The sequence below is a fragment of the Aptenodytes forsteri genome, unplaced genomic scaffold (assembly GCF_000699145.1).
Source record: "Aptenodytes forsteri isolate BGI_AS27 unplaced genomic scaffold, ASM69914v1 Scaffold56, whole genome shotgun sequence".
Classification (NCBI taxonomy): domain Eukaryota; kingdom Metazoa; phylum Chordata; class Aves; order Sphenisciformes; family Spheniscidae; genus Aptenodytes; species Aptenodytes forsteri.
In genome coordinates, this window is record NW_008796213.1 from 1775163 (window position 1) to 1842780 (window position 67618).

At 40.6% G+C, this 67618-nt stretch overlaps 1 protein-coding gene across 1 annotated transcript; it reads right to left on the minus strand.

Moving 5' to 3' along the window:
• Positions 1 to 23696: 23696 nt before the first annotated feature.
• On the minus strand, positions 23697 to 60156 carry PKP2 (plakophilin 2). The gene is made up of 12 exons (XM_009288340.2): positions 60049 to 60156; positions 56746 to 57440; positions 50876 to 51014; positions 47640 to 47847; positions 42199 to 42376; positions 32319 to 32436; positions 30669 to 30830; positions 29652 to 29825; positions 28884 to 29037; positions 26419 to 26608; positions 25333 to 25420; positions 23697 to 23765 (listed from the first exon to the last, which is right to left on the minus strand). The coding sequence occupies exons 1-12, from the start codon at positions 60115 to 60117 to the stop codon at positions 23697 to 23699; spliced, it is 2244 nt and encodes a 747-aa protein (XP_009286615.1). The 5' UTR covers positions 60118 to 60156.
• Between the last annotated feature and the right edge of the window lie 7462 nt (positions 60157 to 67618).

Genomic DNA, 67618 nt, shown 5'->3' on the forward strand with positions numbered 1-67618 from the left:
CCCCCAAGCTGTCCCCCATGGGAAATGGGAATCCTCCTCTATAAACTTGACGTGGGGTACCCAGCCATGGTCTGCCTGGCTAAGGGGCCTTCTGCCCAAGTCATGCTGACTGTAGTTACTTCTTTCCTTTGACTGGCATTTTACTCTCCTCAGAATCAAAGTTTACCTACCCCATATTAAGCAAAATATCCCCAAATTCTGTGTAACTGAAAGGAAAGGTGGCCTGGGCCATTCATTTGTTATCCCCTCACTCAACAAGAAGTCCTGGGGAAAGGAGTCTTGCCCTAAACAGTTGCTATGATTCTAGAGTTCATCAGAAATTTTCAGAAACCAGTTTCTTGCCTTCTAAGACGTTTGGCACTGGCTTGGTACCGGCAGCCTGAGTCTATCTTGGAAAATATAATGAAGTCCAGCTCAGACTGTTCACGTACAGTCATTCACAAAAATACATGAAAAATGGAGGCAACAACAGGCTTGAACTGGTCTGCTGAATTCAAAATGACAATGTCAAGGTGTTTTCCAGGCACCTGGCATAAGAGAAAACTAAAAAAACCAGAACCAAACCAAAACAAAACCACACTCCCCAAAAAACAACAGAAGAAAGCAAAAGAAAGAGAAGATGTCTATAAGGTTCATACCACTGAAGTGCTGTGGCTGGAGCACCTCCATAGGCTGTGTGCGGCCATAAGCTACTGTTCATCTGAGGAGTCACTGAGGAGTTCAGGGCTGCCAGACCAGTGTCTTCTCCTGGGTCCTCAGGCTCCTGCAACACAGCCAGGTTGTCTTCACTTGAGCTAAAAGGCACCCTCCAGCAAAGAGGCCCATTGACTGCAGCTAACTCACCTATGGTATATGAACCTCGAATTGCTATCTTCCTGGTCCCGTAATGCTCCTCATCATCCTGCTTTTATTTTCTGATCTCTCCTATGCCACTCTGCCTTTTTTACCCTGTATTGGTGTCCCTGGCCAAAGTGACTCTTACAGAACTGCTACAAGGCACTAAAATCATGCCTTTAAAAGCCTAGTTGCTGGTATGTGGAAGGGAGTTTGTAGATAAACTGCTTTTACTTCCTCAGCAGTAATATTGCAAGTTGAATATGGTGCCAGGGTCAAAAGTGTCTTTTCCTGGCTTAATTCCTGCCTCTCCTCATTTGTACGTGCTTGTTTTGTAGAAAACAGGAGCATGTTCCAACAGCAGCAGCTCTGGCCCCAACAATTTTTTCTCATTCCCCACAAAGTCTCAAGTGCTCAATACCATCTGAAAAGACTGTCAAACTGTCACAGAGGAGTTTCACCTATCAAAGGTGTTGTATAACAAAAAGGAATAAGAGTATTTTGTTACAAATGCATTTACCCCATTAGGCTGAATGCATTTTTTCCTTTTTCTATTTTTTTAATGATAGTTTTCACAGTTGGAATAGGGGTACTTGCACACGAAATGGCAGACTTAGCTTTTTAAGTTAAGACTAATGGCAGACTAATGGCAGTTCTTAACTTTTGATCGGTAAACATTGATTTTATTGCAATAATTCGTCTTGTTTTTCTTGGACTCCTTCTTATCAGAATCAGAGGCCCTATGAGATCCCAAAACAATACTCTTACTTTGTTATGTAGTAGCCTGTCAGGTTTTATTTCCTCAATATATTTCAGATTACATCCACACCCTAAGTGCCTTTAATAGTTTGATTCTGTTATGTCAAGGCTACTAACCTTGATGTCAAAACGCTCTTGGGTCCAGCTCATATTCACTAAAACTGCCTTATGTGGCTACATGTCTTCTTGCAAAATTCCTGGAAGAGTGATGACTACGTTGGCGATGAGGAAAGCACACGAGTCCACCCTACTGAAGAAACTAGGACTCGTTCAAGGAAGGGCAGGGTTAGCGGTACTTTGTTAACCAAAGGATTTCATGAGAAGCAAGCTGTTACCTCTGGAAATTTGCTATTCAGCAGCACAGGAATTCTGATTAATTGGCCCTGGCAAATTACTCTTGGCAGTGTTATGTTGCACCTTCTCAAGAAAGGCTCACTGGAACAGGACCTAGACTGCCCAGTCCCTCCTGCCAACGCTCTGGAAGCATTTAGTCCTGTTTTATCTTGTGTTGTTACCTTGAGCCTAAATATTGATAGCACCATCTGTGGAAGAGAGATTGGCTGGTCCTGTCATGCTGCATCGTGGAGGGACACCCTGGTATGCGCTCTGTGGGCTTCTAGGGTACATGAGCTGCAGAGGTTTAACTGCAGCTCTCTCATCCCTGGGGTGTGTTACCTCTGAGGTCACTGGAGACTTTTGTGCACCTCTGGTCCTTTTTATTTTTTTGTGTCCTCCACTTCCCTTTGCTTTTGGTAATACAAAAAAAGAAAAAGCTAGAAGTAGGAAAATATTTTGTTCAGTCCAAAGTATAACATTTTTTGTTGCCCCAAAATGAGATGGTTTTTCTTTTCTTGTAAATCTTAATTGAAACCTTCATCAGGATTTCTGAAATACTGGTTTCTTACCTGACGCTATTGAGATTTGGTTTATAAGAGAAATCACCACGCTTTCCCTTCCAGGGCAAATGGGTTAATATTATTTGGGATCTGCTCTGCAGTGGCAGTGTGGGAGTGCATTCCCAGCAAGTAGGGAAAATTATGCAGGGTTGAGTGGAGTCAAGGGTACAGAACTGCTTGTGCTAAAACCAGCGGATAGGAGCAGAGCAGAGCAGAGGTGCACCACTCTTCTGCCTCCATCTGGCGTGCTGGGGAGGGGGTGCTGCAGCCCAGCCTTGCGAGGCTGGCTGGGGGTGCCTTTGGTGTCCCCCTCCCTTGAGTGCCTGTCATGTGCAGTGTCAGTTTGTGGGCGATCCTGTGTCTCAGGAGAGCAGAGCAGCCCTTGGAGCTGTGCCTCCTCTGCAACGTGACTCCTGGGGAGACAGGGCACAGCAGAGCAGGAGGCTTTGGTGTGGTCCTCTTTCCTCTCCTGCACTCTCAGTCCGTGCACCCGGCTTTGCAGCAGCCATGCTGTTGTTGTCACCATGATAGATAAGATGGCAACAGATGCAAGGTCGCAGCGGCGAGGCTGGATCCTTTCATCAATGACTCTACTAAAAATTATTGCCCCTCCTGATAAGCCCTCAGCCTGCCAGGTGTGGCAGCAGAGACAGTGCCAGGTGAGTCACCGCACACTCCCCGGTGGCACTTCTCAGGCGGAGGCCAACGCCTTCTCCTCGCTGCTCCGCTGGGCTGGCTTCGAGCAAAGCCAGTGGGTTGGTCCCAGCAGCAATGAAGGGCTGTGCCGGGCATGGGCTGGGGCTGGCGGGAGGAGGCAATGCTCTCCTTCTGTGGTGGGGGATTTAGTTTACAGCTGTGAATTCACAGGGATGCATTGATTTCTCATATGTAAGATGTGGCTGCAGTAAAGCACAGGAGAGACCTTCCGTGAAAAACATGTGAAAAATCAGAGTAATCCCATTTAAACAGAAACTGAGGATGGGTGTGGCCAGCTGTAAATGAAATAGCTCCAACAGCCTTTTATTCCTACGAATAATCAGATATCGCTCACCAAGTGTAGATACACTGTGCTTAGCAGTGCTAAATCCCAGCTATAGACAAAGGACTCAGGGGAGTGAAGCTGTATTAGGTAATTCCTGGTGCATATGGCACAGAGCTAATGTGTAAGTATGACCCCACCCCGAGCTTTTAACTCCTCTGTGCTCAGGAGCCTGTGGAGCAAGGAGAGCGCCTTCCTGAGCAGTGGCACTTGGAGACCTGCACCCCCCCATTCCCATCCCACATCTGCAATGGCTGAAACCTGCACAGCTGAGCCAGGCTCCCCTTGGGTGCTTTTTCTGTTTTCTTCCTCTAAGGCTTGTTCAAGAAGACTTGAGGGGACACCAGGCAAGCGTGGTAGCATTAGATAGTGGTACTTTGGGCACCAGAATTCTAGCTTTTCTCCTCACCGGCAGGTATAGGTGAAGGGAAAACACACAGCCTGTTATACAACCCTTTCTTTTAATAAAGATCCAAATGTTGGTCCCTGTTTCTCCACAGAAATTATCCTAGTGAGTCCTGGCAGTAGCTAACGAGGTCCCTCCCTGACAAGGTCAGCTTTTGACTTGGGCACCTCCACTTTGCTCAAGCCTCAAAATAGTCAATTAGCTCCTTCCCTAAATCCTGTTGGCTCTTGTGGGATGACTGCTCTGACTAGGGACTACCAGTGCATGGCCCACCTGTGGCTGAGATGCTGTATCCTCTTGGAGGTCTGACGCTGCAACTTTCCACCGTGCAAGTCCTCAGCTAATCCCAAAGGAGGAGCTTGCTTTGGCTAGCGGCTCAGAACCAAGGCTTTCAGTTACCAGGTAATATTCAAACACCTTCTGTTTGTGGGTTGCGCATAATACATGCTACTGCAGCTCTTTCAAGATTAATGAAATAATGGGCTATGATATGTATCTTTATGACTTGTTTAGTGGTTGTGTTCCTGACTCAGTGGGCGATCTAAGAGAATGCTTCCTGAAATTAATTACTTTTAAGGCAATTAACATCATCCATGATCATGAAACAATGCAAGCAACAAGGTTTCTGGTTTTTCTCATCTCCCTAGGGTGGAAGTACAGGTCTGGGACCTGAGTCAAATAGCTTCAAGCCAGAGGAAACTTGAAAAGGATGACTCCTCTTGTCCTCTGAAGGAAAGAGGAAGGGAGAAGCTCTTTCCAGACTCTAACATATAAGGTTATGACCCACTTTCCTGGCTCACCACATGAATGGAGCATGATGGCGTGGTATTACAGGCATGCATGCAAACATTGAAATATTCTTTTCCTGGAGTGCTTGTCTTCTGATCAGCTAACACTGTGTTTCATGGGACCTGGCTCACTCTGTTGTTCCTTGAAAGCCCTAACCGGCAGGTGTGGCACCACAAACTGGCCAGCAATGAATCTGGCTGGAGACCTGGGATGGGACTCGGGGACCTCACTGAAAGGCACATATGAAATAATAGCAAGAAAGAGGATAGCTAAGAGACCCAGTTACTGTCATTGTGGTCTTGATTTCTCCTGAGGACTGCAGCAAGAGTTTTCCTCCTCTGATTAGTAAGGTGCCCGTCAGGTCATGCATGTCAGAGCCATAGCCAAGGTTGGTGACATTCCAGATTGAACTGTACTGGCGTGTCTGCAGGCAGAGCCGCAGCCTGCCCCTGGCCATGCATGCCTGCCTTCCCTGGCCTAATGCCACACGTCTGGCACCCAGGCAAGCTGTCTGGAGAGCTACACAAGCTCAAAGGAGCCACAGAAAGAAAGTGAAAAACAGAGAAGGAGGTGTTGAATAAATGCCAGAATTGATGCAAGAGAAGGCAAAGGGGAAATATAGTCATGAGGGAGGAAACAGCAACTGTTTAAGTTGGTTTAAACTATTGCAAACCCACACACTGAGCCAGCAATGACATCCAGATCGAAACACAGGATTTCCCTGTCCTGTATGATGCTGTTGTGGCTCCCTGTCTTTACTTTGCTGTCCACGGTAAACATCCTTCAATGCGAGCTTAGGGCTTCTAAGTGCTCCATAAAACTGCTGAATAACCTCCCTAAGGAAGCATTGCAAATACTTGCAATTTACAACTAGTTGAAAACTAGTCAGCAACTGGATCAGACTGGAGAGGCGTTCTTCACAAAGAGAGTCAAAGAACAATTAACCGATGGTTCATAATACCTTGAGGCAATCTCTCTTTGGTTTCATCCATTTGTTTTTTCTCTTTCAGTTCAATTCAAAGTCAATTAAATCTCACCTTAAATCATAGGACATCTTTTTGCTTGATGTCAGTCTTCTCTTGTTGAGCTTGTGTGAAGATACAGTGGTGATGGCAAATCAGGGAGTCTTCTCGCTTACCGTTGCTCCAGCTTAATTTCAATGGGAGAAGCATTTTTCAAATTTGGGTGACAGAAGCCGTTGTGAGATCACCTAGTAAATCCTTAGCAGGCAGTTTATTAGGCACTCTCAGTCTCTGCCCTTATTTATTGTTGAAATGGAGCTTCATATATCATACCAGAGATTAGGTTGCTGTGACTGGTCTATAAATTCCTGGCCTGCCTTTTACCCTAACGATAAGCATTATGCTTACCATCCTGTGGTCCTTTTGAACCTTTCAATTTGTGCTGGAGATAATTGGTTATCTCCAGACATTATTTCAGTTTAAGTATTCTAGTATCCGTTTTACTAGACCCTAACAACTGCAATATATATTTTATCAGATTAGTGATTAACTTCTTTTTCACCCAATCTGTCTTGTTTCATCTGTCTCCTTTATCTTAGCAAGATTTTGTGTGTAGCTCAAGGGTCCTCTTAGAGCACTGCCTGATCTACGTGAAAAGTTGAAAAGGAGCTTAGGCATTTCACTTGCCCAATTCTCATACTGTACTGAGACTAACAAGAAGCCAGTTAGGACACTGAAATTAATACAGTTCAAACTTCTTAGATGGCTACATAGCTGGATATGCTACAGGCATCGCTGGAACAATTTTCTTAATTTGCCTCTTTAGTTCAGAATTGGAAAAGAATATACAGCACGGGTGAAATAAAAGTATGAGGATTGATTTTATTAGCGTAAACACCAAGGGGAGCATCCCCTGTGAAAGGAAACATATTGTCCTAAGAAGAAATCTGAGCAGATCTCAGCTTCTGCAAAATAATTTCTGCAGAGCTATAAAACTATAGAGCTGAAATACAAAATGTTATACTCTGTTTGAAAATCTGGTCATTTTAATTAAGCTGTCTTCTTCCATTCTGGCCAAGCTAGAAATGTAGTTTTCTTGAATGCTTAGAAGATGTTTTTAGTATTGTCATTAAAGGAGCTACATTTGCACAAAGCCTTAAATGGTCTGAACATGAATTTGGAGCAGTTTGCAGTCAGGATCTCCAGACAGTTCTTAAAAAAACAGTTGGATCCTGTCCTCCCTGGCAGGCAGACCTGCCTGGCTGTGTGTTCCCAGGGGAGAGTAGCACGGTGGCAGTACCGGTGGGTTCTCACCCTTGCAGGGAGTGAAATGCCACACTGATATTTCAGTGACAGCCCCGGGTGCTGATTTCTGTACTGAGGCTGCCTACAAAGACAGTGTTGCTTTTAGGCAATCTCCCCACCAAACACACACACACGCACACGTGTGCACGTGTGTGTGCACACACGTACACAGGCACGCCTTGTGGGAAAACTGTTGTTAGCTGTCTGGAGAGCCAGACAACACACTCTGACATGCTGACACATCTCCAGTGCAGCCAACACAAATTTTTTTCCCTCTGGAAATGTTCAAACCTGGCCTAGATGAGCAGTAGCTTCTTCAACATTTCACATGTTAAAAGAATTCATTTACTTGTACGCTTTTTTCTGATTCTGGCAGAAATACGTTTTGGAAGGCTATGCTTTCATGTATGATTATTGTTAACATTATGAGAAGTGTATTCTGAAATACAAAGGGTTTGTTTCTAACAAGGGGTTTCTTGCCCAAACTGGGCTAGAAAAACCAGCTGTTCTAGTTTACCTGAGCTGTTTACCCTTCTAATTCTCCTTTGCAATGTGAGTTAGAAACAGGGTCTTGTTGTTTTTCTATATTTCTATTTTTTTAGCTGCCAGGTGAATTTGCAGAGGTGGTAGGTAGATGAGTCACTGCTGGTCTTGTCTATGTAGGGTGCATTTAAAAGTAATGTTGTAAATATGCCATGTTCTCACTTTTCTACAGTTAACTTTTGGCATGGGACTTCACTTTGTGGTTGTAAATGCACTGCAGACATGTTTTAATGGCAACAGTCAAAATGTAGCAGAAGCTTATACCTAAACTTGGCACCTAAACGCCTCCTTCCAGGATTGTGGGGATGGGTTGCCAAAGTAAGTTCTCTTCAGCATTTACCTGTGCATCTGGCCCTCTCTTGGCATGGGATGGGCCTATGCAGTGTGAAATGAAGTTACAGCTTCAGCGTAATGTTGAAATGTAATAAATTAAAGCCTCTAGCCAAACGAAACTTGTAATTGGTATGTCACTTTCAAGTGAGAGAATGGCTCAGGCACATTCAGCGTTCTGCCTGAGTTGCAGAACTGCCGTAATTATCCTGTGTGGTTTTTGATATTGCTGAGAAAAAGAAAGCACACTAATTTTTAGAACTATAGTCTGCTACTGATATGCAGCTGGCATCTAAGCATTTCAACCAGATGAAGTGTTCATGAGCAGTAAGGCAGGGTCAAAAATTGTTATTGCCAACCCAGGCTGAGTTACTTATAAAGTACTGTGAATTCTTGTGGACATAGACATTAGACCGTTATTAAGACTGTGATCTAATTTCAAGATTAAACTCTTCCTCTCTGTTCCAATGCAGAGCATACACTGGAAACATGAGAGGACAGACTTAAAAATGTGATTTTACTGCTGGTCCTTCCTAACTTCCAATGCTTGACTTTTCCCCCCAGTCCTGAGGACATTCTTTTTATAACCAACGTACATAAATTTGTATAGACACACACAAACACACACATGTATATATACAGAGACATTGGAATTCAGTGTGCCTGAATAGATTTCACACCTTTCTAGAAACAGCCTAGGTGAAAGCTCTCTTGGCAAAAGGGTGCCCTTGAGCTAGCATATTGCATGAGGAAGCTCCTACAATAAATATGTGTGGGAGTTGCTGAATATATTTAATCTACATTTGTCTGTCAGAGGTAATAAATCTCAAAAAAAAAAAAGTAGCTGATAGTTATTTGACCTTGAAGATGGAGTAACACCCAACCAACTCCTGAACCCGCTGTGCTTATAGCAGTCCGAACGCTCACAAACGCAGGTAGTGCTGCTTGGAGCATAGGTGCTCTTTGATATCAAGTTTGTTTAATAGCTATAAAAAATAATTTATCAGGAAAGAGCAAAAGAAAGCACTTTATCTGAAGCAGGTACTTTCAATTCATGTCAATATATATATAATCAATGTTTCCAAAAAATAAGCTGGACTAGTATATTGTGCATCTGCCACATCTGGCCTTCCTGAGCTCTTGAAAAATTTCTCCAGGTCTTTGGTCACATGGCTGAGATGAAATTGTGTAATTTCCCTAATCTTAGTCTGAGGTTGAGTCTGGGCTGCAGGACTGTCTGCATCAAGTTGGTTCATACAGCTGAGTTCAGGCATGTTGAGCTGTAGTATGGATTTTCCACATTTGGAAAAACTATGATTTATTTTTTTAATAGTAAGAACAAACCATATATTATGAAAAAAATACTAAACCAACACATTTCTCTTAGCTAATGCCTGCCCTTTCTATAACCGTAAGTTATGCAGACCTTCCCTTTCTTATTTCTTTCAGCAAGGATGGGAAGGTGATGTACGGCCTCGCATCCACATGTTCTTTATGCTCATGAGGGTTCCACAGCGTCCACTGCTGCTACACGACACCAGTAAGGAGCAGCTCCCTTCCAAAGAGATATATCTACTGAAACCAGAGAGAACTATTAAAAAAAGAAAAAAGCAGCAGATTTTCAAGTTAGTATATGGTCACATAACTGTGCACTTTTTGATGAAAAGATTTGATTGATATTGCTATTACTGCCTCCAGCTCCAGAGAGATAAGTGAGTATTGCCAGGAATGGTGATTGTTTTGTTTCTAAACTGTTACACTGTTCTGCAACACTGAGTTGCTATGGATATTCCCATTGCCCTAAAGAACAGTTTCGGTAGTATCTTTGAACTTTTTTTTTTTTATGTGGCATACAGCCCTGTACATTCATTTCACACGCATGTGGGCTCCTAGTAGACACTGAAAAAATTCCACTTGGTGCAACTATAGCCCTTTTAATGAGCTTTTTTGAAGTATTAAACAACAAACTACCACATCAGTACTTTGCTGAGGAAGTAGCATGGATTGTCGTCACTGGAGAGTAACCGGAGGTGGATATTTTAGGGTAGAATGGAGCTATGACCCTATGGTTTTTGAGATGGCAAAGGTGAAGTTAATTCACCCACTGCTCTTCTAGACGATGCCAGGGAAGACTGGTTGTTTTGAAGGGCACCAAGTTCATAACAGATTTTACTGATGCCAAGAGCCTTTCATTGATCTGACAGGTGAGCAACAATGAATAGATTACCTTTGGGTGCAGGAATCCAGTAAACTCTTCAAGGACAGGTAAAACTTGTTGGTCTTTTCCTGCAGTACATTCTGAACCGTAACATCTATACGGAGAATGAGATTTGAGCATAGCGTTGAGGTTGTTATTTCCTCTGCACTTTTGTGTATGCAGAGGCTTAGATATGCAGTACTAAAGGGTAGTTCTGTCCCCAAGTGGCATTATATGATTTTTTCTTAAAGTGCCTACATGCTTTAGGAATAAAAATCCCCATTTTTATACGTGACTGATGATGGCAACTAGGCTTCTCAGTTTTGTAAGGAGAAAACTAAAACTCCTCTATTAGTAATTACTGCTAACTACTTAACATATTTTCACAGAACTATAACTGAGGCTGGTCAATACAGCAGAATTTCTGAGACATGGGGCTTTTAGCAGATATTCCTTAAATTTTACACCAACTAAGAGAGAAACATGGGATTTATCTTGTGAACAAACTACCTCTAACTTCATTACTGCTGTTAGAATAGCAGATTATTGTGGTATTCTGCTTTGGAGGCATAACAAGTAAATTATTTCAGTATGAAGTTCTTTCATACGATTTCTTAAAACTGGGCTGTTCCCTCCTGAGCTGTGATATCTGTTCCTTCCCTTCACTTTGTTCAGCATTTACCAAGTGACAGATACAGTACAAACTTTACCCATTTATTAACTGTCACCCACAGGCCCAGGTCTTTTCCCATTCCCCTTACCTAAGTAGGAACTAGGTTTCTCAATACATTTAAAAATATAGGCTCAATCTCCATGGGCACTTCTTTAACCCATTGCTTGTTTATGCCTAGGTTCCCAGGTGAGCTAGCATCTCTAACTCAGCTGTTGGAAAAAAAAGAAGCAGAAGAAAACTGATCTCTCAGTTATCATATTAATTACAAAAGAAGCTCCAAAATGTCAAACGAAGAAGACTTCTACAGTACATTATTATCCTTCTCCCCTTTCCTCCCTGATTTTAATCTCTACTATCTTTAAAAAAAAAAAAAGAAAAAATGAAGGCCCATCATACAAAATGAATCTATACATCCAAGTCCTAGTGCTTTAGTTAATGATAACCTCTAATATTTTTACCTACTGAACATGGTAATTGACATTAACATGGTAACTGTAATGAGAAAAACAAGTGCCACATTATGCAAACATTTGCACTGAGGGCCTAAGATTTGAATCCATCTGGAAGCCATCTATTGATTATAGCTGGTGAAAACAGCTAACAAACAAGGTTAGGTTTCCTCCTTATCTGAGACCTTTTTCACAACTGACTGTGTTGCATATTCATCAGCTAGGCAAGACTCAAAAGTCCTTTAAGAGACCGGACTGCTTCTTGATGTGGGGCTCACATAAAAGCTCCTGATTAGTGAGCTGATTAAAGGAATTTCCAAAGCTGGCCTGGTCTGACTGATGGTGACTATTACAGCTGTAATGTGAGAGTTATACTGAAAGGAGAGGACAAAAGGATAAAAGTATGGCAAAGGAAGCTGTCAGCGTTGTGAAAAATCAAAGCTCAAGCAAAAGTGCAGTAGATTCTGAAAATAGATATGGGGAAGCTCTTTTGTAATGATGATTTTAAGACCCGCTTCAGGAAAGTCTGTAAGTTAGTGGTGTTTTTTTCTCTCAACATGCATTTTTCCTTTCAGGTAAGTGTTTTATGAAATTTCATGGAAGCAGAACTGTTGGCTTGATTAGAACAACAACACCGAAGTACAGAAGCATTCAAAAACTGTGAAAAACTATCTGCTTTGCTGTGAAGCTAAGCTTTGTGCTAGGGAATAAGAAAGGGATTTTCTTTATGCTACTAGAAAGTCAAAACATCTTGTTCTAGTGTCATTGGCCAAACCAAGTTAATGCTAATGTTCGTTGAAACAAGAAGCTCTGGTCTGCTGCTTGTAGCTAGGCAGGACCACATGGCGTTTGAATCCCCAACTAGTGGATGAGATTGCCTTCAACTGAAAAATATTTCCTAGTCTTCAGCTAAAGTTAGTTCGAAGAATTTATCTTTCTATCCCCATGAACCTAAACTGGTTTGTTATCCTTTCACTTTATGCCAAGAAGCTTTTAAATCCTGTAGAAGTTATATAGTACTAAAGGGGAGCAAACACAGAAGCACCATTGAAATATCATCTGCTGTCAGCAACTGTCTTGGTTGCACTGGAGATGTCACCATTTGTACCGTGCACAGAATCGGAAATACCGAGTTACCATGCTGTTTTTTCTAGCCAAGTCTTCAAAAGTGTTAAAGATGGAGCATCTCTGACCTCTCTGGGTAGCCATTTCTAGCATGGCATCACTGTCCTGGTAAGAAATTTTTTCCTAATGCCCAACCTGAATCTCCCAAACCTCAGCATGATGCTGTTGCCCTGTTGCCCCTTGCTTGACCACCTACCACTACTGTGACAAGTTTGGTCCTGTCATCTCTGGGGCTCATTTTCAAGTACTTGTAGGTTGCTTTACAGCCCCGCTTTGCCTTGTCTTCATCAGGCCAAACAAGCCCATGTCCTTCAACCTCTTCTTACAACTTCTGTGCTCTAGGTTTCTCACCGTCTTGGTAGCTCTCTGCTGGATCCTCTCCAGCTTCTTGGCATCCCTTTTCTTGAACTGGGAAGGTTCAAGTCACAGCGCTCCAGTGCAGTGTTACTCCCTGCCAAACAGGAGCAACAACTTCCCTTGGTCTGCTGGCCATGCTTCTCCTAACATAGCCCATTATGCCATTTCCCCAATTCACAATGTAAGTGAATTTAAACCAACAATTATTGGTTTAAATTTCACTTGGTTTCCACTGTAACTCCTAGGCCCTTTTCAGCAGGTCACCTGCTCAGCTGGTCAGTCCCAGCTGGCACTGATGCCTGGGGTTATTCCACCCCGGTGCAGAGATTTGCACTTCTCGAACATTGAGATCTCTGTTGGCCCAGTGCTTGAGTGGTGTCAAGATGAGGGTGTCTCTGTTGTAGATCCCAACACAGCTTACTCTTGTTTCCACTCCGGAGGAAGGTCAAAGTATTCCTAGGAAACTTGATTTCGCAAAACTGTTTCTCCTGAATAATATTCATATCCAAACCTGAAGTTATTTTTACACTTTTTCAGTTATTTGTAATACGCCTGGATGGCAAAATCACTAGTATCTCCACTAGTAAGCCCTGCCCAAATCCTCTACCTAGTGCAGGCATCATCATCAGCAGCAGTGTGGCTGTGAGAGCAGCATGCCTGTGTGTTGCAGAGACCAGCAAGAATACATATTAAAAGAAATGAAGTGTTTGTTCTGGACAGTGACAAGTTGATTTGGTGTACGTGGAAGAGCTGATCACCTGTAATGATACATGCATAATGTATAATGCACGTGATAACAGGGATAGATGCTGTACCCAAATATGCCTGTCTGTGGGACACCAATGAAAGAACAGGATGGCAAAGCTCCTGAGCCCCTAAAACTAGTTGTGTTTACGGCCAAGCATTTAAAAACTACAGGCCAATGAACATGAAGGATTTTTAAACAGTCTAAATCGTGTGCTGCTTTATTGCTGGGAAAAAACCCCAACAGCTATAGCTTCAGTTACACGAAAGCTTTTAACAGAACTTCAAAATCCAAGGTGTGGAGTTTTAAGTTTTTTTTTACAACCTGAGGTTTTACCACATTGTTGTTTATATCAAACTACAAGCTCAGCTTTCATAGAACTACCCGTCCTGCACCCCCAAAAGCCCTTAGAGTAGAAAGCTGTTTATGGGGACAAGTGTCTCATATAAGGAGCCTTTAAAAAAAGACTCCAAGCAGACTTTATCCTGTGAAATCTCTATAGTGGATGCAGTTATCAGTCAGGTGCAAAGAACTAGGTACTGCACAGCACAGGTGTGAGAAAGCTGTTGTATCTCCTCCCCTGCAAATTACAAGGGTCAGAGCTATACAGGGAAGGGTTCACAGGTTTGAAGAAGTCATAGTGGGAAGAAGAAAATGGCAAGTGATGCAATATGGAGATGGTCTGCAAAATTCAGCTGTGGGTGAAAGCCAGTGACAGTTAAATGAGCTGGCATCAAGAGGGAACATGAGCATGCAGGGCTTTTAAATACCACTTTACACAGAACTGCTGGGATATTCCCACAAACCGTCACCTCAGACTTTATGGTATGTTTCTGAGAAGTATGTTTGGGGAAATACAGGACTCCAACAACTAGAACAATATTACTGAAGATGCTTCCCATCAAAGCTCTTCAGGGAGTATTAAATAGGCATAAGATGTTTGCCATGGCTCTCTTGTCCATTCAGAAATTATCTTGCATGTGAACAAAGTTTCAGTGAGCTAAGCTGCATCTCCTGATATATCCCTTTCCAGTGAAATGGCAGGTTGGAAAGCAATCCTGAGAGCCTCTGAAACCTCTTATCACCAACAATGAGCTATGCCTTATTTTAGGGGTATCCCTTACAGGACCCATGTTCTTAAATTCCCTCTCACCATCCTGGAGGATTCAGTTCTTCGTACATAGAGGTACTGCAAAACACCAGTGTGTGCGTCTGTGTGTGTGCGCATGGGGATTTCCTGCACTGTTATAACCTTAACCCTCCCCACCTGGGGAGAGCTTGTAGACCCGTGAGTAACCATCGTACTAACACAACTACTGTTGTAAAGAAGAAGGACCCAAACAGATGTATCTCACTTTGTTTTGGCAAGAAAATCCTCAAGCCACACTTGCAACATCCTTTGTTTTGGGAACCTCCCTTCCCTCCACCCTGTCCTGACTTTTCTGTGTCTGGGAATGTATTTTGGGTTATATGGAGGTAAGCAATATGTTACCCTGACTTCACTGCTAAATCTACAGGAGGTGGAACTGACTTTGATGTGGGAGCGGAGATGGGACTGCTGGATTATTCCTGATCTCAACTTTGTCAGTGAGATGTCACCTTCAGAGATTGTCCGCTAAGCCAAAGCAAAAATGATTTGTACTTTATAGCATGTTTGCAGTTGTACATGCAAGCCTGTTGTACAAAGAGGTTCCCCCAGAAAATTAATTGATTTATCTTGGAGAGGGGTGGGGGAATAATAATATTTTGCTTAGTTTAGGAGGAGAGTTAATGTTATAGCCCAGAACGAGAAAAAATGTTGGGAAGATCTTCACAGAAACCCTTCTTTTCTTCCTCGCCTTCATCTTCTTACCCTGAAAAAACTATTGTTAAATGGCATGAATGCAACAATTACACTGTTCCCCTTCAATAAAGATGCCTCTGCTAAATGGACAGCAGCACAAGTCAGTGTAAACTATGAGTTATTTGCTGTCCTTTTTGTGAAGACAGCAGGTCATACTGGGGCTTCGCTTGCAGCCAGAGCTAAACATCCTGGGGACTGCCCAGGGTGAAGGAAAGGAACCTTGCCAGTGATACTATTGGCAGTCAGGAGAGCGTCTTCTTGCCCAAACCTCAGGGTCATGAGCATTTAACAAGAATTTCATGTTTAACAAGAATTTTGTTAAAAGATTTCTCTGGCTTGAGATGTTACACTGATTTTTAATTTGTTTTTTTAGCTACGTGTCTACAGAGAAAAAAATCCAAGGCCCTACAACCAGACTGCATGAGTGGGAACAGTGGCAGAGCAAAATATACAGTTGCTGCAGGTGGATGGTATAAACTCATGAGAGATCAGGGACCATTGTCCAGGGCTACACCTTATTTACCTTTGTTTTCTTTTCTGGCTGGGAATCAACCAACTGCTGTTTGCTGACTTTAATGGAGAACCTGAGAGTAGACATGCACTTTCCAAGGGTTTTGCCAACGGCAGTTAACATGACTGTTTGGTCGATGCTGCTAAGTGCATTTTCCCAAGGAGCGAGTGCCCACAGGACGGGTAGAAAGCAGCCGTTCGCCTTTGTGCTGCTCAACGCCCTCCCAGGCTGTCGTGTTGTGCCCACCCCAGATTTGTTCAAGCAATCCTTGCCAAAGCATCTGTCCCACAGGCCATGTGTCTGTTCCATAAAGCCCCTCCGTGGGCATCCCCGCTGCATGGCATCCTGCCCTGCACTGTTACAGCAGGGGCTGGAGGGCAGCCAGCCCGACGTGCAGCATCTGGCTAGCTGAGAGCATCGCTTTTGCTGTGGCAGCGGGGGGAAAAAAGGCGCCGATTCACGACCATATGCAGATGGGTAGAGCCTCACAGGGCTCAGGGATGGGCCGGGGTGGTTGCCACGAGCTGGGCTGCTCTCTGGCCCTGCTCTGTGGTGACAGAGCAGACGACGTGCCTGACATATTGTCATTGAAGTCACACAGCGAAACTTGCACGTGGACCAGTAAATGTTCTTCCAAAGCTGCTCCAGTACTGTGCTGCGGTGGATCAGGCTGGGGGTGCTGGGCTTTTTTTTGTCTCTGTCTGAGTCAGAACAGTAGGATTTGAAAGAACTTTTCCATTGAAAAATACACAAAATGGCAACAGTGGGGCCCAACTTTTAAATCTACATATAAATACCTTCTTAGAACACGCCATCTCAGGTTCTTATGCTTTTTCTCTTTTTTTTAATGCCAATGTAACAAATCTACATCTGTAGCCACTGCGGTAGATGTGAAGAACACGAGGTTGCCTGTAAAACACAGGTCCATGTCTTTCAGGTGTACTAAATACCTCTTCTTTTATAGGTGAGCATATTATAGACTACAGAATTCATTGTGCCCTATTTACTATCCATAATTACCCCCACAATAACTTAATTATAACCCTAAGCCCAGCTAATGGTGAATCTGTCCGTCTTCATAACAGCAGAAAATAACTGATCTAATTAGGAAAAAAGTCCTTGGTGGATGGGTAATCCATGCTGTGTATTCAGAAGGCACAGCACTGGTCAGGCTGCCGGCCCGCAGATGTGGCTGTACAAGAGGTAAGCGCCAGACCAGTGCTGGCTTCCCCCAGCTCAGTGCGCAGGACTTCAGAAACCTGTGAAACAAAATCCCTTAGCAACGCCCAGCCCTTAAACCTTGGCAATATCCACTCCAGCTTCTTGTTCGCTCCACGTACAAGTTGGGAAGGGAGCTGTGTGCAACCCTGTCAGGGTTTCCAGTGAGGGTCTCCTGAGATAAGTCCTCCTTGCTGGAGGCACTGGAAGTGCCTCTGACCCAGCATCCAGATGGTCTTGCTTTCTGCCAAGTGAATTTCAGAGCTTCTGAAATTTCTCCTTTCTTTTCCACACCGCTCGCTTGGCCCTTCTCACTTTCACAGTTTACCCACCTCATACTTTTTTGCCAAGGTAGCATTTGCTGCCTGACCCTGTCCAGAAACACTTCTCACCAGAGGTTTGGCATCCCTCCCCTCACACCACAGAGAAGCCAGCTCCCTTCCCTCCTCCCCACGCTCCGGCTTTCCTGCCCCTTCCTCGATGAACCGCTCTGGCACTCACACCTCTTTCAAACGCCTCTGCTCCAGTCTTCCACACCAGAAGACAGTTTTTCCTCCATCTCTTTGTGTCATTTAAGCTGTGCCAAAACTTTTGTAGTAACACCTGCAGGAGCATTACTGCTATGCAAAGAATCAGTTATTGACTTCCAGGTTTTAAGTATTTTCAAGTTGAGTAGTAGCACCATTAAAAAAAAAAAAAGACTGCAACAGTGCTGCTTGCAAATATTACTTTGTAGATTCTCCTTTTCATCAGCATGTATATCATCAGGCCTGGGTTTCTCATCACAGCCTCCCTTTATTTTAAAAACTCTAATCTTTGTCCATATGCTTTTAAAACAACACATATGATCCTATTAATAAAATGTTATTTCAAGGCTATATGTCTTATACGTTTAGAGCAGCTTTTTTCCTAGCATCATGAATGAAGAAACTTCTTAAGGATCCTTATTTTAATTTTCAAAAAGACATGCTAAAATTCCTGTAATCCCAGCCTTCATTTTAAGTATGAAGCAGGAGCTGGATAACACACCTAATCCAATGTGCTAGCAGAGAGCTGACAGCCCCCATGGCCGCCCTGTCCCTCCTCAAGGATAAAGGTTGTCTTTGAAAGCCTCCATTGTTCTCTCTGCAGTATCCTGCAGGTTACCCTGTTGTAACTGCAATGCAAATGCAAAGGTAACCACAGCACAAACGCACCATACAGCCCGCCCCAACTATGTGGCCAAGCAACATTTTTATTACAAAGGGGAAGTTTTATGAAGGAAAAGCATATTTCCTCTTTACACTATTTCCTCACTTTTCGTTAATAGCATTTTTTCTACAAAGTCTGTTTTAATCTCAGTTACAGATCATTCATCCTGCATGCCACATCCACGGTTCTCCAGCCCTAAAAAGTTGCGTGGAGTTTAAGCTCGTGCACAGTTTTCAACTGGGCTATGCCCAAGGTCCAGTGTTTTGAGTTAAACTCAAGTGTGCTAATGTATCCTGAGGTGCAGTGTGCTTTCCAGGCAGAGTTCAACACTGATACTACAACATTACTGATTTATTTTGTTGTTATTCCAAGCCAAACACAGCTATTCTGGCTGGGGCCCATTATCTTATGACCTTCATGGGCTTCAGAAAGTTTTTGAACTTTCTGAAATATATTACCCTCTTAGGCAGCAGCTAAAAAAGCCCCTTTCACTCTTCATTTTTCTGTGTTCACCCAGTGGCTCAGGCTTGGCTATTTCAATTCCTGGTGAACACATAGTGAGACATATTTTTGAGGGTCAAACAATGCCCTTAAATCTCTCTAGAACTGAGGGAGACCTGAAATCTCTTATTTAAGTTACAGGGGTTCCCCGATGTCTAAATACATTTGAGGCACTAGTGGTGTCCTTCTGAGCCCCAGAAAGCAAGAGCAGGCTGGGGACTTTTGAGGCCAACACCTGTCAAGGTGTGAGTGATGGCAGCTTGGCTCATAGTCCCACAGCTGATTACAGCTTAGAGACTGCAAAACGCAGGCATAGGTAAGAGAGGGCCTTGTGCAATTTCGGAATGAATATGTGGTCATCATGGAAAAAAGAGCCTAACGACGAGCACTGTATTTGCAGCTGGTGTCCCTGTTCCTTTTCATGGTCACGGTGCTGCCTGCCCGGTGACCGAGGGCATGTGCATGTGCAGAAGGCCCTGATACCTTGGGGGGATTTGCAGTCTTGGCTCTAAACTGCAGCTGCTAAGGACGTGTAAAGCAAATGCCTGCTTCCCCTTTTTTATGTGTGTGGATATTTAGACTGGTCTGAGAGATCACAAAGAATAACAGGATACAAATAAGGGAATGGGAGCTTAGGCTGAATAATGGAAAAATTTGTAACAAATGTTAAGCTCCTAAACTTGAATTATTTACAGTTACACTGGACACAGCACTGGAAGATACAGCTGAAGAGAGGATGCAAGCAAACTCTAATTTCTGATCCTGAGCTGACAATACCTCTACTGTGTATAATAAAATGTTTTTGGCTCTGAACATGTGAAATAAGATAAAATGGGGCTTATTTCCTCATCATATGCAAACCTATTAAAATATCCAAAGTATGACTGTAGAGAATGGCAAAACCCTGCTCTATGTATACTATCTGCTATAAACCCCTTTTTGTCTTTGGCATATTTGAGCGAATCTCCCTGCTGGGTTTTCAGTGGGCAGATGCTGTGCAACATCTGAAACAATATACTAGGTGTAGACTCACAGGGTTATATTAACACCTGATTCTTCAAGCCTTGTCCTTGACGCACTGTGACATTGAGCTCAAATGCACATTTTCTCCAGTGTGGTTTCTGCTGCTATTTCCAGATCTTTGTCTCGTATCAGATGATGCCTTAAGGTCATGTTATCTTCTCCATGGGCTGGGTCTAGAGTGTAAGTCAGGAATGCAAACTGAGGTTTTAATCCGTAGCAATGAAAGTAACAGAATGGAAGAGCAGCTGCTGGAGTTGAAATAACTTAGGAAACATCAGTCTTATCACTTTGCATAGCTTGTGAGTGGTTCACACTGTGACTGTGCGCATTAGGCTACCTCCTGAACCACCCCTCCAAGAGGGCTGTGAAGTGATACTGTTGGGCTCTTTGGACCTGAACCCTAAAGACGGGAAAAGGTAACGCTTCTGGCAAGCTGGAGCCTAAGGGCTAAACACGGTAACAAGTAAACGGGCAGCCTGAGATACAATCCCTCAGCTTTAATGAGTTGCCTTTTGAGGATGTACTGCCAGGCTAAGCAGTAGCTGGTGAAAGGGCTGGGATTCTTCTATCATGGCTCATGGTGGTGCCAGTTCATCTCACCTGCAGTTTTGTATGGGCCCGGAAGGGAGGATTGAACCTTTCTTAATATATAGCATGTTCCTACTCAAAAGACACCCCTCCTCCGCCCGCCAAAAAAACCCCAAGTAACCTAAACGCCGTGTCTGTGCACAATATAATGCAATATTTTACATAGTTTAATTCTATTTAGCAAGGGAGGGAGGAGAAAAAGCATTAATATTTAGAAGCAAAGACAGTAGAAAAAAGGTAGGAGGATGAAATGGGGAAAGGAATGACTGATTCTCTGGCAATGAATTAACGTCTATATTCTGTGGTATCTACCACAAGATTATCCATACTAATTAAGAGTTTCTACTAAAACAATTCAGTGAAAGGTGGTTGTACTGGGTTGTGGTTAAGTCCTATCTCAAGATAGGAGAACCTGGGGTCAGTTCCTGGTTCAGCCAAAGACTTTTTGGACGCTACCCAGTATGTTTAAATTCAGGGTCTCAAATCTCCTCTGTAAAAAAGCAAGTGAGGAGGTTTTATTTCTCAAGTCCAAGACTATGGTGAGGATGATCCTAATTATGTTTGAGATCTCCAGTGGTGATATGGCCCATGGTAAAGTTTACTGGTAAAGACCAGTTAAAGAGGGGTGAAGAAAGAGGATGCCAGGTGCTTTGATAGGTCAGCAATACTGGACAGAGAGAGCTGTAACAGATGTTGTAAGTAAAAATAAATTATTTGCAGGAGCACTCTGATGCCAAGAGGAGCATTACACAGCTTGCCTTCAGTAACACTCTTCTGTTGTAGAAAACTCTAAGTCTCTGTACCTAGATTTAATTTAAAAATTAATTTGTCCTAATAAAGAAAGAAAGGGCTAAGGCTTGAAAATACATTTGCTGCATCCCAGCAAGTGGGTTCACTAATAACAACAAAGACCAAAGACAGATTTTTTGCATTAGAGAGAACACTTTATTATTTCTCTGACTAACATTCTTTGCTTTCTTTGGAGTCCTGCTGAAATGTTTTTGATTGCATACAAGCAGGAGATCAGTTGTAATAAGGTGTGTCATTGTTTCTCATCCCTGTTTATAGCTTTCAGTTGTTGCTAGGTCTGATACTCTTCTTCGCGACTTCTGAACACTGGTTTGATTTTAAAGGGACACTATCAATAGAAACAATCCAAAAAGTTTGCACCCCATTCTTAAGGACATCTTACTGGGAGTTAGATATACTAAGCAGGGCATTTGAAAATGCCCAGCATTGGTCTTTTTTTTTTTTTAAATAGCGTGTGAGTTTCAGAGAACTAAACCAATACTTGAGTATCTCTAAAAGCCCCCTTCCTAATGTTTAGACTGCAGTTCTTCATGCCCGTGCTACTCTGTATTTAGGTTTACCCTTTGTATATTAATTTTGCCTACCACTACTTTTTGGGCAGGAAAAGTGAACTTGTCCAGGTTTCCCGGTGTTTATTCATTCATGGCACGTGCAGTGTTACTTGGGTTAACAAGTTATAAGAAAAAATTAGATTTTAATTGTCTGTTTTCTATCATATTTAAAAAAAATTATAAAAACAATTTCCTCAACATGCAGTGCTGTAAGTTCCCTTCCCCTGTGTTGTTTTTGGACCTGGAGTATTTTGAAAATGACCTCTTAAAAAAACAATAGTATTTTTAAAACCTCTTACTGGAATGCATTTGAGTTGAGTTATTCAAAGCAAATGCGGAGGACTAACAGACCTATGAAAATGATCTGTAACGGGAAAGCAGGGTTGTTTGCTTAACTCCCCAGGACACGTTCTGTTCTGCATGCACGTGTGGGACTTCCTGGGAAGCTATGAGAACTATGTGCACCTACCAGCAGAATTCAGCTCCCCAATATCCAGAAATATGTTTGGACACAGTGCAATGTCACAACCCGCTGGTTGCAAATTTCTGGTAGGAGCTAGACCTTTGGCCAGGAGTGTTGAAATGAAGAGGCCTGATGATCTCCTCTGTGAGGTTCCTACTCAAAGGATCACGCATCCCCTTCTGGATAAGAACAGCTGTAATAGCTCCTGTGCCAGCAGTTCAGCGTAGGGGTATAGGATGGGCTCCATTCGTGCAGGAAGGCTTGAAAATACATACGCCAAAGTCTTTGTTGCCATAAATGTAGCTTAGCTCCCCTGATTCCAGAAGAGTAACGCCAGATCATGTCAGCTGATAATCCAGTCCACAGAGTTTTATATATTTATATATGAATGTTCTATTGCTTTAATGGACAATTTAACTACTGGTTTGTTGAGATAAATCTTGCTTACTAAAGGTATCAGATGGGGTTTTTTAGTGCTTCTTTTCCCTCTCTGAGAATCATATCATGGGAACAGCCTTTAGGTGCTTAGGAATTTTTCTCCTCCTGTTACCTATTCCCACACGTGCAGACATAGTCCTTCAGTTATCACATTGCATGTAATTGCCGTAGGGAGGATGATGACTTCAAGTAAAAGAATATGAAGCAGGATCAGATGAATTCCTTAAGCAGCACGGAGCCTTATCTCTTGTGTGTGTGTATCTATTTCTTCAAAAATAAAGGCAAGACTCCACTCCCTTTACTATATATAGATTAAGAACAGAATCATTTTGAAAATGCAATTTTCTTAAAATAATCACTGCATCACCAGCAACTAACTCTTCCACCAATTAGCAAAGAATGATGGATCTAAGTTCAGCCCAAAGTGTCTGAAACATATTGGTTCTAGTTAAAACCCTTTCTGGACACAGTTATAAATTCCAACAGCCATGTGAGGGAGGATGAGAGGAGCAAGACATGATGAGACCTATGTAAAATCAGTTTTGTTGCTGTTGCTGATGAAATCTCAAAGGAAAGAGGCTTAAGAACCAGTGAGCACATGAATACAAGCAATACAAAACAATCATTTTAACTTCATTGGTGCTTTTATAATGCAGGTAGCGAAACAGCTTCTTGTGTGTACTCACAGAGTTTGGAGATTCTTATTTAGCATGTGGGAGGAAGCAAAAGGGTGAAAAATTACTGTGTCCCGAGCAGTGCACTTGATGCTTACCCACTGTAGAAAACTATCTGTATAAAACAGTCTGAAAAGAATTTGCTGCCAATCAGCATTTCAAACCTCTCTGTATAAATGCCTGTTAGACTAAAGGCAGTCATCTGAAGCTCTGACTAGTGGTAAACCTGGATGAAACTTCACCTCAGACATCCTGAAGAATCCATCTTTGGTTATTCTTATATTGATATATACAGTGACAACAAGGTGATTAGGATTAAAAACACAAAACAGCTATCCTCTGATCACTCAAGTTTTATATAAAATCAGCCTCTTTTTTCTGAGATACTTCCTGGTTCATGATGGCAACACCAACTGGGTGAAGTTACGTTAATTGATGTATGATCTCATTTGTCTTCAGTGGTGTTATGATGTGATTCAATCTTTTAGTGAGTTATAGGCTTTTGTGGTCCGGCTGTTGATGAAATCCGCCTTCTTAAAGTCAGCCTTTGGAATGAAAGAAACAGAATAATCGCTTATCTTCAGTACCAATTCTGCAAGGGAAGGGTGGGTTCAGCTGTCTAAAAGCTAGGTATGGAGCCACGGTAGGGGTACAGGCAGAGTCCTCTACAGTCAACAGAGATAGAACAGGCGTCTCCCAGGAGTGACTCCATTCAGTCTCAGATAGGTGAGATGAATCATTGGAGTTGCTTAACTCTCTCCACTGACTGTATGGGAAGCCTCTTCTAGCTCAGCTGTACAGACTCCTAACTCTTAGGTGACTAATGTCAGCTGAGATTAACCCTATCTGAACAAAGAGTACAGGGCAAAAACAAAATGACTCAGGATTTTATCAGTCTCATTTGATCAAGTGATTTCTGTTGCTTATTAGACTGACTTTTCAAAAATGTAATTAGAAAATGCATTAGAAGCCTGCAGTTTTCAGTGCTGTACCCGATATCGCTAGGGGACCCGATTTGCACAGGAACAGCAAGTAATCAGCATTTTTTGAAACTCGGATCCAACAATGTGTCCTATAGGCATACCCAAAGTACCAGTGACTTCGGAAAATTCATGCCATCAGGGATATTGCTGTACAGTAAAGTCAGGAATTTAGTTGCAAAAAACCAGACACAACAAAATCCAGTTAGAGTTTATATGGCTACAGCACCCTTGTTCTTGAACGCAGATTTCTGGTTGTGGGGCAGTATACTGCTGAGTGTGATGCCAGACTGTTAAAGGATACTACACTAAGAAACTTTTTCTGAGCAAATTTCAACAAAAAATCGACAAGAAGAAACAAGCTGACTAATAAATGCTAAAGGCTAGAGCTTGAAAAAATGGAATAGTTTCAGGTTATAGGGAATTTTAGGTGACAGAAATTCTGAACAGCAAGGAAACAAGGAATGAAAACAGTTTGAAATGCAGGTTGAAGGTAGGTAGGTTGAAGTCAGCCCAGCTGTGTGTTGAAAAGGCAGACATAGAGCTTCAAAAGGAAAGAAACAAACTGGTTTGTTGGCTGATTCATGCTGGCTGTTTTTTTGTTTGATTTTGAATGCGGCAGTAAATGTTTGCCAACACCTTTCCCGGGCCCTACCTTTTTGTCTGAATATAACAAACACCTGGGCTCGCAGACCATACGAACAACAAGGAGAACAAAACTGCTGTGGTTTTAAAGCAGGAAGCTGCCTCACTCTGCCTTTGCTTTTGCTGGCACGTGAGGCCCTCTGTGTCAGGTTGGTTCAGTCAGTGGTGGACGGACACCGACTGTGCATCACTTCTCACCATCTGAGACTTCTGGCAGGCAGCAGCAATGTTTTTCATAAACTTTGCCAGCAGATACAAAACCACAGAGGGAGAGAATATGAACACAGATGAGCAAAAATTAAGGGCTTGCACTACTTGTGCAGGATTACGTACAAGTAATATAAACACCAAATTCAGAGACCACTTGGAATCCTATCATAGGTTGTTTCTTAACAGTGCAGAAGTGCTAAGGGCCCCAGAGGACAAATGAGAGGGTTCTAGGTCTGGAAGGACAGATTACATATCTTTGCTCTAGCCCAGATCTTACCTTTTTGTAAGCACTGTGGAGATCGGTATGTGACCACAAGGCGTAGAGGAGGACTGAAGCAGCCCTACTAGCTTTGCTGAACATATTACTGCAATTTTGTGAAAAGAATGATAAAACATGTTTAAAGTCCCACTTCATAATCACAGTGCATATGCAGACTTCAGCAAACGTAATCTTGTAGCATTTTTTCTGTCTCTCCCTCTCTCTCTCCTCCTAAATGCTGGTTTACTGCTCTTTAGGTATTCTAGCACATTTCATGCTGTCCTGACTACTGAAACAAATGCAACATACCTCCCTGCTTCACTCATTCTTCAAAATTAGAGACAAATGAAGTACTCTATAGCCTTCATCTTAGAGCAGCTATCATACTGTTTATATTCCGTTGAGGAAAATACACCTCAACATAACAAGCATTCGAAAGGATCTTTCCAGCAGGTAAAATCTCTGGTTAGTTAGATAGGATTTAAACTATTCAGAGCCTCATGAGGCCTCCTTTACTGAGATGAATTTCCTCTTTCATTTTGTAAAAAGAGAGGAAGGCAAACAGAGTAATTACTGATATTCACAAAGCATTAATTATTCTCTTTTGAGTAAACATTGGTTGCATGTGATTACATATTAAATAATGATTTAAGGAAATTCAACATCTATTATCTAAAATGCCCCTTTATAAATATTTTTTAAGTTCTATCAGCTCTATAAAATGTATCTCTGCACTTTTCTCCTGAAGTTTATCAGGGCTGTGTTACAAAGAACAGGAAATACAGAAATTTTCCGGGCACAGATAAGATCTGATGGTCAGCCACTATATATATATTAGAATATAGACAATATTGTGCCATCACCTTCTGAGGAACCATTTAAAATGCTGGAACATCGCAAATTTAGCTGTGGATGGAACAGTTGTTGTAAGAGATTTTTCCATATTTCCCAATATGTGCAATTCTATTCACAACACAGTCACTTCTTTAAGCTGTCCTGGACCTTAAGACACAATGTTTCCCCCCGCCCAGGTGGCAGAGGTTGCAGTTTCTTTTTTCCCCAGGGAAAGGAAGAGTGGGAGGGAAGGCTTCTCAACCATCTTACCTGTCATTCATGCTGATGGTAATAATCTTTGGTAGGCCATCAGCACTCAGGAGAAGCCGTGCATTGTGAGAACTGCTCTGTGTCAAGTTGTACAAGGTGTAGCAGATGGACACTGTGGTTTCACAGACAATATCAGACCCCGGGACAGACTCGGGAAGTATCAAGACCAAATCAGGCAAAACTTCTCTAGCTACAAGTCGGAAGAGAGACAAGCAACTCCATTACTAACAGGTGCAGATTTATCTAGGGGTCCTACGAGACCTTACTCCTCCCATTATCACCAGTCAGGGTGCTGTGTGCTCCCACAACAGAGTTCATGGTTTCAAACCTGCATTACATCCCCACAATTTAGGTTAAGCTGCATCCGCACTAAATCGGACGGTATGTATTTTGTCTCTTATACACAATACATTAATACCTAGTGTAGCGTAGTGAGGTGCCTAGGCATGTGCTAGCAGCAGGCTGCCGCTTCCTGAGGAACCCTGTGTGTCCTACAGGTAATCATGGGTACAGTGATATACAACAAACTGAGAAAGGGTGACTACAGCACAATTTTTACTGCTGAACTTGTCAATGGTTGGCTATAAGGGGATGCACACACTCAACCTTCTGAGCCGGTGTGTAAGCTATCTATTTAAGAAGAATGTCCTATTCTGAAGTCTGTCCCTACTCAAGACCACACTGGATGGGACCCTACCAGCCAACCAAACAGCAAACAGCAGCTCTGGACAGCAACTGAGTCCTGCTGTGTACTGTGAGGTCTGTGCTGTGTGGACCAGAGTTGATGGAGAAAATTAAAGCTATAGGACGTAGCCAGCGGCTCCCACTGTAAGAAGGAGCACTGGGCAACAGTTTGGGGCATTTGGGGCCATTCTCCCCTCCGTAACCAGTGCCTCACTCGGACAGAGCGCTTTGCTCTCTGTGAGTTCTGTTCATTCCCCCAGATGGGTATGTGACAAGGTCATGTATATTGAGGTTAAATTACATGCAATTTAGAAAAGGACCTTTAAAACTGGATGAACCACCTGCTATGCTAAGTATCAGTCAAAGCGATTATGTCAGACATGATAGCCCATTTTTGCTCCCATTGGTAAATCAAGGAAGGTGATTTTTAGAAAGTATACATTTGGCAGTGTCTTGAAAACATCTGTTCAGAACACATGTTATTTTTTCAAGTAAAATAGGAGATTTTCTCATGTTTTAAAATCATTTAACTTTTAGAGATGTTTTATATTAAATTAATCTCAATTTCATATCAAGGATTCATTTTGCTTGATAAATATAGACACTTTATCTAGGAAACAGTATGCCCTTCCAAATGTTTTCCTTTGGCCAAAATTATTTGGAGAATTTGACCTGAATTCACACATGCTTTTAGTCAACCAAAAAGAACACCTTTTCACAGAGAAAAGGTTCACCTGAAATTCCCCCAGTTCTTCCTACAGTTTTTCTTGCAGTAAAGCAAGAAAATGACTGTGAACATGCAAGATGAAGCACCTTTCTCCAAAGCTTCATGCTATTCTGTCTTTCCCACATTCTTTCATAAATTATTTTCCTGATGAAATCCCAATTTCTTTTTCTCAGTTTAATTCCTACTCTTTCTGGGGGATTCACCACTTGTAATTTTTAACACTATACAGATTATCCCTTTGAAATCAGCCCAGCAACATATTATAATATTTTCATTAATAGGGAATGTTCTCTAAGGATTAAACAGTGCCCAGGAGACTGTTCTGCAGAATTCTGGAGGTTAATCTGCCCCATAAACCAGCTGTATGCATCTAATTTCTCCTTCCCGCTCCGGTGCGAACACAGAAAAGGACAGCAAATGATGTGAATTTATTTTATCCTATCAGTAGGAAAAAAATTCGAATATACATTAAATTGAAATAAAAATACTCAGAATAGAAATGGCTTCTGATGTGAAAATAATTATAATATTTTAGGAATAAGGTCCTCCAAAAAGTTTGAACTATTTTCTCTATAGCATCTTCTAGCTTCCAGTCTGAAGAAACTTATGCAGGAAAACTGTGTGAGCTGCAAGCTTTTTGTCTAAAAGAAGAAAATATTATTTTTGCCAGAAGAATTGGAGATGTTCTATGATTTCTCCCAAAGGATTACAAAGCTGTGGCAGCACAGAACTCAGCACTCACCTTCCTTTACCCTATTTTAAGCAGAAGAAAAACTCCCTCTCCAAATCTGTGTAGATATTACTTCCATTATGTATTTTCTGAAAGTAACATCAATGGAAGTATCTGATGAGGAATACACAATTTAGAGAAAACTTGAGGTTGCAGTCTTTCTTAGGCAAAACTCTTTATTTTCAACCCTATATAATGACTGCAAGTATTTGACCTGAAAACCCACTTTTTTTTTTTTTTCACTTTTTTTATTTAAAGAAAGCAAGCTTAACATAAAGAGAACAGAGAAAGAAAGCCCAAGAGACAATGTTAGTCTTTGCTCACCTATATCACTTTGCAGAGAGGTGTTGCGAGACAAGTTCCTGAGCAGTGAGACTGCTGTCTTCTTTACTGTTGGGTGGCTTACATGCAGCATAGTTCGAATACTTGGAAGGCCATTTGCCTTCTGAACAACAGTCTGGGCCACCGCAAACGGCATCTGTTATAAGGCATGTGGCAATAGTGTGTCATTACCATGAATGTACAGGCTCATAAACAACCACAGCAGCTTCTCTACATCAATTTAAGCACGTTTAAAATAGTTTAAATCCAGAGCTACATGTGAGCTGCAACAGAAAAGGAAGGTAATATAAAAGAAGTTTCGAGCTCTCTTTCTCCCATGTGCTCTTTGGCCAGTTCCTCAGCCAAAACATGACAGAGGTCATTAGTTTCTTCACCATGAAAGTGATCTGTGGTTGTGTCAGAGCCTTCCTCTCCCCACAGGAATGATTATGTTCCACAAAACCACTTTTTTTTGTGTGCTTTTAACATCTACTTATCCCTCATTGTGCAATGAATAGGCAAAGTTCCACACGTGGAGATGTACAAAGACTGAGAAGAAGCAGTCCCCATATTTGCCACACAAGAAATAGCTGTACTGCCAGTTACGATTTTCCCTTCAATGTTCCTTGATTTCCTTGATCACATCTGTGAGACAGTGACTTGTCAGTGGTTACCTGATCTCAGTGCTGTGGGCGTGTTGCACTCCAGTCCTAAACTCTATGCATTCACATTAAGAACCGAATGACAAGAAAAAGAAAAAAGCTGACTTACTGGTCCAGTGCCAGCTGTGAGGTTCTGAAGAGCTCCCAGGGATGCCTCCTGGGTATAGTTTCTGGTACTCTTTGCTATTAAGGAGAGGTATATCCTAATCAGTGTGGAATGCCAGAGCGATTCAACACCTCTGGGATTGCTCTTTTCCTCAGGTAGCGGGGTGTCCTGCTGCTTCTAAACGTGTAAACAGATCAAGCTTTTAGAAACAGGGACCTTACATGACTTAATGCATCACAAGCTAAACTAGCCATTTTGTAACTCTCTATGACTAGATTATTTGCAGATTATCAAGTTGTGAACTCAAAAGACAACGTGTAACATTTCAATATTTAATTATACTGGCCACTCTGTCCAAAACGAGGAGATAGGTATGGTGGAAGCTGCTTCTCACCTCTCAGCAACTGACACTAGCGGCTGAGGCCAAGGAGAAACAAACGGCCAGCTAGAATTGTACTGTGGATGGAATGGGAGAAGGCAGAATACACTCCAGCAAAACTAATAGATGGGGAAGGGTCATCAATCCTTTTCTTTCGCTTTCCTCCTCCCCTGATACCTGTTTTCTCTCCAATAATTCCAAGTTGCCAAAATATTTGTGATCTGTACCATATGGCATCAAAAGAAGAGGTCTTGACATAGCCTAAAAGCCAGCAAGTCATGGAATTGGCAAGTCACCTTGCGCTGGTTTCACCGATGAAACCATCACAACACCCACTCATTGGTAGGGCACTTGCACAATTGTGGTACGTGGTACAGGTACCACTTAGATCCATCAAGAGGGGATGAAACTGAGTGGCAGTATTCCTCAACTAATGAAACAGTGAATTGCTATGTCATTTTTGCCATCAGCAGCTGAACAAGATAATGGGTGTTAGGAAAGGCTATCAATAAATTTGGGGCAAGTAAGTGTCACGCTACCAGATACATCAATAACAGATTGTTAAGTAGATTACAGCCTTATTCTCCACAATTTGCTACAACTGATTAACCAAATGAGTTGTAACTAAACATGTGCTTTACCTCTTTCACTTTTCTGCTCCGTGTTCCAAAACAGCCCGCTGTTTTATCATTGCTAGAAATATTTCTTCTTTGCATATATATGCTCTGGGCATAGCTCTCAGGGAGCTCTATCTCTAGCTGGTAGGAAAGATTGTGAAGAATGCACACACAGTTCTCTGTGGCCTAAAATAACAAAAGAATAGAAATCTTGAAAGCTTTGGCATGCGTTGAAGGGACGTGTATAGACATGGGAAGAGCTTTCATTTTTGGATCTTCAACAACTAACTGCAGAGCTTCTAATGGCTTACAGAAGAGCTAGTCTTCGTGCCAGTGATCCACAAGACTGCATTTACCCTGATAAATTAAACATGCCCTGGGATGTTCCTGAGCACTGAGGCCAACTGGCACACAGGGCTTGCATTTGGAGCGGGATGCATGCCTGTTGGAAATGGTCCTGGGACATTATAACTCCTGAATTGTGCCTGGGAATTGTTTGAGCGAGTGCTATTTGCCACAGACCAGAAGCGTGCCAAGGAATGTTTAAGAGCTTAAGAGTAAAGATGATCACGTACACACCTTGCCGTAGCGTCAGCAAAAAGGAAGCTTTGTATCTTTCCTAAGGAGGAAGCACTTTTCTGTGCTAGAATGCTTTTTAAAATTAGATGTGCCTTTCTGGGCATGGCTAAAGTCAGGTCTACAATTTCTGAGCGATGAGTCTAGTGGTAAATAGCTTTACTACCAGTTCCTCCTTTTTTGAAAGTAAAAAACGAATGAGTGATTTTAAGACAAAATGCAGCAGGGAGCTATTGGCACAAGTGTAATGTGTTGGATTCTCCCTGAAGCTAATGGCACTGAATACAGGGAGATGGAGAAGCTCAAGTAACTAATCCTAGAATAGAGCTATAAATGTGCAGTAATTACCACTACACAGCACAAGTTATAGCAGGCACGCTAGAAGTGCCTCACAGGCTACAGCTAACCTTCTCATAAGTGACAGCTGGTCTTCTCACCCAACTTCACCCAGCTAAAAGGCAAGCATCTAGTCTAAGCAATGTTCAGGGTTCATCTGCAGTCAATGGTGGGAGGAAGAGAATGAGAGGAACTGGCTTCTGGAGGTGTCCACGTCCTTGTAGTTACTGGCTTAGGCAGAATGTATAACTTCTAAAAAACTTAGGAAAAACAATCTCATTCTAAATGATGCAAGCTCCTTAATTACACTGCCACCCAAAGAGATTTATGTTCTTCTTTTCCTAAGGGGTATATAGCACTAAATATACAGGAAAGTAACCAGATTAATTTATTAAGCTTCTAGCTAGCTAGCTCCCTGAGACAACTAAAAAGGTAATATCCGACTCTTTAGGTGTTTCAGTATCTCTGAAAGCTGTGACTTTATGTCACATTTAAAAAAAAAACCAACAGACGTTTCTAGCTCTTTCTGGTGATTCTGAAAGTGTTTTCCCAAAGCTAAGGTATGTTATTATTTTAGATTGCAGGATAAAAAGACACTTCAGAAAGCTTCTTACTGGACTTTCATCTTTGGTGACAGTTCTAAAAGCCCTGGAAATAAGTTTGGCAATTAGATCACAACTGTTTCTGAACATTCGTTTCTAAACAAAAAAATGTTCTCCTAGCAATTTCCCCTAGGAAAAGACCTTTCATCTCAAAGAATACCTTGTCATTGGGCTCGTGGTCTGCAATAGCTCCTTGAATATAATACACAAGAGAATCAATCAAGCCGTCGCATTCTCTCATCTTCTTCCTTCCTTCTGGGCCGGCAGAGCTCATGTTTCTGTGCAGGAAGGAATATGTTGGTGAGAAGAGACTTAGTCAAAGATATTTCCTTGTGCTCCTCTGACAAACTTTTCCAGCTAAATCTTAAAGATACTGAAGTTAAGGTTTACTGCTTCCTTTCTTCAGAGCTGTAAGATAATCTGAGCCTCTGCTAAGTAAAACTTTCACTTCTGTGCACTCCCAGACAAAAACAAATACTCCAGAAAAAGAAACTGTTGTTTTTGGATGGATAAGGTAAGACCTGACTCAAATCTCCATCTCAAAGTTGAATTAATCCTTTTTAAACAGTCAAACAAACTGGACTTTTTTTCCATTATTCCATTTGTAGTTGTATTTTTAATATTTGGGACAGTAGCTATGTCAAAATATCAGAGGAAAGATACCTGTAAAAATTTCCATGCACACAAATGTCCTTTAGCATTTACCTACACCAAACCAGCTCTTGATCCAACATGACCTATCAACAGACACGTTCTGAGAGTTTTAGCAACATTTGTACATTAACACGTAAAGATAACCGATGTCAGTTACGGGGCCAAATTCAGGTGGCAGTTCATGTGCTCATGGAAATGCTCTGAGGGGTACTAGCAGGCAGGAGGGTACGTGAACGCAGACGAGCTGGTAGGTCGGAGCAGCAGCCCGGCCCCACTGCTGGGCAAGAGGCTGAGGGGATGAATCGTGACGTGGCTGCCACTGCCATCACTGCCAGACCAGCAGTGTGAGAATTATGAAATGTGCGGGGACAAGGAAGAGGAAAATATACACTGTGCTCAGCCGATTCCCAGCTTCCCAGAGAAACTGCTGGCATCTAAGCAGAAAAAAGCTGAAGCCACCAGAAGCTGCTCAGTCAGAGAAGGAAATGCCAGATGCCTTCTGCTGTTCTACCACGGTGGCTTGGACACAGCTCCGCACGCTTTCTGCTTCTTCCAGACCCAAAGGAAGCCACTGTTTGCCTGACTTTCAAGTAACTTTTTCTGTACTTTGTGGTAACCCAAGGACAACTTGAAAATGAATTATGAAAGTAATTTAAAAACTCTTGAAAAGCCAAACACACACTTGCTGCTTGAAGTTTGGCTCTAAATAAGCTACTGATTTCCAGGGAAGTAACAACACTTACAATTTTGGGGTACAATTATTTTTACAACTGAACAAACAACTATAAACCTAGGCCTCATTATTTTGGACTCCTGCAGCTCTGCTGGCCAAAAGGCTGCATGCAGTATCACATTCCAGCTTCTTTGTTTGAAATAACATTAAATATAAACCAATCTTAGCATCCCTCACAAACAGAGAGGGACATGTTCCTTTAGATCGTTTCAGGGTGTTTATTTTGCATGCTTACTTTACCCACTGGAAATTACAATGGTTTAAAATTTTATTAACAACAAAGCCAGTAAGGTACAGCTTTAAACTTTCCTGTGGCTTTTGACTGTAAAATGAATGTAACGTTTTATATACTGTCAATGCAGTTCTTCTGTTTTTTTCCCCCGGGAAGTACATATTCAGATTAAACACTAATGCATTGTAATTATAGTTTTACTTTAGGTCATGCTGTTAACAATATCCCTATTTATGAGTTCATTTATCCTCTCATGGAATTATATATCACAGAATCAATATTCAGATTCCTCAATATGGCTTACTATAGACACCACTTTGAAATTTAATTTTACCTATGTATGTCACATTCGAGGCATGTCACCCTTTCATGTGTTTACGGTTATACTGACAGAAATGTACATGCTACAGCCCTTCTATTGCATAGCAAAAATAGTTTCTGAGGCACACAGACTAAAAATACTATTAAAAGATAAGTGTGGAATTTCCCTCACCAAAGACACTTCAGCTGATACAGTATTTCGTTTTGTCACAGTACGTTATTCTAAAAATCCCTGAACTTTTGACAACTAAGATCATGCTGAATGGCTGTGCAAGGAGGGGCCATCACCTGGCCTTGCTGCCTAGCATGAATATGGTGGGGCACATAGCTTTATAGCTCAGGAGGCAGAGAAGAGCCTGAATCAGAGGCACTGTCCTGTTCTGCAAAGGAAATGAATTACAGAACTCTGTTTCATTAAGAAGCTGATGCTCAACTGTTCATCCAGTCAGAGATATCAGTGTGTGTCTGTGTGCGCATCTCTACACATATGGCCACTCCATTCCCCACCTTTCCCTGTTTCCTTATCTGGGAAAGGGAAAGGGAAGAGCTCCTGCACTCCCACTCACCCAATTACAGTTGTAACCACCTTGCTCTGCATAGGGTCAGAGTTGGTTTGAAGGCAGAGAAGAGCATTTCAGGCAAAACCTCAGTTGACAGTTTGAGTTTGTTTGCTAATTGAAGCTTGAGAAATTCCAGGAAACAAAAATATTATTCGACTGGGAAAAAATAAACATTTCTGATAAGTGTCACAGAAACATAAATAAATTAAAAAAAAATACTAGTTTTGAAAAAATGGCAACATTTTGCTTAGAAAATTGCAAAATTGACTTAATCTTGGCTTCCCAAGATCTGAGGTTCCTGACAGCTGGAATGCCTCCCTCTGAGCTCAGGAGTTGGACTCTCTTGTAGTGGAGCTCCTGGAGGCCTTGAAAGACTCAGTGTTTGGGCAATTGCCATGGTTGGGCTGGCCCAGTATTGCGGCTCGTGGCAACCCCCATGGTGAGACTTCAGGGCTACCTAGAAATCTTCAAGTCTGCTGTGCAAGTTTGTTTTGCTTGCATTTCATCAGAAGTACACTGAGACAAATACATCCGTGGAAAAAAGGATCAGCTTGAGTCAAGATCAAGAGTCTTCTCATAGAAAAACTCTTTTGCTACCCAATTTCTGATATCTCTACCCTGCGTCGGTATTGAATGGTTGGAAGAATGCAGCATGGGGAGAACGCAGCCTGAGGGAGATTGCTGCTTGTAGGGATGCTCTCCTTTGAATGACTCAGAACTTACTTACATTTTGGCATCATCTAACTATTAAAAATCTCTGACTTCTGGCATGCTTAAATATGGTAATCCTGGTGAGATGCCCAAACTATTCCACATGCTAATGTGGATGCATCGTATCGATCTATGTGCCTCATTTACCTCATCTCGTATTTGCTGCTTCTGTTTTCTCTTGCACATATGCATGGTGTAACTATATCTGTAACCGAAGCAGCCATTTGCCCATGTTCCTGTGGCATTTGTGGAGGATCAGCTAATTCCCTATTGGGAAATATTGTTTTGATCCAGGGATGTGAGGTAAATACAAAGAAATGTAACATAGTAAAATCAAGTGTGATTTTGAAAGAAACAGAATGATAATATATGTTCAGTTAGATTGCAAATGGCACCAAATGAAAGGGATACTCCCTTTAAGCCAGCACTGAGTCACACACTGGCCGACTATGTTGGAAAAGGTTTTTTGCACTGCTGTAAATGATCCACATGACTGATAAGAAGAGGGCTATTGCTCCTGGGACTCATTCTGCTAAAACTGGTAATTTAATTCAATTACGTGATAATAATTTCCTGAAGTAGTTCAGAAAATTCTATTCCCTTCATGCCCTACACAGTTCAAAAATGCAACAGGGCGGGAATGGTATCTGGGGATCTACTTAGTAATGACAGACACCAGGCTGCAAGCTGCTTGCTGGAAATAAAATCCCTTTCACGAATTGGGGGAGCAGATAAATTGAAGAGGAGGCAAGAGAAGATAAGAATGGATGGAAATAAACTTAAAGGAATGGCAATGCTATGCAAGAGGCCTTGGTTCAAAGACTTGTTATCATCAGTCATTTGTTTTACGTTCTCTCTTAGAAGCTTCCATTATGAAATTGAGCTGCCATTATGCTTTTCAACACACGGTGAGAGCTTTGGCTTCACTTCTCTCCAGAGCAAATGTAAGTAGATGTTTACGCAGCCTTCTGGTCTGAAGTGCAATGATACTACTTCCTCCAACTACAGCTTTCCACCGTCCTTGTGGGTCACTCTGTAATTCACAAAGAGCTTAAAAGGGAGCTGGGACAGACAAAGCGTGAAAAATAATAATGAAAAAGGAAGCGTTACTTCTATTTTACTGGCTGGGGAACCAGGAACAGAGAGGTTAGCTGACTTTTCTGGAGATAGTTGTCTAGAAAGTTTTGAAGAATTAGGATAGATAGGGCCACGGGATGCTCCAGTTACAGAGCAATTAAAAAGGAGTATTCTGTAATGAAACACAACAGTTGTGATCACTAGCTCCAACACTTAACTGAAATGTTTTGCAAGAGGAAATGTGACAACTAAACATAAATTTTGGAAAGTTCAGCGTTGCAGAACTTTTGGGAACAGGTATTTCAAGGTAAAAATGGAACAAGATCATCAGCTTTCAAGGTATAACACAGACAGCCTTCTACTAAGCCTTCCTTTTAATCAGAGGAGGAGTCATGCCAGAAATTCACTTATGTATATAAATAATATTCAAAACCATATGTTCTGCATGCTGTTGGCATCTTACCCTTTCGGACTCAGAGAAGGAGTATGGAGGAGGAGGCTAAGTATCTTGAAGATTTCTACCCATTTGTATTGGAACTGGAGACAGAACTATTATGTGTAGGACTTTTAGGCCAAGAAAAAGTTACTTTACTTTTAAAATCCGACAAGACTTGTCTGCAAAAGTCTGCAGTACTCCTCTAGATAGTTTAATACACCAATTTTACTTGTTCAGCTTGTTGTCAGGCAACCAGTAAAGTCTTTTGATTTGGCTTACTCTGCCTATTCAGAGCACAGTGCTTTTTATCATATTTCAGGACTGAACAATACCATTGCTTATTCTAACTGCTAATGCAGAATCGTGTGGTGTACACAGCTTCTTTTTATTGTGTTAAGTTTTGTGACCTGCAATTCCTGTAAAACTGCCAGAAGCAAAGCTTTAAGACAAATTACAGACCTAGAGAATGGGATTAACAAATCCTTCTAACGTCAGACTTCCTTATCAGTGACTGCATACACTGACACAGGCAGCCGAGATTCAGGACCCCACAATACTTCTGGCAATAACTGGTTAGCAGAACGGGGCGTGTTCTGGTCATTCACTCCTTCCAGTGTTAGTATCTGCAATATCATCTGCTAGGCGTGGATTCACTTCTCCTCCTGAAATTCTATCAAAGAGGATGAAGAGAGCTTTAATTTATTAGTTGGTAACTCTGTGGCACAGTGCATATGCCCATGTCAGATGATAGTGTTAGATTTGGACTGTGGGTGTCCCTTTCAGTCAATAGGAGCGTGTAAATTTTTGAAAAGATGTTTTGGCATTCTCCTATAAATAACTATTGTGCTATGCATAATGTATTGCACTTCAAAGTACTATTTTTACCCTGTAATAGAAGCTGCAGGCTATAGACTTTATCAACATGCACAACAAACATATTACAAAAGGTTAGACTAATTACAGACTTATATTCTGGCAAATATATATACTCTTTAAATATCTTCATTAGTAACATCATTCCCTCAGTGCACAGTTTTTTTAGTTTGTGGTGTGCTCTTCTTTTAGTTTTCAGCATTTCTTTGTGCAGAGATTTTTTTTTTTTAGATTAATACATAAGGAAGGAGTACTTCTAGTGACCTAATTTGGGAGGTGTGTTAATTTCCAATAAAGAGATGCAAACTGATTAATCTTAAAAATCTCGGATATTTGGTCTGTACAAGTATGGTAAGCCTCATTAAAAACTATTCTCTGCTAGAAAGTATGTTGGCAATCCTGCGGATCAACTTTACCTGTGAATTTTCAAGCCCTTCTTGTTCTAATCATAATTTTCAGTGTTCAAACTCTTCAAAATGAGGACTAGTATATGGACATCATATTTTTAAAATAGGTAATGTATCCTTGAGCATCTAGATAAGGGCAGTTTGAAAGACTTTTCATTAAGGCTTGCAGAGCTAACTGCAGCTCTGGAGCAGCCCCACTCACTGACTTTTTGTACAGAGTAAGGTACGTTCAGAATCTACTTTTATTTAATTTAAAACAACTCGGCTACTGTTATGCCTTATTGGTCACATATCAAGTTGTGTCAAGTTGCTGCAACAAGCTCAGAAAGGGTAATACCACACTAAAACTGAGAATGATCCTGTGCCCCCATCGGCTGGCTCACAGGGAAGAGACGGTTCCAGAGTCCAAACGCAGGAGAGGAGCAGGTCATGCCATCACAGAGCGGCACACCTAACAGCCAGACTGGTTTCTGTACAAATACAGCTTGGGCTAATTAATACGAAAAAAGACAACCTGCTTCATTTCATAGACACCACCACTAGCGTTAGCTAGAGAGATTTTATTATGGGTAGTTAATGTTTCTCTGTATTTGCTTTTGAGCCATCAGAGTAAATAAAAGTTAATTATTACTTAGAGATGAAATTAATTAGTGGTTAGTGGGCTGACAGTAGTTTCTGCAGAAAAAGGTGCTTTATTGTTGAGTATTTTGTATAGATAAGAACTCATTTGTCTTCTGAAACCACAAGTCAGATACAGAGCTGTTTACACAGTAAAAATTCATGCCATACAGTTACAACTACTCTGCTATAGGACATATTAGCAAAGCAGGTATGTGTAAGGCAAAACTGGGCAGCTTCCCAGCCTCTAAATTTCAAACTTAATTCCTTGTACTTTACTAAGAAGCGTTTAAAACTCAGGCCATGCCTTTGCGCTCATACATTACTTACTAAATATTTCAAACTATGTCCCTTCATGCATTTTTGAATGTGTAACCAAAAGACGTGCATCTCTGATACTCGTATTTGCATTTACTTAACGTGCAATGACTTTGAACTCACAAACACAAAGGGCCACAGTTTTATGGACTGTTATTTTTAAAGTTGTTTTTATTAAAGATGTGATTTTTATACTTCAGTCATTTAGGGGTGTGTTTACTGAGGCCTTTGGTGTTTCTCTGTAGTAGCTGCTACTGTGTTCATGAGGCTATTAGCTGATTGGAGTAGTAAATCCACAACTGTAAATCTATTCATCCACCCCATGGCTACAGCCTGGCCTCAATTTACTTGAACTTGTACAAGAAGTTGGACAGGGCTTACTTTCGTTTAAAAAATGGCTTTTTCCTAATTTAGGTTAAGTAATTTTCTAATCAGTTTAGCTATAGGTTATGATACATCAAAGTAAGTGTCTTTGGCAGCAGCTGAAAACTGAACACTTCTCTGTGCTTGTAGGTACCATGGCCCCTTTCCAAGTCATCTGTTTAGATGAGTAGTGATTATGGCTTGAGATTAACTCCATGTATTTATCCAAAGGGTCCTTGGAGATGCTACTGAATGTAACTATTAGTTGTGCTTCACACGCCGATTAGAAAAAAAAGAGTGACTTGGCCACTGCTGAGCATGTTCTACTTACTACCCAAAGGACTGCTCCCGTGCCTGGTAAAGCTGGTAGAACTCAGCAGGTATTACAGCAGGTGAGCAGAACTTACCCAGCACAAATGGCAGAAAACACTATGGTCCCATTAATACCTAATATTGCTGTAGATGAAGATGACTTGCTGTCTCTTGAAAGAAAATTCCAGGTACATGAGCACTTCAGTTGTCCCACTGATGGACCTATGACACCAGAACTAATCCTTCAAGTATGTTAGTCTTTCGGTAGCCCAAATGGCACTTACAGGGCTATACAACAGTAAAGTGCAAAGGGAAGAAATTGTAAGAGAAAGCTGCCAACTTTGTGGTTCTTATGGGAAATGCTAACACTCCTGGGTGTCTGAACCTGAGACTGCTCTAAGGAACTGCCCCTGATGAGTTATCCACTGTAAACAGCATTACCACTGCTTGAATAAAACAAACATGACAACAAATTTCTGTTGAGACTACCCTGAAACGAATTTTCTTTACTCTTCATAGAAGACTAGTTTCTTGTTTACATAAAATCAAATTCTCTAAATGGAGGCATGTGATGATGTCGTGGTTTAACCCCAGCCAGCAACTAAGCACCACACAGCCACTCGCTCACCCTCCCCCAGGTGGGATGGGGGAGAGAATCAGAAGAGCAATATAAGAAAACTCGTGGGTTGAGATAAGAACAGTGTAATACTTGAAATAATAAAATAACAACAACAACAACAATAATAAATTGTAAGGGCGGGGGGAGAGAGAGAGGAACAAAACCCAGGAAGGGAAAAGGGAAAAAAAAAAAACCAACCAAGAGGTGATGCAACCGCTCACCACCCGCCAACTGACACCCAGTCAGTCCCTAAGCAGTGATCGCTGCCCCTGGCCAACTCCCCCCAGCTTATATACTGAGCATGACATCATACGGTATGGAATATCCCTTTGGCCAGTTTGGGTCAGCTGTCCTGGCTGTGCCCCCTCCCAGCTTCTTGTGCACCTCCTTGCTGGCAGAGTATGGGGAGCTGAAAAGTCCTTGAGTTAGTATAAACACTGCTTAACAACAACTAAAACATCAGTGTGTTATCAACATTATTCTCATGCTAAATCCAACACACAGCACTATACTGGTTTTCTTCCAGCTACTAGGAAGAAAATTATCCCAGCTGAAACCAGGACAGATGATAAAAATCCTATTACTGCCTATGACTGTGTTTTGCTCCAGCACAACTAAGAAATTGTGTTTCAAAGAAATAAACCTCACTGCTTTACCTGCTACAGTCTAGGACTCTTCATGGGGTTTTGCGCTGTTACTTTTCAACAAACGCAATCGTAAATCTGTTCTGCCAGTCAGAATTACAGACATATACTCAAGCTATGTATAAGGGTCTTAATTATTTTGAGTTTGCATGCGACTCCAGTGGATAGTCACTTCTTGTGCTTCATAAATTTTAGAAATTAAAATGAAGCAGGAATTGTTTATGAAAAAGGTATTAACAAAGTGGTTATAAACGATACTTATGTGCGTCAAAGAACTTGACATCCTACAAAAGTGTCACTCTTGTATTTGTATCAATAGATCATACAACTTCAGACCTAGGCTTTAAAGGCCACCGTGCTATACATCCACTAGAGCACTGGTCTCCCCAGGGGGTGCACAAGACAGTCCATTGGGGTGCGGGAAGGAAATAGTTTTGTACCATTAATAAATAAAATTTAAAAAAATTAAAATAGTGTTTATTTCATCTTTATATAATCCTTTTTATTTTCTGTTTTTATGTACGTTTTATAATTTACATAATATATTAGTACAGTAGTACATGTATATAATTTATAAATAAATAACTATACATATACTGAGGGAGTGTTCTCAAAATTTTTTTACTGATAGGGGTGTATGATCAAAAAAGTTTGGAGACCACTGCACTAGAGTCTTAAAATAACTTTAAAAGGCTTGCACAGGTTTAAAGTTTCTTTTAAGTTACTGTTAGCTTTTCTCCAGTGCTAATTTGTAATACCACTCCTACAACCATTTAAAACAGCTTTGTTTTTACTACTATCATTATCAGTCAGGGGCTAATACTATACATCATACCAACAACTGTTATTCAGTGAAGGATCTCTTTGACTTCAATGCAACTATGCACTGCAACCAGGCCTCTGATTACTATCTTCTGTTATGGATGTATTTAGTCTGTGGAGCGCCCATCAAATGAACATATAGGAGCCTTATAAAGAAAGCTGTTTTCATTGCATTGAGCAGTAATTCTTCTGGTCTGATACACATGAGGCATTTCAAAATATGATCTGTATGCAAACTCTTCTCTTGGAGCCATCAAAGGTCAAAGCAAGAAAGAAAATAAGTGTGCAGGCCTGTTTTATCATCACTAATGTTTTGGGTACCTGTGGACTGAGTGCTCACCTCAAGCATCCTGTGGCATTGTAGAAGATATCAGGGTCAGGTAAAACACTTGACTTTGGGTAATCACGATCTGGCCAGCCCGAGTAAGGGATGAGAACAGCTTCGGTCAGTGTCTGCAGGGCTTCTATAATCAACAGGTGCTTCAGCTGGTCATTGGAGGACAAATTCCACAACAAACCTGCAATATCCCAAATAAAATCAGAGTGGCAAAAAGACTCCCCAACAGTTTGAAAGACCTAATCTCAAACTCCTTGAAGCTAATGAATGAAGGAGCCTACCTGGCACTTGATATCCTGAAGAGGAGCAAAAGAGGGTGATAAGAGTTCACCAGCCCTGATCTGAGGACATAGAAATGGGGCAAAAAAGGGGCACAATTATCCACGTAATTAAAGTCAGATCTCCATATAGTCAGTCTAATGCCTGACCAAGAAGCGCAGTTTTCCATGGCTCTGCATGTGCATTGCCCACCTGTAGCAATCATCTTCTCTGTCACCAAAGTAACACAAGCTAAACAGAGCTAACAACACCGACACCAGCGATCATTCTCCACACTTCCAGGGAGGAATTCATCCCTTCCGATGCCTGGCAGGACTAGTTGCACTTCCAAGTACCAAGTAAAGACCAATGAACAGGAGAATAAACTCGCATGCAAAGGGGGTAGATGGGAGGTACAGAGAGTGAGTTTACAGGTCTTTGGAAATCTGCTGGACGACAGGAGATACCCATTACGAAGTTTCTCTAACACTTGATAGCAAAATTCCTCATAGGAGGGAAAGCTGTTAAACACGGGTTGGCCGTTACTGTCCAGACATTGGTCACTAAACAAATCATAAGTAACGCTACACACCTTGTCTACTCACAATCTCCAAACACCAAAACAAATCTCAAATATAATCTTGTATAATTGATTAGCTTTGCTTATGTTCTATTCCAACAGATGACAATTCTTTTTAAAGTACTCTTCCCCTGGAAAAAGACATGTATTTCTGCTTTTCACTACAAAGGCATTCATTGTTTCTCCAGCTTGCTGCTCTAAGTTTCACAGACCTCCTCCTCCAAACACTGGCAGAGTATTAGTGAATGTTCCTTTCATCAGTTCACAACAAAAAAATGTTTCTTTTGTATCTCCTTACGCTTTGAATTTAATTTCAGCTATTGTGAGCAATAGTAAAATCAAAACAAAGGCCAGCCAGAAGCAGCCCATTCCTTCTTCTGGGATCAGCTCTTCAACCTCTGAATTAGGAAATAAAAGGAAGAATGTACTTTCCTGAAGAATAAGTAAGGCTTATAGGAAATCAGACGTGCAGTCCAAAGGGCATTGGTAAGGGAAGCAGGTTAAGACAGAATGGCACAAATGCAAGGGCACAAAGACAGAATATAACCTTAAAAGGAACAAGTGCATTTTGAATTATAGACAGATACCTAGAATAGAATTGTCAGAACAGAATGAGATGTTGCTCACAGTGTAAATTTTCCAACAAAAATCCTACCTTTACCCACAGGCACTGTCTCACCCGGCTCAGAAGGATTCTCTCAGTGGCATTCTGGGTGTGGATGAATTTGTTCACATCAGAAAATGTCTTTAGGAGTGGGCTCTTTCCTTGCAGCTATACTATAATCTATTCATAGGGGCATAGTTTTCCCTTAGATGGTTATTTGGGAAAATGGGTGGGGTTTCCTTTTAAATTTATATTTCTTTTAATGACAGTTCTGTTTGTGCTGTAGTCTTCCCTGCAGGAAAAATTTTCTTTCATTTCTTAGATTTGTGCTGCATGATAACAAGATCAAGAGGTTAGATACTCCCTGGAGGCTCATCTGGCTTATCTTCAAAAGCTAATCTTTTTTGTTTTTTTTCACGCCACAGCCATTTTACTTTCTGTTCCTCAGTATGCTCTCCAAATACTACAAAATGCCGTTCCTGTCTTGGCTCCTGCATTGTCTCCAAGTGACATCCTCTCCTACTATTCAGGAGTAACCTCATTCCTTTCCTAAGAGATTTGCAAGGCGTTTGTTTGTATGTCAAACAAAGGACAAAGCCTATGGTTCCCTTACTTGTATCAATGATTTTATGAAGCTAGCAAATTCAGTCAATGTGATCTTGAGGAGGTCTCATTCGCCCTAAGAAGAGGTCATATAAGCACAGAAATTGCACAGAGAAACCGGGCAGCTATTTTCTGCACAGGGGCATTAGGTAAACTGGTCTACGGCAGCTTTCAAACCACTGTCATAAGCACAAAGCCACTTTGGTGGGAGTACTGGTTTGGTGCTTTTTGTGTGTTCTCCTGGGATGCACAGACTGTGTGGCAGGACACAGCACTTGCTATAATCAGCATTTACCTCCATACACTTTCATTGCTTTCAGTCTTTTCATAGGACAATACAAGGCACACTGCATGACTATGCTCAGACTGTATTCCTCAGTCTAGGTCTTGAAGAAAATACAGGCCATCAAAACATTCTTTGAGAAGATATGATATGATATGATATGATATGGCTTAATATTAGGCAAGTGTTTGTCTGTATTAACACTGCTGGTACTAATAAGCCAGCGACCTTAAAGATAAGCTTCTAAGGCTGAGATGTACTTATCTCATGTGCACAAGTATTAGATCATATTTCTGACAGGTAATGAAGTACAGTATGAGACAACTTCTGTGTCTCGGAGTTTTAACTTCCTTCTCTCCAAAAACTTCCTCATCTTCATGTATTTTTGTTAGGTGGAGTGCTTTCGTACCATGCTTCCTACACAGCAGTAGAAACAAAAAGCTTTCCTCTGCTGAGCTTAGATGTCTTTATTAATGAGTATCACATGCTTTCGATCCTTGGCCAGGAGTCTTTCACCAGAGTTCAGTGTGGTATTATCAGGTACCAAGACTATTTTACTAATCTCTTAAGGGGGAAGACATTCAGCTAATTATCATATCACACATTTGGAAGTCTCTAATTTACAGTCAGAGTAGGCAAGTAATAAGTATGATGTGGAAAGTCAGATGGGCTTCTCATGCTGATCAGGTGGAAGCCCAAAGGTTCTGCATTAATCTTTTCCTGGAAGTGTTACAACACTGCAGTGCGATTGCATGCATAGCTATGGTATTCCACTATTCCTGTAGGAAGCCAAAGGCAATGCAAGAGGAGAAACAAAACTTGCAGGTGAGCCATCAGTCAGCCAGGGAAACTGTTGCTCAGCGGGGCAACCAACCATTTTGGTAGAAAGGCACTCAGAGGTTTGCATTGTGCTTGGAAAAGCCTTATGTTGCAGCCCTTCTTGGGCTACGTAGTCAATCTGTACAGGACAGTAATTCCAGTGTTTTCTAGATATCACTGTACATGCCAAGATCAACGGGAAGCACTGACCTTAACCTAAGCACTGTTAAGCATATGCTTAACAGTGACTGTCTACCTCCTGTCTGCAGCCCACTCCTTGCCTGCCTTTGAAGTGTGGGCTGGCAAAGAAAGTGGCTGGAAGCAAAGTTAAAATTCTCATAGAAATTCATTCAACCAGGCTGCCATTTGCCCCGTAGGCTCCTTGCAGCTTGCTAGGGAGCTGGCAGAATTGCTCAAGTGACGGCAAAAAGTATGCCCTAGTGCCATTTTCACCAAGGGACCCAGTGTACTTCCTCCTGACTGCAATTTGGTCTTGAACAAAGTGAGAAATACTTCTCTTGGTGTATTTTTAAAGCCATCCCTTGCAACTGATAGGCATGAAGGTATATCAGAATATTTTGCTTTACGCAAACTACAACATCCTGCTTGATATTGCTTAAGTATTTTGTTGGTGTCTTGTATGTTTCATAAGTAAATATTCATGTTCAATGACAGCAGTAATTGCAGAAAGAAGGTGCGCCTTCATCCATTTTCACACTGGTGAAGAGGAAGACAGTAATATTCACAATATCCGTATGAGTTATCCTGCACAAACAGTCAAAGCTTTTGTCAGAAATGATAAAATTGCTAGCAAGAAAAGAGCATTAGCTTTCTGGCCACTGTACCACCATTTTCACTGCTTCCCTCACTGGTGTGTAACAGCACCGAAAGACAATACACTATACAATAAGTTACTAAGTGACCCAATTCTGCATCTGATGAATGTGAAAAACTTTAAAAAATTTTAATGTTGTAGAGCTGTAGAACCGAGCCAAAAGACAACAATACAAAGCTTTGTTCTCCAGCTTAGGGAGCACAGTATTTCAAATACATAAAAGAATGCAGAATTACAGAAGGTCTCAACATGCCTTTGCTTCAAGGCAGGGCTGCTTGACACCTTCTGTATCTTTTCAAGCACTGTTATTTTAATAGCTTGTATTCCTGATATCTTTAAGGACCACTTGAAATAAATCTCCATTTATTCATAATGTTTTCTTCCATTTATAAGATATAAGCCTGCTCTTCCTTTGCATGCTAACTAGAATGAACGTGGGTCACAAGCAGCTGACTTCTAGAGACACACTATGGTCAAACAGGAGTGCAGGGATGAAGTGGTGGGCATTTCTTAACTGGCTGCTGCAAAGCCAACAGGGCAGTAACCACAGGTTTCTTTGTGAGTAATGGTGGACATTTCCTCCCACCATTCCTTCTGCTACACTGATGTACAACAAGAGGTGTAATATGGGGTTTCTGATCCAAAGGGCTCTTCCTTCAAAATTGCAATGGGCCCTACTAATTTTTAACAGTTCTTCCTCAACGACATTGGAAATAAAAGAGTGAGAACATAAGCCCTGCGAAGACTGAATCCAGAATGCAGGTCACTCCACTGATGGTGCCGTATGATCTTTACAGCCAAATGGATGTCCTGCAGGAATTCTCTCCCCTGCACACAGAAAGGAAGCACGCTGTTGCTGTGGCAGTCTTCTGCTTGTCACAGATGTGAGAAAACAGACTCGGGTGTAAACAGCTAGGAGTGAGAGAGCTCAGAGTAGAAATTTGGGGCAGTAGGGTCTGCGGGGAGTAGGACAACCACCTTCTATCCACAGCACCTGACAGTTCTGGGGGACAGTCTTCAACAAGGAGCTCCCAGTATGCACCGGCAGCATACTGTCAAAAAGTGAGGGCTGAGCTGCTGTGTAAGTAGCGGGCATTAATTATGGTCCCAGGCACCTCTGGGACTGCTCACCAAAATGGTTCTACAGAATTTGCTATTTGGAGCCTTACTTTCTTTTCTGGAATATCTAGGACTTTAAGCTTCCTGCAAACAAATAGACTCATGTAATTTCTGAAGAAGCTTTCAGAGGGGAAGTTGAAGTTCCTAGTCTCTTCTTACTGTCTTAAAGACTGGTCTTGAATAAGGACCTTGGAATTTCACCCTAAGGGAAGAGCTTAGAATAGGTGGCAATGTTCTTGTACTTAGTCACTAAACATTGGCCTAAATAAACAATCATGTACCTCACACGAAAGCTTGTGCGCTACTTAAAGCACTTCATGTTTGACTGCACAGAAAACACTACCTGTTATTTGCTTTTTAGTCTCTACATCCCTGGTGTGTCGGAGTAGGCGGAGCAAGAGTGGGATCCCTTTCTGCTCTGACAGTTCCAGTTTGTTGTCGTTGTCCTCAAACACCAAGTTTCTCAGAGCACCACACGCTGCCCGCTGAATGTCCTCGTTCTGAACATCAAGAAACTGTAGAAGTTTGGGGATACCACCAAGTGAGAAAACCTGTGAGGAAAACAAAACACAGCAGAGAATAGTTAGATACTGTAAATGACAAACTCCACCCTCCCTCCCCAGCAAAACTTTAAATAGTCATAGGGACTTTTTTCATTTGCTCCTGTTTGAAAGACTTGAAGCACAGATCACTAATCATTTGGACATGACTGTTAAATTCTGGGCTTTCGTATGAGTCATAGTTAAAATCCACAACTAAGGGAGGCATCATATTTTAATAATTAATATAAGAGAATGAAACTAAATCTCTTCCAGCTTTGCTGCAGATTTGTACTCTCTGACAAGACATTTAACTGCTCTGTATTTTAGCTTCCATGTTGGTGAAATGGATATTTGAGATTTAACTCTGGAACATTTATAAACTGCTTTGAGATTTCTGGTTGTAAAATGTTCCTGATGTGCCAAGTTTGGGTTTTTTTCTCAGCAGCCAGCCTGATGGAAAGACAGTATTTTTCTCTGTTAACTTCTGTGCATGTATTGAAAGTGTATTTAAATAAGAATACATTATACTTAGTGCTTCTTATCTGTGGCATACTGAGAAAAAAAAAGTAAACTAGTAAACTTTAAAATGTAGACCATTAAACATCGTAAGCTAGTTAACTACTGAACCACCCACATTTAACAAAGACTACTCTTCAGTGTCTAAATCTTTAGAAAATGAGGTTTTGGCCCCAAATGAGTGAAGAATTAAGAAGATGTTACTTTACAGCAGCTGTATGAAAACAAATAGTTTCCAAATTCTACATGTTGTGGCAAATGATGAATCCCATATGAGCTGTGATGTGACATAAGCAAGCCTTGGCTCATTTAGGAATGAGTTTACTATGGAAAACACCTTACATTCATGTACAATTGAGGACGGTTTCCTCTGGCATCTCAAAATGCCATATGGTTTTGTGGACAAACTCGTCCTTGTGTAGAATCAACAGCATGTGAAAGACTTAGAAATCTGATACAACTGTTTTGAGTAGTCCAGAGTTTAATGATAGAAAGAATTCAATATGACTGACAGGTGTTGGCAACACGAAGAAATGAAATGTAACAAAGCCTTTTGCCCTTCATGCCCTGGCAAACTACACTGCCTGCCTGCCTTTCCTCTGATTCTGTTGTACAAAAGGCACAGTTTCTTGCTGCTGCACTGCTGACCTGATTCCCCCTGATTCAACAATCATCTAGATGCTAACAGAATGAAATACGGAAATGTATGTCTTGAGGTAAGTGGAGCATAGAACACGCTGAAGGCACCTACTTTATTACAGCAGATAAGCCCTTTTGACACCAATACCGTAGCTGGTTGGTTTTTTTAAACACTTATGCAGGCTTTCTGTTGGTAATTTTAAGTGATTTATAAACTCTTGTAAAAGAAGTGGTGCTGTTTTGACCTAATGTGCAGAGGAGAATTTACAAAAGCTATTGATTGGTCTGTCTAAATTTTCATCGGTAGACAAAATTCACCAAAACACTGTAAGACCACAAGTTCACGAGAAAAAGAAAAGCCACTAGACCCACAGACTATCAGGTATCGGGGAACAAAGCATCGGGAGACAAAGAAAAGGAATGCAGGCTGAAAGGCTAAAAAGGGGAAACAGGACAATGCCAATGTGAACAAGTCTGATGGGCACCAAACAGAAAAACTCATCTAGTTTATGTGGGATAGACAGGAAAATAGAAGGCGGCTTCAGGCTGACTGCTCCGATTTGAACTCTGTTGCTCATCCACTTGTTTTTCAGGGAAGCTGCCTGAGAGAGGTTTGAATAATAAACCACCTTCAAACATTCAATTCTGAAGCTCTGTCCTCAGACTGAAGTTAAGGCTGCTAATTGTACTGGTGTTTTTTTCCAAAACGGACTTTGATCTACTGTGAAGCAAGTTAAAACTACCAAAGGACCGAGTGATGTTTGCCTGTCACTGAACTGGACTGCATATACATGAATACGGAGTTAAGGCTGAGATTACGTATGAATAATAGTAAGCAAATTATGAAACAAAGCATGTGTAAGAATTTTTTTTTTAAATGATTGAAATAAACAACCACTTTACACATTAATGTAGAGAACTGTTCAGCAAGAGAGCCATGATTGTGTTCGATAGTGAAATTTAAAGAAAAGGAAGAAGAGAATATTTTTAATATGCCCTTTCAAAAAACTTGTAAGAGACTTAACAAGTCTCTTGTAAGAGACTTAACAAATTTGGCTAATCCAAACAACGTATTAATGCAGTTGTGCAGTCCCAGCAAGCCCTTACCAGTTTGGCTAATCCAAACACTGTATTAACTCATGCGTGCAGTCCTAGCAAACCCTGAAGCTTGGATAAGTTTGCACTGTACTCCAGAGTTTCTATTTCTGGGATATTTCTGTACCAACGGTGTAAGCATGCCAGTCAAAAATGAGAGACAGGAGCAATTATATTGACAAAAAGTTCAGACTTTACAACTTACTCATAAAGGCTGAAAGAACTATCTTCATTTGGCCTGAAAAAGAGCAGACTAAGTGGGTATACACTTAGCAGCTTTAACATACATGAAAAAACACTATAAAAGGGACAGAAAAATAGACATTTTTCTCCATATCCATCAGGATAGGATAGAAACTAACCAACTCAGTTTGCAAAAGGGAGATTTAAGTTATACTTTAGGAATAACTAGTAAGAGTTGTAAAGCTCTTTGTCTGCAGGAGCTTGTGGGATCCTAACTGATGTGACTTTTCAAAAGTTGGTCATAACCATCTGTAATTACAGATGGTTTGGGTGAATTCTTGATGTCCCTTCTTACCCTACATTTCTGTGTTTCCTATCACAAAATCCTAAAGACCAAACTTTAGCTAGCATAGACCAGTACCATTCCACTGATTTAAAAGAATCTGCAGCAAAAAGCATCAACATATATTAGGGAAAATATTCAACATCAGTATCCTACAAGGTTTCTTGGAATGCCTTTTCTTCATGTTGGCACACAGTGCCATACAGTATAGAAAGTTATTTGCTCTACCTGATTGTAACTCACGTAAAAATAATTACTTACTTTTCTTCTGGCATCTGCTTTCTGGAAGCACTCATGCTGTATGAAAGTCACTGCAGCAAGAATCCTAGGTGTGGACTGTGTATTTTCACTCTTCAGTATGCTCACTGCACGCTCCAGAGTCATTTCCCCTTCTGGGCTCCTTAAAAGTACAGGCAGAGGAAATACAGTGAAGCAAGACTGCAGAAAAATCATCATTTAGCCTGTGAAATTTCTTGTAATACCAAGATTTTCATATTTTTCAAGTAACTTCAGCTTTTCTTCGAAAATTATTCCCTTTCCAGTAGCAGAAAATATTATAAAAGCTTTAAGAGATACTAATATTCTGGGGGAAGAGAAAATCATAAATGGAAGTGTTGCAACACTAAGAGGCTCTGGACAAAGCAAGTCATGCTTCAAATTATAAAAATAAAATGGAAACATCAGTGGATAGAGGACTAAGATCCAAAGAAGGCCATAATCAAATTAGAGTGTCTTTTACGGATCATGAAGATACCTTGATGTTTTTCTCAGTAATGTGGTGATTGCTTTTTTATATCTGTTTTCATGCCTTTCTTCAGTTTCTCAGTCCCCGGACTACACATATGCAAGGCTCAGTACCTGCTTTTTTCAAGCTTATAGAAGTTGTTCTGGTTTGAAATAGATTAGCAAAGCCTTTTTTCAGGTGGGACAAAATAAAAACACCACTCATTAAATCGATTATGTACATCGCCTGTGGTAGGATTAAAAATATATGTGGCCATTTTCCTCCCAACTTCCAGCATGTTTGCTTGAATAATAATTGTGTTAGACAACCATACAAAAAACTGGAAAAAGAGGTCACCAGACCCATTTTTTCCCCGGTAAATGGAACATAAAACAATTCATGGCACAATCAGGTGCATTAGCTCTGGGACAGGTGGTAATGTTCCCCAGCCTTTTTACTTTCTGTTTCAAATACTCTCCACCCAGAGAAAAAAAAGGAAAAAACAAGCAAACAAAAAAACCAAAACAAAACAAGAAAAAGTGGACAAAACCATGAGAATTCTATTTTTTTTTAAACCAAATAATTTTGTAGAACCAGATCCCAAGCTGGCCAGACAGGGATCAGAGAGCAGTCTGTGAACCACAGTCAAACAAGTAGTCATTGGCAATAATTCCTTGCTTCAGAGCTACCAGAATCAGAATGGTTTACTTGATAATAATCTCAGTAAGTGCATTTAAAATTAAAAACTTTGACAGCTCTGAGAGTGTCTCAATAAAGCACTGGCAGGAGTGAAAAAGCCTAGAAGTCCAGGCTTGCCCAGAATGGGCTGCAGAGGAGCAAGGTAGACAAACCAGGCAGATTTCTCACAGGGAATCTTGCTACAAATGCATTGAAATCTGACTCTTTTCCCCAAAATATTTATGATGAACTCATGAGCTCTGAGACAAAAATGGATTTTGTTGGAATTTTTCCTGCCAGCTACACTGTAAATCAACATCTGCTGCTTGCTTTTGCTAAGGTAAAAGACAATTAGTATGGCTGCAAGGACAGCAAAAAAATGAAGAACAATTTCAATGCACCTGTTGCAAATGGAATTATACTCCCATACCCTGAGGTTTCCACCTGCCTTTGTATTTCCCTTTGGTATAAATCATGTTATTTCTTGTCTTCTCCCTGCCTCTGAGTTAGTGTTTTGAGCAAATACGCTGCATCTATAGGTGCTGCAGCATGCTTGTGCACGACAAAGATGAAATGAAGGAGACAGTGTGTTGAAGATGTCAATGGAGAGGTTAAATCAAAGTGAAATTAGACAGAACTATGGTTAGTATCTCTAGTGCCCTGGGCTCTGGTCTGGCAATGCTTACAGCTTCCAGGTTTTCAGAATTTACTGCAGCCCCGATATAAAACAAAGTAGCTACTAAGTTACTCTAAGTTGCAAGTCGGATGTACTGATCAGAAACCTACTTGAAGATCTTGAACAATGAGTAATGGAAAAAAGCCAGATCATATTTCTTCTTCTTACTCTCTTCTAAGTGGAACAGAAAAACAGGCTTTTCAAGCTTGGGTTTTAGTCAGGTTTCTTAAATCAACAAGGGTTTTGTGACCATGTTATATATATGCACATGTGAGCACGCTGACTCATTAATGCCTGTTAGTCATTGCAATAACTTTGGAGCCCTTTAACCAAACTCAGTCACCTTCTACAGAGCGGCAGACATCTCCGATATATTAAATTGTGAGTCATTTCAGTGACTAACAGCAGAGAAGGACTCTATCCACGCACTTTCCAAGGTCAAGATTGCTGCATGAGCTGATCCCTCATGGGACACCAGAGAATCTACATGGGAACTCAGCCTCAGGATGCCAGGGATGTCCCAGAGTAGTAAAGGTCCATCAGCAGTCACTGCCAGGCTGAGACAGACGCATGTACAGCCAGAGATGAAAGGTCTAAGCGCTGGGCGTGGAGATCTGCACTGAGACTGAGAGCAGCCCACTGTTCACCAGTTATCCCTTCATGGCTGATACTCCTTCACGTACAGTAGCCAAATTCTTTCTCTCCTGTTGTGCACTGCCATACTAGGATTGCTCCTCACTGGATAAAAAGAACATTCACTAATGTTTTATCTGACAGTAGTAAAGGGTGCAATATAATCCTTGACCCTCAATGGTATTCAAAAAGTTGCACCATCCTAACTTTTGTCAAAATAGAATTTGATGCAATGATTCCATCCTACCCTCAAAACATTTACAGGCAAACTTAATAGCCATGTGGCTGGTTAGCATGTGTAATGACAACAAACAAATGGACGTTCAGGCAACGGTTGTTAAACAGAACAATGATTTGACAAGTTCTGACTTCACCTTAATTGCCAGAATATAACATTTTTGAGATATATACACTGTGTTGTCTAACCATTTTGTGACAGCTCTCAGCACATTTAGAGGTGAGATTCTGTAAGTAGCTGCTTCTCAGGCAGCTTCAGGTTGAATCTCTCTCTCCCCTAAGCCCTTGATATGAGGATGCTTTTAACTGCTTCACTTTACCAGAAGATACAGAGATAGCATCTCTATACTCTGATTTTTCTACTTTGATTTCATAGCATGAGCAAATTTTTCTACAGGAAGTTTGAAAACTCTTTTATATACATTTCAAATACTATACACAGTTAGTCCACTACTTCTCTTTTACCTCACACAACTATTTTACATCCTCTTAATTAACCTTGGAAAGACTTACAGTGTGATTCACATAAAAAAGTACAAATTTCTGGAAAAATCAAATTACTCAGAAAATAGGCTTATCTTTTTTTTTGCCCCCTTCCATTATTAAGGGAGCAACAGGTAAGGGAGCAATACATCAGATAATGCAACCTTAAAATCAAAGAGAATGGGAAATGACAAGAAATGTGAAAGTCTCTACTAACTTCTTAAACTGAGAAGTCTTGTCAGAAGAAATTACTGTACTACTGGTGGAATGATGGACTTAAGTGAAATATCTCTGATTTGACAGCAGTGTATACCCCAAAGCAAAATGTCATCTATGACATTTTAAATACTTAATTCTACTTCAAACTGTGCAGTAGCTAGATGTGGATGAACCAGAATGTAATGCAACCAAAATAGGACTTCTGCATCAAGCCCTTCCAATGACAAGAATTACAAGGGGAGTTATTAAATCTGTATTTTAGATGTCTGAAAACAGTAATAATGTATGTGGATATCATACTCATGTTAGTACATAAGCATATGTAACAAATACTGACTTCAGTCAGCTAAAATGGCTATAGTTTCTTCATCATCATTTAAGACTCTAGTGGTGCAAATCTCTTATGGAATTGTATCTTAAATGCTGCCTTTCACCATCCTCTTCACTAATATATTTTACAGAGACTTTTTTAAACTTTGGATAGAGTAAAGAGCCCCTCACTCCCCCAAAAACCTAGCTATGAAACTAAAATAGAACCTAGGATATTTGAAAATCTAAACAAGATATGTACAAGTAAATTAAATAGTCAGAAGTACTGAGATAAATGAAATCTGTAAACATCTGCAAAAGGAACTTTAGAAGCTTTCACAGCACTTCCAATTGTTTTCCTCTGTAATTTCCAGCAAAAGCTGAGCTTAAAAACTGGCATTTAAGGAATTAAGCTGTCAAAAAGATTTCCATCAGGTCACAAATCTTCCACCTGGAGTTCAGCATGGTCTCAAGCAAGCCACTTGCACAATGACTGAAGACAGATGTTTACATCTGCAGGTATGAAAAACACTTTGGTTGATGTTTATGCAGGCAGACAACCAGACTCCAGTGTCTGCACCTGCAAAAGAAGAACCAAAATTGCTCCTACACAAAATTAAATATCAAAATTGCTGGTTGTGGCTCAGAAACACACTCAAGAATGTGCTTAAAGTTAAGTAAATGAATAAGTCAATGGGATATATGCCTGTTTGTAAATTGTATTCCTGAGAAACAAAGTCCTCCCAGGTACCTACTTTCAACATCACTACTCCCAATTCCTTAGCTGTTGTGAGCTCTCAGCTGTTTTTTCTGGACTTACTTGCTGTAAAGACTGAATACTTAAGAGTCACATCATTAATATCAGATCTCTTAACTCCTGCATCACCCAGAGGTGAAAATTTCAATCCAGATCAGATGTGGGCACAAGACCATATATCTTTGTAAATCTAGTCATAACACACAACATGTAGCTGACGACAGAAAATACCTGACCTGTACATAGCAGTGACATCAGATGATGCCTCATCTCACACAGTAGCAAATTTAGAAAAAGAAGAAAGGTAGCCTTCAGAAAAATGAACTTAACAGCTACACAGTTATAGAAAAAGAGACATTTCTTAATAACACTGTTACAAATTACACCATGATTAACTTACATAATAAACCTTGGGATCCTATTTGGATTATGAAACAACAACAGAAACCACAGTAGACAGTGCAAGTAACCATCTCCTGTTTACCAAGTGGTTTGTTCTGTCCATTGAACCTTAAGAACTCTGGAAACAAGCGGAATTGTTCTAAAATGAAAAAAATATTCACTCCTGAGGGGAATTTCAGAACTGATAAATTTTCTCTTTTGAAAATGGAACCAATTTTAGACATTCTGAAATCTCTGGAAAGGAATTTCAGGGGGGAAAAAAAGTAATTCTGGGAAAAAAAAAAAGAATGCTTCTAAGATTTTAAACAATTTTTCTGAAGTCTGGGGGCAGCTTTGGGAATTTATGCCATGGAGCTAACAGGGCTTCATAATAAGATAGCATCCTCAGAGCACGTAGGATCTCATGGTAGTGAGAAGCTCTGGGGTCCTGAGATTCAGAGCAGTTTATATTTGTTCTAGGGATGGATGATGCTACAGAGCTAAGAGAAATTTCTGCCTGTGTTTTAACTGAAGTTTACCAAAACTAAAAAGTTTCCTTGAAACGATGAAGGATTTTTAACTGGAAATTGTCAGTCTGCCAAAAGCTGCTTCACTGGTTGATTTCTGACCTATTCTCGTGAGAACCAGTGCTGAAATCATCCGGTCTCTTATGAGCACAAAATTTGCCAATGCGTTACTGTGTATTGTGACTTAGGTTGTAAATTACTCCGTGACTACTTCATGTCTCCTTATAAAATTGATTTAACTCTTGGCAAAAGGGGGGTCCCAAACCTGAGCAGGAGGTGTGGACCCTGCAGTATGTACATACTCATACATTTTTTCTCCCTTTCCTGTTGCACTGGAAGTGGACTTTTAAAAGCAAACCTACTTTCTGCATCCTCTGCACTGACATTTCATACGCTGTGTTGGCTGCTGAACCATAAGCTGCCAGTTTACTTTCTCTTTTTAAACAAACAGGTTCCTTTCAGCTCTGACTGAAGCTGAACCAGAACCAAGTCCTGCATTGTGCTTACCCTAGCTGAGATCCATTGATGGTGACTTGTTCGCTCTGCAGGAAACCATTTCTCCCTGCTGCTGCCATAGCAGCTGTCAATGGCAACCTCTTCCCATCTGTTTCTGCAGCCACACTGGTTATTGAAGTTGGCTGGGAAGCTTCCCTCCTGGTCTGTGTGCTTTTGAAAGTAGTTTGGTACCAGCTGGACCTTAAAGATTGCCTGTTTTGAGACCCCAAACAGGAAGCAATTGGTGATCTCGCTTGTCCTGTCGCACTGCCTGAGGTCAGGTAGTTCTCTTTCTCCAAAAGGTGGGTCATACTGTGACTGTTGCCTGCTTGATGGTACAGAGGTACAGTGGGGCTGGGGTAGACACCATCAAGGACGGCATCATTAATAGCCCCCATGTTGGAGTGTCTCTTAAAAGAGCGTCCCCTGTTCACTGAATCACGAAGAGTGTAACCAACAATTTCAGACCGAGCATATCTTGGTGGGACAGTCCCACTGGATCTCCTGCTATCTCCATGCCTCATGGAGAATCCAGTTGAAATCCCTCCGTCGTAGTGAAAATCACTGGACACATACGCCAATCTTTCAGGACCTCGTTGGGGTGAAACCTCTAGTCTCTTCAGAGGCTGTCTTTGCGCTCTCTCTTCCACTGTCTTGTAAGTAATCCTCGTCCCCCAGCCATTTGTATAAGAGGATGGTGAGGCCACCTGTTCAAGGGTGCATAAAAGAACAGGAGTCACAGTAAGATCACAGCATTTAGGATTAATAGCAAAGACACCAAACCAAAAAAGTAAAGATAAAAATTCTAAGGTCTGCTATCAGAATCAGAAAACAAAATGTGAACATCACCAATATTGTGTATTAAATGGGATTCTGCAACACTTCTTTGTATCTGCCTAATGAAGGCAGGAAGAAGCACGGTCTACACATTAGGAGACAAAGTCTAAGCATCTAGTCTTCTGTCATTAACTCAAAATAGGTGCGTAAGTCAATTATGCCTGGTAGCGAACAGTCTGCTTATTAATGGAGATTTTAGTTTCAGTTTGAAAATCCTTGGGGATTAACACCCACATCTGCTACTAAAATTAAATTCAAGGCTGTCCAATAGACAGAAGAAAATTAATCAGTCAGATATCAAAATATTATACTAAAGTGTCTGCATATTGCTATAAACCTTATTAATATAAGGTTATTTAGCCCTCCTGTTCACTTTGTGGTAGGATTTAGTAAAAAGAGATAGTCCCTTCCCTGTTTGCCTAGCCTCTTAAAAATGAAGGAGATTACATAACATTCCAAGGAAACCAAAATGACCATTTCACCATCTCAATGGTTTCCCTAATTCTACAGTTGCAATTTAAGATTATTTTTCTTTTCCTGTCCCTAATGGGCGTGGACAGTAATGGATCATCATCTTGTTTTGTAAGTTTCTCTTTTCTAAACTCAACAAACCCACTTCCTGCAACCTTTCTTTGTAGGATGTGTCTTCAAGATTCTTACTGTTTAGGTGCCATTTGGGGCCTCTCCAATTTTTCTACCTTTTTCTTATGCTCTAAATTGGACATCATACTCTACTCAAGACTATCTGGCCTTGAAATAAAGGAGTCATGACCCAATTTTTTAAAAATCAGTAAGCATAGTGTCATCCAGCCATAAATCAAAGCCCCATATATTCTATTTCCATGCTGTATTAGAGTTTTGTAATATTAAAGACATTTTTTATGGTAAACTGAGAAGCTTACACAAGTTATTAATTGAAGGGACAGCACTTAGCAGACAGTGGCCAGACTGAAATCCCTTAATTTCACTGTTGAGTTACTGAGGGTGATAACTGACTCATAAAAGGAGTAAAGGTTGCTGAATCTAGTAGGCTGAGGCAAGGATCATTGGATGTATCTGTTTATTCTACAGAAGCTATGCAAGGATATCTTTATCTTTTGTTTGGGGATAAGGAAATGAATGCTTTTCTGAAATACTAGACCTTGTGGCTTTTTCTGGCTTTCACACAGGACAAATAGTCTCTCTCTGTATTTAAGTAAATGTATTTAATGTATTTAAGTAAATGGTTCTACCTCTATTTTTTTTTTTTAATTCTGTTTTTTTCCCCCCCTTGCCTGGAAAACTGTAGTATTTTCCTGTGGTTCCTATGTCACCTCCAGTTTTCCTCTTGTCACCCTCTTCTAGAAAGAAGAGATTCACATCAAATATTATGGTCTGGATGATAGGTGAGAACAGAGGATAGGAGGACAGAGAAGGAAATGTATTTAAGTAAATGGTTCTACCTCTACGCATACAGAGCTGGACCTGCTTCATTAACTGGCCAGAAGCTGGGCTATTTCCTTTAATGAGAATAAGCAGTTCTTGAGTAATCTAAAATTAAGAAAGGATTGGCCCCTACGTATACAGCTATTTATTAAATAAGTATTTCTGTTCCCAAGCTGAATTGGTTTCAGTTTACTAATGTTGATCATGCAGCAGCATTGCTATTGAGCTATGTGTTGATTTCCCAGTCATATGGTTGCTCCCTCAAATAGGTTCATACCAGTTATGAGCTGTGTCACAAACCCTGCAGAAAACCAATTATTTATCTCAGCATTCAGGCCATGAACCCAAGAAAAGCTGGTCAAAATAACAAGTGAATTTATGATTAGACAGTTTAGAAACACCATTGTATTCCAAGGACTGTACTGCTGAAATTCTTGTAATGCTAAAACAGGTTATAATAGGATTATTTTAAATGATAAAGATCACTCTACCTGCCATCATGAAACTAAAGCAATCTGTTTTCCTGTGGTTTTGGATGCTTAATTCCCTAACCTCTTTCACCACTCCTACCTATGTCATTCGTTACCCTGCGGGATCGCTGGACTTCCTCTAGCAACCTCCAACTGTTCAGCTGGGTGAGTGGCAGCACAGCCTCCGGCCGCTTTGAGCTACCGATGTGCTGACCGACCTGCTGCCTGGTGGGACGGATAAAGATCTGACTTGTCACAGCCTTTGCCTTAGTGGAGTGCTAATACGGTTTTTAATTTTCTACCCTGATGCCAATCCTCACAAAACCAACAGGATTGCAGAAAGCTTGTCTGTACAACTGAGCTGAATTTAGCCATTGGGCTCAGAAGTCACCAGAAGGGGGAAAAATGTTAACAAATCTCAGTTGTAAAAACCTCCTTTTCTAGAAATCAGGCTTTAAAAAGCAAACAAGCGAGCAAGCAAACCTTGAAACACCATCTACATGCTATTATTTGTGGAAACAAAATGGATAAACTCTGCATGTGATATTATATTTATTTCTATTCATTGTCTTCTTTTCCTCACCTGGTTTGACTGATAATATGAGAAACCATAGGGAGTTCTTGGTGCAAAATCATTTTCGGTAATCCCCATGTTATAGACGCGCTCTGGAACACTGGATGCACGGTGCAAACTGCCTGTAACCAAAGACTAATATTAGTAAGATTTTAACAAAACATGATACTGTTATAAAGGATGATTTACAGTACTAGGGAAATGTCCCAGTCTGCGCTGCCATTAATATATTTAAGCTGAGAATCAGACAGGTAAATGATGGAAAGAGGTTTGCATTCAAAGTGTTTCCCATTCAAAACCGGGCTAAGCAAAGCTTTTTGAGGACACAAGCTATTTTTTCAGCTTCCTATTTATTTTACTTAAGACATCTTTTTAACTTTTAGAAGTCTTGTTGTTCATGTGGCTATTTAATGAAAAATGTTTTAACATAAGCAAGCTGATATTTTAAATATCCCAGATAATGAGAGATTATTAAGTACTGAGAAATGGTATCACTGAACAGCTACTAAGAACACTTTTTTTCCACTGTAACCACTTTGAATATATATGCATGGTTTACATTAGAGGCTGACAATAACATGCACAGTACACAAGAAATTAAAATATTGCAGCTGTAGATTGTAGATGAGAAACATGGGTTGATGTGTATACCTCTGTTACTGTGCACCCTAGAGATACAATTTTCACGATGTACCACTGTAAATAAATAGCATACACTGAGTATAGACTGTTTATTTCATAGTTGTCTACCTTAACCGCTGGTGTTTCTTCTCCCTTAGGTGCTAGTTTAATGACAATATATTGGAGCAAGTAACGCTTCGCTAGTCTTCTCAGTGCTTAACCCAAAGAGCATGAAAAGTCCATGAACAAATTCCATGGCTTATGGAGGCACGTGGCATATGATGCTGTAACGTAGGGTTGTTTAATGACACTTGAAATCTGCACCTGAAAGGTTCACTAATCCTACAAATAATGTAGAAGATCCACAGTGTATCTGCTCTGATTCTTTTTTTCCGTGACCCAGCTTTGAAAATAGAACAGTGCATTGTGATTATTTCTTTCATTAAAACGGCATTCTTTTAATTAAAAACAAACAAACCAAAAACATCAGGCTATTTCTCTTTCACTGATACCATGCATTTTCAAAGAAAAAGTGTTTCTATTAATAGTTTTTTTTAAAGCAACAGATACTGCTGAAATAATTGTTCACGAGATTCCCATGTTACTATGAGAATCTGCATATAGGAATATATATAACACAGGTTATAATACCGACAGGTTTAAAGAGGTGAAACAGAAGTTGAAAGCAAGATATGCCTCAAATCAGTCATAAATGGGGCCCGTGTGTGCTGCAGAAGTTTAGGCTGAACAGATAATGGTGGTCAATAAAGAAGTTAATTGGCCATGAATTTTCAAAATAGCAGGTATTACCTGAGATACTACAGAAAAGAAATCTAAAGAACAAGTCATTAACTTGGTCAAACTGATGAAGTCTCCACTTGTAAAAATAGTAGGAGTGATATGCCCATGGGAATTCAGGTGCCAAAAACATGCAGGCAAGTGCCTGCTGGGATTTTTGAAGCACCTAGTGTATGTGTGCTAAATAGCTGAGGCTTTCACTTTGTGCAGTTAGACTCTGGGCTACATTAGGTGCACATGGGTATCCCTAGGAACTTCAGTACACCTGTATCTTTAATCCTTAGTGTCTCTAGTTAGTAAAGGGCTCGACAAGGATGAAAATAAACAAGAGACTGATGTAACAATAATAATTTATGAATGATTCTCACTAGCACGTAGCTACCTGGATAAGTCCAAATTTGTGTATAATATAATATAGTACAATACAATACAATATAATAGCAGACTGCAATAATTTGAGGCCTAATTCAATCATACTTCGCAGTTATTTTTCTTATTTAATCATACTTTCCAATTCTTTCATTTTGGCCATTCAAGACAGATTTAAACATGTATTAGGTGATTTGTTAAGACACATTCACGTTAACTTTGCATCATGAGAGTGGAATGATGCCGTTTGGTCAAACTCATGATTTGGATTGTAACAATTCCTTTGAGACATTACAAGCTTACCATAGCCCAAAGGTTACCCAAGCACATGAGAAAGCAGTAAGAGGAAACTGTTGTTTTATACTGCAAAAAATTCCTGCCAATATATGATGACATCCAAAATCTACAAATTCATATAAATCTCTCATTTGTGTGATATAATTCCCATATCAATGTACTATTTCACGTGCCCAATACGACTCCATGTTAGTCTATCGCCTGTGCCTGCTTTCTAAAGATTCACTTTATTAATTGCTGCATATTAAAGTACTTTCATATATTAAGTCTCTAAATACAAATACATATACATTTCTGTTTCTTTATAGTTAGTTTTTTTTGTCCGGTTTACTTTACTTAGTGAGAAATTACTCTCAGTTATTTATTTACTTAGAGCACAAAGATCCTTTGAGCAAGTAATTTGTGCATGTTTTAGGTAAGTCTAAACTCCGTCTTTACTAAACAAATTTAAAAAAATGAGGATAAGTTAAAAATAACAAGGCTGTCCATGAACTAGTTGAGGATAAACTACATATCTAACAGGTCCCTCTTTGCGAAAGCACAATACAGTCAATCAGAAATTGTAACACTCAGTTATCTTCTAGTCCTCTTTTTTTAACCTTCAGTCTCCCTGCAAAACTATCCATCAGTAAACATTTTTCTCTTTCAGAGATAAACACAGTATATGTCAGCTTATGGAATTTCACTTTGCATTTACAGTATCTCTTGCTTGCTCTTACCACATCAGTAAATTATTTTGCCAGCATTTTACCTGTAGATTTATTAGGTAGACATAAAATGTATGTCTTTTTACTGTGTGCTGTTTACTTGTGCCAGAAGCCAGCGTGTTAAAGGAAAAAGTGGTAACTGAAATGCTGTGTCTTTCTGTTAGTTATGAGATGCAGAACAGGTGATCTCATCAAAACTTGCCTCTGCCAGCAAGGCTTCCTTCAGCTTATTTTCACCATACTACAATAACCTACATGTCTCTCCCACCTCTCAGATTTGCTCAGTATTACATACATTCAGAAATCATTAGGCGCTCCTTATACACTCAGTGCACCGGTTTAAAAAAAAAAAAGCAAAAAAAGCGCCATGAATGATTTTTTTAAAAAAATGTATATTATGGGTTCATTTACTATTAGGATTAATATTTTCTAACTGTGAGACTCAGTGTTTTAAGTCGCACAAAACCTCTCTCTTCAGAAAATATGCACATGATTCAGTTACTCATCCATAGGGGACAAATGCTATTTGAGAGGCCATTGGCTACCACACTTGATTTCCAGCAGCCAGTCAAGAAAAGGATGGGCCCTGCGTCATGTCTGTCAACCCATGAGGATATTTTGGAAAACGCAGGCATCTCAGACAGCAGCAGACACCCATGTGTGGGCAATTGAGTGGAACCGTTTATCACAGTCTCCCCTCTCCCCCTGTCAGTATGAACTAAAGCAGCTCAGGAACGCTTTGGATGTGGTCGGTGGAGGATGAAAACTAAACCCCTTTGCTCTTCTCTACGCTTAAAATAAAAGCTGTACAAAAATCACATGATATTGCAGCAGTTATGACAAAATTTTCAGACCTGAAAAAATAATTACACTATCAGGAGGGAGACTGTACAGATGACTGAGCAAAAATCCCATCTGTCTTCACAGAGGCTCTTCTCGAGGCCCCTTTGTTCCCCTGGACGTCACAGGTCCAACATCTCCAAAGGCCTTGGAAGTTCCTCCCCAGCAGTCACTGCCTCTGGCTGCAGGCAGATCAATCTCCTGTTTGCTTGGCTTTCAAAAACAACGACAAGAGGCATCTCTAAGACACACAATGTATGAAAAAGACAATTATCCTCCTCTATCCTTAGATACACCTAAGGAATTAGGTGTATCAAATTCCCCTTAAATCATGTACAGTGTTAACTCTCAGTTGTGAGTCTTTTTCAGCGCTTTTGTATTTGAATGGTTATCATGAAAGCCAAGTTTTGGCTTTAAACCCCCCACTGCAGGCATCAATGTAGCTGTACCCTGTACACAGAAGGCTATTAAGGGCTGCGATATTTTCATGCATCCTGAGTGCCCACCTGCTGAGTATCCATTGTCTGCTCTTGCTCAGGGCAGGTGGGTGATTATATCCTCAACAGAGACTCCTAAGTGTTCCTGGACTGTCATCTTTTAATCCTTTTTTATACTCCACCACTCGCGATGGACTGAGATGGTGACATTTAAGAATGGCATATCAAAAACTTCATTGAATCATTTCATCTAGAGATCAAAGACCCTTCTTTTTGATCATGCTCCTTCATCACTGCCAGTACACGCCTGGTCTCAAAGGAGTTTTTCTAGCATTTTTCACTTTGTGCTGGTCAGTACATTTACACAAGTGCTCAAATTTAAGAAAAAGATTTCTTCTGGCTCAGGAAGCAGAGATGAGGAATTTAATGAAACCAACAAAAAGTCACCAACAAGGAATTTTTTCTACTTCCTTTTCCCACAAAGGTATAAACAGAAAATCACTATGAAGCAGTTAACATGGTCAGAATTCTGCAACATAGAAGGCTGAGGATAGAAAACTCCCCCAAACCCCTAAAAGCAAGTTTAACAAAAAATACTACTAAGAATTTTAGAAATGAAGAAATGTGAAGAATAAATAAGGCTCTGATTGTAACTGTCTTGTGTCTGATGCTGTTGATTTGGAAATCACGTAAGTTTTAATTCTGTTTTCTATAAACACACTATGTTTATAAAACCCTGTGTTAGAGAAAGAATCTCTACACAGACAGCAGTTCATCAGGCCATTTGGTTTTTTATGATATATTACTCAGTTCTGCCCTCATTTTTTACAATGGAACTGATAATGATGTACAGGATGTACAGGAAAGTAGACTTTAGTCCAGGGATTATACTAAAGAAACAGAAATACCACAGATGAATTTAAAAAGCTTATCAAAATCCAAATGGAACAAGATCAGAGGCAAGTGGACTCATAAACAGAATAAAGTTTAATAGACTCCTAAGGTGTAGATAAAATAACAAATACTGTTGCATCATATGCGAGCTGAAAAACACCGGTCATTAAGATATATGATTCTGAATGCCATTTTTCTTTGATAAGGCTGAACTATCCATTTCCACCTTTAAATAGCATTCAGAAATTTGATATGGCTGCTTTAGTTGTTCAAAATCTTTCAGGGCAGCGTAATCTTTAATTTATAAAGGTTCAGCAACTGATGAACTGGAAAAGTTGCAGCTGTTGTTAAACTACTGCTTGAAAAACTATTAACAACGTTTGACAAAGTCTTGAAAAGAGTTCGGGCAGTACCTGACTTCAGTGATCTGGCAGCTGCTGGAATCCTCAAATCTGAGGATGACCTGAACTTCTATTATAAAAAAGAAGAAATACACCCTCAAAAAGGGGGGAAAAGGGCATAAACCAGCAAACAATATGGGGGTAGGAGGCAAAAAGATGTTGTTCCATTTAAAGGTAATGCTGAAGACTAGGCAAACACTTTTGAAACTTTAAGGAGAAATTATGCTGTCTGACAGAGTACTTCTTGCAGCTTCAAAGCTTCCCGTTCCAGTGGAAAATGGGTGTGCACAGATGATACTGGGTAAGACCTTTACTACCACTGATTTTTCATACCCAGTGGTTATGTGCTTGGCTAATTTTAGGCATGTGCGTGAATACTCTGGCTAGGTATGTGCTAAGTACCTTGCTGAACAGAGCCTGAAATACTCCTACAGATAGGACAGTTATATCATGGGGGCCTGCTCCTGCTCCTTCTAAATCTTTGTATCATTTTCCCTGCAACTGCAAACAATATGGGATCCTTGGTGAATGTATCTAGAAAACTGTTATAATTCAGAGAAAGTGAGGTTTCTGCATGTAAAAGAGTGCATATTTTTAAGAAGTACCCTACATAAAAGAATTCAAATGTTTTTCAAGGCATAGTCAAATTTTGAGCAAGTCTACATAGAAAGCACATTGGGATACACATGCATATATACGTATATTTTTCAGGAAAGTCAACACGTTAAAGGCATGATAGGCATTTGATTCGCATTATATATATTTAAGATATAGATAGATAGATATACATATACATCTATTTTTTTTATATATATATATGCACGTATAAATACATGGAATACATTCCAGTTCTGTTTTTTTTTTCTGAGTTTTGCAGTGGGACTAAAAATTGTACGGTGAGTTGGGCACAAGAATACATTTGAAAGAAGAAAAGTTCATTTTATGCATGAACGATACATGTAACAGACATGTCATTTGCCACTCCTGATCCTGAAGCTTAAAAGTTTTGGTGTCTCAGAAATGCAAAGGGCTCGAATACTTGACCTTTAGAAAAACAAAGCAAACCAAGACAACTATCCCCAAATCCATCAGGCCTGTTAATGTATTCCAGAGAAGTTAAGATGAGTTAGGAGGACGGGAACTTTGTCTTCATCGTGTTTTATGCATGGTTTAGAGACATGATCTCAGGTTCATGACACGATATAATTTATTAACTATTGCTTAAAAAGCTTTTCCCAGGCTCTCTGCTGAGAGAAAAAGAAATTAAGTTACTCTAAAAGTGTTTAGAAGCCTTATTTAAATGAGAGCAGCCAAGCTAAGAACTTGCCCGTGTAGCTGCACATTGCACAGCTGTGTGTACCTGTTTATGCAGTGTGTGTACCTGATTTTTCTGAGCAGAGTATGTCCGTGTCTGCATAGTATGCATTTTTCGCCATGAGGCATTTTTTAGATAGAAGCCAGATGAAGTACAAGGAAACATTCCTCTGCCTGACAAGATAGATGGGTGAAGTATAGTCATAAATTTAAAGACCTTCGGCTTACAGATTTTTGCAAATCAAAAGTGACAGCTTATTTAATGACAACTGAGCAACAGTGTTTATAGCCTGTAAGTCAGTCGTATCTTCCTATTTAAAAACAGCATTGAAGTTTCCGTGGTAAGGGTTGTTTTTTTGTTTTTTTGTTTTTTTTTTAATTTACTTTGAAAACAACACATCTCTTCGCCATTAATAGTTAAGACTAAACCCCTCGAGCAGCTTGTCTTTAACCCTCAGCACCTGACAAAGTCATCCTGTGGGTGCCTGATGCTGCAGTCGGACCCTGGCTGGGGCAAAAGGCACGACTGTGCGGACCTTACCGACGGATCTGGCCTTCTGGCTATAAGAACTTAGAAGCAAGGATTGATTGACTTCAATTTGTATCGTGCATGTCAAATGACGAGGTAAATACAGGTCTGGCAGCGTTATCGTTCCACGTTTGCCATTCACGCCTTTCCTAGAGTTACTTTTCCAAACCTCCTTTTAGTTAATTTTTTTTTTATTTCCAGGTGAAACAAGGAAAGACATTTCCTACGTTTCTTCCCATTTTACTTCGCAAATAGGGCCAGTGGGTAAAGCTAAGGCATTAAAATAAGCACAGCAAGCGGTTGCTGGATTAGGAGAATTTCGGCTCGATTCTTCCCTCGGGCAGCGGTGAACCGAGACCAGCCCCCGCCACT

Excerpts from the sequence above, each read along its gene's own strand:
- PKP2 (XM_009288340.2), bottom strand. The coding sequence starts at position 60,117 with ATGGGGATTACCGAAAATGATTTTGCACCAAGAACTCCCTATGGTTTC. Across the intron at positions 57,441-60,048 it reads CATATTATCAGTCAAACCAG|GTGGCCTCACCATCCTCTTA; the intron begins GTGAGGAAAAGA and ends ACCCTTGAACAG. Across the intron at positions 25,421-26,418 it reads ACCATCAGCATGAATGACAG|TAATATGTTCAGCAAAGCTA; the intron begins GTAAGATGGTTG and ends ACAAAATTGCAG.